This window comes from Pelodiscus sinensis, chromosome 2 (assembly GCF_049634645.1).
Source record: "Pelodiscus sinensis isolate JC-2024 chromosome 2, ASM4963464v1, whole genome shotgun sequence".
Lineage (NCBI taxonomy): Eukaryota > Metazoa > Chordata > Testudines > Trionychidae > Pelodiscus > Pelodiscus sinensis.
Genome location: NC_134712.1, coordinates 78,401,984 through 78,474,072, shown reverse-complemented (window position 1 = coordinate 78,474,072; position 72,089 = coordinate 78,401,984). Strand labels below are relative to the sequence as shown.

At 45.4% G+C, this 72,089-nt stretch overlaps 2 long non-coding RNA genes across 3 annotated transcripts; one reads left to right on the top strand and one right to left on the bottom strand.

Moving 5' to 3' along the window:
• Positions 1–27,731: 27,731 nt before the first annotated feature.
• Positions 27,732–56,679, top strand: LOC142826734 (uncharacterized). Of its 2 annotated transcripts, none has more exons than XR_012900948.1 (3): positions 27,732–27,830; positions 27,870–28,019; positions 56,471–56,679. It is a non-coding gene; the product is annotated as an uncharacterized LOC142826734 (long non-coding RNA). The 2 variants fall into 2 exon arrangements; XR_012900950.1 differs by lacking the exon at positions 56,471–56,679 and adding an exon at positions 33,976–34,113.
• Positions 27,916–36,666, bottom strand: LOC142826733 (uncharacterized). The gene is made up of 4 exons (XR_012900947.1): positions 36,576–36,666; positions 34,563–34,692; positions 30,339–30,442; positions 27,916–28,013 (listed from the first exon to the last, which is right to left on the bottom strand). It is a non-coding gene; the product is annotated as an uncharacterized LOC142826733 (long non-coding RNA).
• Positions 56,680–72,089: the final 15,410 nt, after the last annotated feature.

Sequence of the window (72,089 nt, the reverse complement as noted above, 5' to 3'; positions counted from 1 at the left end):
TACACTAGAAACAACAGCGAGGCACAGACTCTTACCCTAGTGATGGAAAGGGTTGTTCTGTCATTGGAGTGACTATCTCCCCAAGAGGCAGTAGCTAGGTCTTCCATCAACTTAACAGTGTTTATTCTGGGACTTAGATTAGCTTAGTTACACTGAATGTTAAAGAGCTAGGGCTTCATTCTTTGCTCGCTTACACATGTGTAAAATCTCTGGGCACAATGTTCAGCTGTGCCCAGCACTTGCAGGACACAGTTTAGGGTGGAATTTGAACTCATCATTTGCCGATGCTGTTTTGACACTGTCTCCCTCCTCGCCATAGTTTAGAGCAGCTGTGGAGCTGTTCTAAACTCCATTGCCATGTAAGAGTTCCACAGGAATGGACTGAATGCAGCTTGGCCTAGCTGCTAGCTCACAGCCCCTTCATCCTTGCACACTCTGTATACCAGGGAAACTGCAGGTGGTGTCATACAGTGGCATGGAAACATTTTTAAAAATGGGGGTGCTGAGCCCCCTTATCCCTATCCACCCTCACTCCCAGATGAGACTGGGATCAAAGACATAGCTCATGGGACCAGCAGCTGAGACCCCAGGTATGGGGCCAGTGTCAGCAAAGGCCCCCAGCACACAGGGTTCAAACTGGGACCCCAGCACAAAGGGCAGTCAGTGCAGGGTAGCAGTAGGGACACAGAATGTGGGGCTGGTAGCAGAGTCATCAGCACATGGGCCTGGCAACTGGGACCCTGGGGGTGCTGTAGCACTTCCCATGCGCCTAGTTCCCATACCTGTACTGTCATATGGCACAGGATATCCTGAGCTGCCCACTCCTGGAAGCTTTTTCGTTTCTTCACACTGCAGATCAGTACAAAGGGCCAGGACTTAGCCTAATGACTTTGGTGGTGTTACTGCTGATTTACACTATCTAATTGGGGACGCACTTAGACACCGCAGTGTCAAAAAGACAGGCAGATTACACACCCCAGAAATAACAGAGAGAAGGTTCAAGCAGCAGTCCTGTGTTCAGGGAAACTGGTAAAGCACTTCCTACCAGTCTCATCATTCTACAGGCGATCAGCTGGCCTTAATCTTCTAGAACCAGAATTACACACTCTGTCAGTGCCATCAGACAGACAACTACTTCCTGTGTGGATAACAGGGACATTTCACATTATTAGTACAAATATACATTGTCTAGTCACAATACAACAAAAAAGTGAGGGAAAACTTCTCACCAGTGAGAGACGTGCTTGACAGTTTGACTGCACAGAACAAGCTACTGTTTCCAGTACTCCGTGATGGCCCTGCTGACATCACGGTGCAGGCAGTCAACCAGAAGCTTAGCAGCGACATTCAAGCTGCATGATGCTAATCGTACTGGTGTGTTTTATGTGTTTGGAGACGAGCATAATAGTAGTTACAAGTCATCAAGAAAATCAGGCAGCGGTTCCCATGATCCTGGAGTAAATGACAGTTAAACCACACATTTGCTTTCAATGTTTAAAATTTGGCAGTAGAGCCTTTTTAAATCAGAACTATGCCAAACATCTTTTATGATCTTTTTTCCCCCGAAAGCAAATATGCTAACAATCCAGCAGTGGAGTGCCAGAAACATTTGCTTTCCTTCCTATGAAGTGGGGTGAAGGATTAGAAAAAACAGCTTCTATGAAGAAAGCGCTTAGAGGCTGAGCCACTGTAGCCACTGGTTGGGATGGCCTGCTGAATTCTGCTCTAGTCATGTGTGTTGTAGAGAAGGAACAGATCTGTATTGATCCTGAGGGGTTTATTTGTGCACAAAAATGTGGACTCAATATATAGTACTCTTGTTCTGTCTGGGCTTAATTCTCCTTTCAGGTACCCCAGTGCAAAGTTGAAATGGGTTCAAACAAAGCTCTGAGGATGACTCTTGCAGGATATTCTGCCCTAAGATTTGGGGGAAATTCAAAGCCAGATCCAAGCTCTAGGTGAGCTGAGCAGAGGTGAAATTGCGGATCCCCTTGAAGTCTATGGGAGCTTTACCTCCGAGTTCAAAGGAGCTGCACTTACCCGGGATGCTAAGATCTAGATAGCCCTTAAATATTATGAAGATTTGGAGCCAAGTAACTAGGATCCTGCCCCTGAGGGACGGGTAGTCTGGCAAGTACAGGGCAAACAAAGATCAGGCAGAAGAGAGGGTGCTGATTGCACTAGAGAGCAGATTAATGTTCAAAGGCCAAGTCAAAGAAGGGAAGAGATAAGGGGAATGAAGAGATACCAAAGAGAGCTATTAAACTTAATGATAGTCTGCTGATCCGCATCCAGACCGGGAGTGCTTTAAGTATTATTGAATGAGTATTGAACAATACAGACAGATGCGGGGAGGGAGGAAAGCAGGTCTCCTTCTACATGGTTCCCTGTATTCTGTTTGTGTTCTTCTGTTATATCCATATCTGAGCCCCCTGGCTTACTGGGAGCTGAAGAGGCCAAACCCTTATCTCTGAATGTGGTTAAGAAAGTGAGAACAAACCCAGTGGGGAAAGTTTGCACCCTGACAGTAACAGCAGAGTGCATGTTGAGGGATGACATGCTATACTTCTTGTTTCTCAGGATATGGGTGGCTAGTTCTGGCCTCTCTATTACTCACCTTGTATTGGAACACACTCCACAATGGTGCAGTGATCATATTTTCCAAACCAAAAATGGACACGATATAAGGGCCCTACCATCAATCAAACAGCAGCCACACCTCTGACCCCATTAGCCACCCCCCAACACCTTAGGGCGTGTCACAGGAAGTCCCACCCCTGTGGGACTTTCGGGGTCAAGATTGACACATGACAGGAAATAAAGGGCACTATGGGCAGGATATAGGTGGTAGTGTTGTGCACAAGGACAGCATGTGTGAGTAGGTTCTGGTGGCACAACCAGGTGGGGGGGGAACTGGGTGTGGCACTGTGCGCAGGGGCAGGATGTGTGTGATGGTGCTGTGTGCAGCGGCAGTGGGTGTGCTGGCACTGGTGGCACTGTGCATAGGGGCAGGGGTGTGTGTGGGGACAGTGGCTGTCATGGGGAGCTGGTGCTGGCTCCTGGCTGCGAGAGTCTCTCTGCGCTGTGAGCTGGGCTGGTGCCAGACGCTTGGAGCAGAAGGCCCAGCTCCCCAACCTGGCCTGGTGGCAACTCCCAGCAAGTAGCCATGGGCGGGAGCTGAGCAATGCAGAGCCAGGGTGGGGGCTGAGCTCCTGATACTCTGGGGCGCTCAGGGCCGGGTGGGAAGGACACTCACCTACATCACCTTGTGATGGGCTATTCCCTTCCTTTTCATCGCTGCTGATGTGCTGCTGCCTATTAATCATTCACCAGCCGGAGAGAAACAATTGGCGCCGCTCAGCTCAGCAGTAGCAGCCTCCTCCTCCCTGTGCCAGCCTAGGGAGGGAGAACTTGGCATGGCTACGCCAGGATGCTGAGCCGGGCAGGTGGCCAGCGCCTGATGCTCTGAGCCCGTGGGAGGGGAGCGAAGGGCTGGGCAGAGAATGCTCTCACTAATAGCCACTAGTGGACCTGTCCTTCACGAATTTAGCTACAGGTTGTATCTCCCTTAACCGGGACTCCATCCGTGGTCCGGCATGGAACATGGATGTTGCTAGACCACAGAGCCCAGGGAGAGGGAGGTCTGGAGGTGGGACAGGAGTGCTGTCGGGGGCACCAGTGACTCCGCCGGGAACCCAGTGTGTGTGTGAGGGGGGAGGACAGGTGGCATGGACCGAGCAGAGTTCCCTGACCCCAGCAGCCGGGGGGCTCTAGCCTGGCAGTGGCTATGGAGCTCCAGCCATAGCCAGGGATCTCTGACCCCAGTGGCAGCCAGGAAGCTCTGGCCCTGGCCCCAGCTGTGGAGATCTGGCCCCATTCTGGTTCCAGCGGCTGGGGATCCCCAGCCCCAGCAGCAACCAGCGAGCTCTGGCCAGGCAGCAGAGCTCTGGCCCATCCCTCTGCCCCAGCCCTGGCCCCGGAGCCAGGTGGCTGTGGAACTCTGCGCCGGTTGCTGAACCCCTTCCCTTCCCTGCCCTGCCCCATTCCCTCTTGAGCCCCACACCACGCGCCCGGGAGCTCCGTGCCGCTCACCGCACTCAGCATCTGCGCTAGGACCTGCAGCCACTGCAGGAAACGTGGATGGTTGAAGGTGCTGCCGGCCATGACTGCTCCGTAGGTGCCACCGCTCTCCATGATGCTGCTACCTGGCCTGGTCATCCTGCCCCACTTGAGCCCCCAGGCCCCTCAGCCCTGCCCCAAGGGAGGGGCCTGAGTCTGAGCTGGCTCTGCTGCCGGGTCCACCCTGTCCAGCCGCCGCAGGGGAAGGGCTGGTCTGGGGGCAGATACTTCCCACCAATGCCAGGAGTTCTGGCTGGGCCCCCCAGTCCATTGCAAAGGGCCGCCGGGCTCTGCTGGGCTGGGGTGTGGGCTGAAACGCTGCACTCTCTGGTGGCGTCACCACCACACATTCTCCCTGCTGCTCGTGGAGCCATGCACAGCACCAATGCCGGAAGCGGCCTCTCGCAAATGCACCCCCCATGTACCTCCCAGTCATCATGGGGGGCTCTGCAGCCTCCTTCCTGGTGGACCACAGTTTGAGCTCAGCTCCCCTCCTTCCCCCCGCAGTGGGGAGCCCGCGCTGGCGCTGCAGCATCACTCCCCAACACACAGTTGGAGCACCAGAGCTGGCTTCCTGCTTGAGGGGGAGGAAGAAGAGAAAGCCCCAAGTCTCACTGTGCAATCTGGCTTGCAGGGAAGAAGTGCTCTCCCCCTCCCAGCTAAGGAAACAGCAGCCCCCTCAACCAGGAGAGTGAGAGAGGGAGCACTTCTTCTCCACAAGCAGGATTGCACGGTGAGGCTTGGGGGGGTTCTCTTTCCTTCCCCCCCTCCAACAGGAAGCCGGTTCTGGTACTCCAGTGGAATCTGGCTAATGGGAGTAGCAGGAAGCAGTGCCTGGGACCGGCGCCGTACATGAAGGCAAGTAAGTGGCCCCCACTCCCTCATGCCCAGACCCCTACACACCCAGACCCCTCATACACCACTACCCTGCTGAGATCCCACATCACCAGCCTGCTTCTGCATCCTCTCTTGCTCCTGTATCCTCCCCCCTGGCCACACACTGCACCTTCCCTTGCTCTTCCCCCTCCCCCTGGCCAGACACCCCACTGCCAGCCTGATCCTGCATCCTTCCTCCCATCCAGACATTGCACCCTCACCTCTTCCAGTACCCCACCTCCCACCCAGATCCCACACCCCATTTCTTTCGCTGGCAGCTCTGTCCTGCCTCTGAACTCCCCATTTTTGTCTCAACCCCAGAGCCTCGGGGGGGGGAAGGGGGGGGGGAGGGAAGGAGATGTCCATAAAATCCATTAACCCTGGAACCCCAGAAGAGTAAATCTGGCTTATGGGGGAACCCTGAACCTCAGTCCTCCCTGTCCCTCCCCCTTGCCCCATGGGGATGGAGCGCCAGAGGATCGAAGTGTCTCAGTTGGGAGCCATATCAGTAAGGGTTGGGGGTGTGTGGAAGGTTTTTGGGGTTTTTTTTTTTTTTTTTGCTTCTCACTTGTTTGGTCCCCAACTTATTTTTCTGTGATTCAGTGGCCCCCTGGACCCAAAAAAGGCCTCCCCACCCCTGCCATAAATAAAGAAAAATTAGAAACTTTTGTGTTGGGCATAAATTAATATTTTACTTTATTTAAAATGAAGTTTGATAAACTAACATGAGAAAGCTAAAGTGCTTAGTCTGTTTAATAATTTAAATTCATATTTCCTTTCTTACTGGTTAAATGAAACCGTTCTCCCTAGCTGCAGCACTAGCAAAATGGCTCAGGCGTAATTATGTAATCATCTGTGAGTTTCCATTAGCAACTGGTGGTCCATGGAAAGCTTTGCATTGAGCCAGGTGGGTCACAGGCCAAAAAGTTTGAGAGCTACTGTGTTGGGGGATGGGGGAGTGCTGTGTTGTGGTGGAATGGGCGGGCAGGGCTGATGACAGTGTGGCAAGGTCGGGGGAACAGTGCCCCCCCATTTGTGAGGAGAGGCCTGGGCTCGGCCCAGCTGACCAAAAGCTCTGCCCGCACTCAGCCAGAGCTGGCCTCACTGAGCAGGTAGAGCAGCAGCAGGCCGGGGAGGCTGAGGGAACTGGGGGCCATGGCAGCCATGCTGCCTGCCATGATCCCAGAAGGTAATTTCTATAAAACCTTTATTACTGTGTACATTTCTGGTATGTTATAACAAAATCATTTTACTGATTACTGTGTCCACTCGAATTTTTCATTAACCTCTCTTATGCCCATTCATTTCACGACTGTTTTGAAATCCTTTATATTGAAAAAAAATTGCGGTCTGCATTTGCAAAAAAAGGAACCACCCCCCTCAAAAATTCCTACGTACAGGCCTGTTCTATACCCCTTTCTCTACTGCAGTGTATTCCACACTGCGTTATTAGTCAAGGGATGAGGAAGAAGCAGTCCCTGCACTCCCCAAAACACAAGCCTGCATTCCTGACCCTCAGATGGGCTGCACATGGCAGAGTGAAGGCCCCACATACTGCTTTCCTGGGTAAGGGTCGTCTGGATTTCCTAGGTCCTTTAGAGCAGTGTTTCTCAACCTTTTTTTATAAGGTACCCCTTTAAAAAAAAACAATTATAATTACCCCCACCACCTACATCTACAGTCTTCAGACACACACATTTTTTTTCTACCATCGCAACACATTTGTTTATACAACTTAATCGTAGCTGGGCAGGCAATGAAATTTTTGGGTGTAAAAAGCACAAAAATAATAAAGTGCTGTAAAACTTAAAACAAAAATTCAGTTTTCTCCAAATTTCAGTTGTGTTTACGTACAATCCAGACTTCTCTCGAGTACCCCTAAGGGTACTCATACCACTGGTTGAGAAACACTGCTTTAGAGCAAAGTTTCACAATCATTTTGGTGCAAACTCTGTTTCTTATTGAACTATCACCTTGTATTCAGAGCTGGAATCCAAACTAGTCCAACGAGCCTGCACTGGTATAAAGGGGCACAACTCCATCAAAGCCAATGGAGCTAGGTCAATTCACAGCAGCTGTGAACTGATAGTGTGTAAAAATGTCCTGCCTCTGAAGTGTGTCATCAGGTTCTGATATTAATGCTCTTCCACATTTAAACCCATCTCCCGAGTAAGCTGCAATTCACATTAATCTACTGAACTGCACGGGATGCTCTTTGCACATGGATCCTGTTCCACACTGCAATAGTTCAGGATCAAAATAATTTGTCATGCAAAGGGCATCAAAGGAACTAACGACTCTTTTAACTTCAGCTCTTGTTTTTGCGATAACCAGACCCCCAAACTGAAAGTTAAATAGGCCCATACAGTGCTTCATTGAATGGATGAGCGGACACATCCGTTGCTACTGAGCTATTTCTCTTCCTCGACATGAAACTGGGCTTCAACCAAGTCTGGTTAACAGCAAGTCAATGGAAAGGTCTTGTAGGATGTAATATTTCTTCTCTAAGGAATTATGCTGAACCAGAAGATAACAAGGTTAAAGTTGCAGGCTGTACCTTAACACGAGCTCTTCAATCAGTCAGGAGGGCATTTGATTGCGGTTTAACATTAGCCTTGTCAATGGGGCAACATCCATCATTTGAAGGGGATGTAAAACCTAAGACCAGCCTGACCTACTTATACAGGGCATTTTTCATGAAACTAGGGTTGTTAACTCTAGTGTCCTGGCCATATTATGGTTGGGATAATTAGTAACTGCTGCTTACCTCTATTCCCCTCTCGCTTCCCTTGGACACAACTTTCCTTTTTCTAATGTGGTGAGCACTGTTACAGCGGCAGCCATTTCTTACCCCCAAGTTACTTCCTCACCAAGTGGTCTCATGCTGGAGGCTGCAGATGCTGCTCTGCGATGGTAGGGAGGCTGGCTGGTGCCCCCTGGAATTGGGGAATAATAGGTGGCAACACCCTGATGAAGTATTTTTTGAAGATGTGGCACGCTTTGCTGTCCACAACATTACCCACCTATATGATGGGCATAACGCCTCCTCCTCCTCCCCGCCCCCATTGACTCTGGAGTGATGCATATTCTCCATCTTCCCACCATAGCTGTACCTAAGAAGAGCTACCTTTCCATCGTAGTAATCTCATACCAGTTGGGTACACTGGGGTAGCTCCTTTGAATTCAGTGGAGTAACTGAACAATTATATGTCAACCTCCTGCCCAAACACACAAGAAGGGCAAGGCACTGTAGCAATGTTGGGGTGGAAGAGACCTTGAGAGGTCCTCTAGGCCAGTTTACTATGATGAGGCAAGACCAGCCCCAACTTGTTCTTAAAAGCCTTCAACAATAAGGATTCCACAACCTGCCTTGGAAGCCTATTCCAGAACTTAACGACCAGTTGATGTAGAAAGTTTCCCCTAATATTTAACCTAACTCTCCCTTGCTGCAATTTAAATCCATTGCTTTTTATCCAGCCTTCAGTAGATGTGGAGAACAATTGATCACAATTCTCCCAGTGTCTTTGCCCTCTTCGGAGCAACTGCATGAGGTAGTCATATTTGCCCCACAGGCCATGCAACATGTCACATGTCACATGTTGCTATAGAAACCTATTCCAGATTTCTTGGTTTCCTTAATCTTGACACTGCATTGACATTCAGATGTGCTTATTCTCTTCTCCGAGACACTGCTGTAAATAATCACTAAAGCCATTTAAATCAATCAAATTATACTGACATAAATGAAAGGACAGTGAGTGAGGCCCAGGGTAATTCTGTAAAGTATATGGATGACTGTGAAAAGCGTGATGTAAATAATTGTGTCCTGGCAAGATTTCCCATCCAGTTTCCTGTGTCAAGAGGTTTGAAGAAGGTTCAAATTGGCATCCAAACTTGTCTGATTATCGCAAGATAACTGAACCTTCAAACCACCTGAGGTTCACTATTAGTTGTTGTTAGAAAGAATTACATCTCATGCATCTGAAACAGTTAATCCAGCCAACCAGTTGATCTTCAACTGTAAGAGTTTTTGTCAAATACACGATAAGCAAACAAACAAAGCACATTATTAATATCATCTGCACTAAACAGGAGTGTAGTTTTATTTTTAGGAAAGTAGAAAACACTGGGGTCAGCATTGTCATTCAGAGGTCAAAAACTGAATGGCAAGTTTGTTCAAATGTAAACAGGTCCTCAGAGATATGGAACAGTGGAAGAGTCAAATTATTTTTTAAAATGTTATTTATTCATAATAAATACTTATTGGTAAATATTTTTCCCGTGATGATGGAAGCCACATAACAGAGATGTTTAGGTGGTAAGTTGTTCTCTTAAGTTATTGTAAATATGCTATTTTAATATGTAATGCCATTTATCTGACAACAATCAGAAGCAAATTAGCCACAAAGAAGCCTTTTTTAGTTGGAAAAAATATTGTGGGACTAAATCTGCTGAGCCCTATCATGAGTCACAGAGCCAATCCACTGACTCCCAATCTGTCTGGGCCCTTTGTAGGTGCAGAGGCAGGCCAGGCGTTGTCTCTCAGCATGCAATTTGCACTCTTAGAGTATGTCTACACTAGCTCGTTAACTCGAGCTAGGTAGGCAAATGAGGGGACCGAAGTTGCACATGAAGCCCGGGATTTAAATATCCCGGGCTTTATTTGCATGTTCCCGTCCGGTCGCCATTTTGAAATTTCACTAGCCCGAACTCACTTCCGCGCGGCTACACGCAGCAGTGAAACGTAATTCAAACTAAGTCGTGGAATGAGGAGTAACAGTTAATTCGAACTAAGGACTTAGTTCGAATTAACGTTTCACTGCCGCGTGTAGCCGCGCAGCAGTGAGTTCGGGCTAGTGACATTTCAAAATGGCAACCAGACAGGAACATGCAAATAAAGCCCGAGATATTTAAATCCTGGGCTTCATTTGCAATTCCGGTCCCCTCATTTGCCTACCTAGCTCGAATTAACGAGCTAGTGTAGACATACTCTTAGTAACTGCACAGTTCACTCGAACATACCACCTCTTCCTTCAGATTCATGCTCCTTTCATTCAGTTTCACCTGCCCCAGCCAGAACACTTATGACCCAAACATACAACTGTGATTAGACATTCTCCCATCTCCATCCAGCGACATGCCATTTCTTCAGATCCTGCTCAGACACACCCTTGTCTACTGACAAAGGCCATTGCCTCAGGAACCCCCTTTTCAAGCTGTCGCCTTCAACCAAATGCTCATTCAGCTGCCCCTCCACTGTCACCCAGACACTACTTCCAATGTTTTCCCTGACTCTAGATAAAGAATTAAAACTAAAAAGGTTCAAGAACTCTGTAGAATATCCAAAACCCAATGTATTTTCTGATATTTTTCCCTCTGCCACTGCAGCTGTCAAACCTACACCCTTCCTCTCCTGTAGCTCCCCTTGGGTGGGGCTTCCGCTGTCTGCCATGACAATTGTGGTTGAAATTCAAACCCAATCATGTGTACTGTACTTTTTTCTAACAGGCACACAATGCCCTGAGGTGGAAAATCTTTCTTTTGACGCTACTTGATCTTTGCCGCCACTGATTTAAGAAAACACACCCCAGGGAAAGGGGAAAGGAATGACTTTTCTGAACTGCTTCCTCTAATTGTTCCCCTACCTCTGAGGCCAACAAGCATATGCTTTTACTGTGAGAGGTTTAGAGACTAGCTGGGGCAGAAACACCAACTGTGGTTTCTTCAGAACTGCATAGGATAAGGCCTGTTCTCTAACTGTTCCCTACCACCAGAAAATCCACAGACAGATCAATGATATTCTAACACTATTTCGGAAAACTCCTGTTAGATATGGGATTGGACAAGAACATCAGCTTTCTAAATTGCTAATATTTGAATTAGGTTCAGTGTTATGAAATGGGCATATATGTATATGGAACCAAATTGAAATCCCAGCCTTGGTCTTAGAAGAAGGTAAAATTCAGATCTGATTCCAGATCTGAATCTGGGGACTGCACCAGATATGCAAACATAGCCTTACATTCCAAAATTCTGATTTAGATCTTATGCTGATATAAATCACGAGTTACTTCATGGAAAACAGTGGAATTACACCCCTGTAAAACGGATGTAAATGAGATTAGAATAGAGCAGGCATGTCCAAAGTCCGGCCCACGGGCCAATTGCGGCCCGTGTTCCGGTTTAATACGGCCCCACAGGTAATTTGGCAATATCTATCTTTTATGGCCCCCAACGAATCCATATGTATTGAGATGAATACGTTGTAAAATCTCAGTTAATGTCAGTTGGTCTAAATCAGTTATAAATATATTTGGACACAACATGTATACTTGGTGTTATGTTCCTGTTCATATTTTTTGAACTTAAAAGTTGACAGACAACCTTTATTACCAATAATATGTAATGTACTTTACAATGTTCCTGACATATATTTCAGCTTCCTGGATTTTTTTTTCATCTGGCCTTCAGATATGAAAGGCAGAGTGATTTAACACCTGTTTAGATTTGTCATCCATGTGACGAAATGAAAAGTATGCCGTTTGCAATAAACTTTGCATAAAATAGTTAATTTGCATTTAATTTTAATGGTTCAAAGAATGTCAGGCAAAATGGTCGACCCTCACGCTTGTTCACTTCATCAAATCTGGCCCTCTTTGAAAAAAGTTTGGGCACCCCTGCCATAGAGCCTGGGTCTGATTCAGATTGTCACTAAGATCACTTTTCACCTCTCTATCTGTGTAAAGAGACTTTAAATTGGGTACAAATAATATGTAAAACCATTTTAAGGCCTCATCATACTGTTAGAGTGGTGTAAATGGACATAAGTGTTACTGAGAATCAGGCCTGTCAATATTTCTGCCATGAGGTGTAAGTTTACATGTTTGCATACATTATACTTTTCTTTGGTTTGACTTCCTCAGCTGAATTGAGCTGCAGATTATGACAAGGGCATCTTTGCTGTTTGTTCTTAGCCTAATTTGAAGAACATTCCACGGATAGACTGAGTTCTTAACTCGTTAAATTATATTAAATTATACAAAAGTGGTAAATAAATCCTAAATATAGTAAACAAATGTAAAATAGATTGAAAGATACAAACTTAGATCAATATACACTTCATAAGAAATCTTTCTTTACTTTGTGTATAAAATATGAAACAAAAAATTACATACCAGTGAATATTTCTACATACTGTCTTTTTCCTTAGCCAAAGATGAAAGTTAAGTTACAGCTTTATCCTAGTGGAAATGCATTTGTTTATGTGACATGTACTCATTCTTTGTTTACATAATCCAGAGTTTTCAGCTACTTTATCAACTAGTTACCTCTCCATTTTTCACTGGCTTTCAAAAATCCTTAGCTTTGTTTCACAGCTCTAGTACCACTATGATCAGGGTGACATGATCTGCTGAGGACCAAACAAGAGGTTTAAAGCAGTTAAAATGCATTGGGAAGTTTCTGTCTCCAGAAGTGGTAGAATTTCTGATGTTCATACCACAGAGCCTAGAGAAAATGATAATGATTCTGTATATAATGCCTTCTAGATAGAAGGAGCCCAAAGTGCTTTATGAAATACAGACCCACAAGAATCACAAGATCACACAAAGATCATTCGAACTCAGTCCTTGCCATGCTGCTGAACAAACGGAGATGATGACTTATCACTAACAGCTGATTTATCATTTATAATAATGCAGTGGCTGCGTAAAGTGTTAAGTATTACAGGTTGGACCTCCCTTGTCTGGCACCCTTGGGACCTGATGGGTCCTGATCAAGGGAATTTGCTGGACATGGGGAGATCCCTCCCAATATGGCCTGTGCTGAACTCCTGCGCCCTTCTGGGTTCCAGCCCAGCACCAGTGCTGCCTGCCTGGCCATGGATCCTCAGGCTGGAACTCCCTAGCTGCTGCAGCCAGAGGACCCTGAGCTCTGCGGCTGGGGTCAGAGCTCCCTGACTGCAGCTGAGGCCGGAACTCCTTGGCCACTGCCGACCCCTGCTACCTCCCGGCCACAGAGGGGAGAACTCCACGTTCCTGCTCCATGACCCAACCTCCCTATACCTGGACTCTGTGCTCCAGGAACATCTCTGGTCCTGCCAGACCAGAGACTCCCGGTTAAGGGAAATACAACCTGTATTTGGAAGAGACTGCAATTGGCTTTTTTCCCCCTTATAAAAACCAGTCTAGAGCTTTTCATCCTTAGGTCACCAGTTCACATACAGTGTACATTGTTAATGAATTTCAATCCTGTATGGTGATCAACTTTGCTAATTTGAGACAAGGAACTGAACTCTAGATAACATGAGTTAAATGTGGTGAAGATGTACCACATCTTCTATTTCCTAGCAGACAGCAATAACACCTTATCCTAATTGCCTCACGTTAGCATCCTTGATAGTATCCAATGATGGGACAGGGATACCAAGCTATGGTCCCTCAGTGGAAGTAGCATGAGAAAAGCTAACTACTGCATTTTCTGTGCTTTACCTGTGCAGTGGATAAAGAGAGAGCTTTATTTTTTCACAGTTGGAGCTTTTTACTGGCACTAACATCACTTACTCCAGAAATCACAGGCTGTGAGCACGTGCAAAGCTCCTGCACTAAAGGCAAAGAACTGATGACAATCTTGGTGGCCAGATTCGACTCTCAGTTACACTATTTCAGCCTCACATCAGTTGCAACACCACTGAATTCAATGGGGTTTGGACTGGTGTAACTTAGGCTAAGGCAGTTGTCCCCAACCTTCTCAAGCATGAGATCACTTTTTGAATTTAAGTGCAATCCAGGATCTACCTCAGCACAAACACCCTTGCCCCGCCTCCTTCCCTCCCCTTTTCTGAGGCCCCGCCCCTGTTCACTTCTTCCTCCCGTCCCCATCCTCCCTCACTTTGGGTACGTCTACACTACAGCGCTAGTTCGAACTAAGTTAGTTCGAATTAGTTAATTCGAACTAAGCTAATTCGAACTAACGCATCTAGAACTAAAAACTAGTTCAAATTAGCGTTTTGCTAATTCGAACTAGCAAGTCCACATTGAGTGGACCCTGAACCGGGGTTAAGGATGGCCGGAAGCAGTGCCGGCAGGGCATCAGAGGAGGACTTAGAGCGTGGAGCTGCTGTCTCAGGCTAGCCGAGGGCTGTGCTTAAAGGGTCCCGACCCCCCACCCCAGACAGACAGTTCTAAGGGGTGCCCCGCTTGCAAAGCAGTCCTGGCTTGGAGTGCCCGGAGTACCCACACTGGGCACATCACACCACTCGGCCATCAGCCCGGCTGCACTTGCCGCAGGCTGCCATCTGGGGAGAGGGGGCAATCGGGGGGCTGCAGGAGAGCTTCCACCCCCAGAAGCCCGCAGAGCCAGCCCAGTCCTCCCCATCGGGGGCTCGTACCCCATTCCTCCCTCACCTCCTTCCACTTACCCTTCCCTAGCCCCCCTTCTTATTGATGTACAAAATAAAGATAATGTTTCTTCCAACATTGACTCTGTCTTTATTGAACAAAACTGGGGGAGACTGGGAAAAGGAGGTGGGAGAGGGGAAGAGAAAGGCTGGGAGAGGGGAGGACAACTAACATGATCAGGGGTTGGGAACAGGTCCCATATGAAGAGAGGCTACAGAGACTGGGACTTCTCAGCTTAGAAAAGAGGAGACGGAGGGGGGACAGGATAGAGGTCTCTAAAAGCAGGGGTTTGGTGGAGAGGGTGCATTCAGAAAAGTTCTTCATGAGTTCCCATAAAGAAGGACTAGAGGACACCAAAGGAAAGGAATGGGTAGCAGGCTTCAAACTAGTAAGAGAAAGTTGTTCTTCTTGACAAAGCAAAGAGTTAACCTGTGGAACTCCTTGCTGCAGGAGGCTGTGAAGGCTACAACTAGAACAGAGTTTAAAGGGAAGTGAGATCAAGTCATGGAAGTTGGGTCCATGGAGTAGTCTTAGCCAGGGGGTAGAAGTGGTGTCCCTGCCCAAAGTTTGTGGAAGGCTGGAGAGGGATGGCACGAGACAAATGGCTTGGTCACCGTCTTCGGTCCATCCCCTCCAGGGTCCCTAGGGTTGGCCGCTGTCGGCAGACAGGCTACTGGGCTAGATGGACCTTTGGTCTGACCCAGGACGGCCATTGTAAGCTCAGGGTCGGGGGTCTCAGTGGACCCCCTTGATTTTCATGCACACCTGCTCCTGGGTGGCCAGGCTGGCAGCTCTCCTGCCCAAGCCGGCCACTTTCCTGTGCCTAGTGCGGAGATCGTGGATGAGGTCCACGATGTCCGCACTAGCCCAGGAAGGTGCCCACCTCTTGCGGTCCAGGGCAAGCTCCTGGGAGCCGCCAGCCTGGTCCCGGGTAGAGGGGGTGGGCTGAGGGACATCGGGTGGGTGGCTCTGTGCCGTGCCAGGTGCAGGGTCTGCTGGCTGGGTGCTGGCAGGCTTGCACCTGGCACGGGCACCGTAGCCAGCCCGTGCCCCTTTAAGGGGTCCGGGGCCGGGAGGGGGGCATAGAGTTTCCCTGGTGTTGGCCAGAGTGGCCACCAGGGAAACCTGGGGAGGGCTAACCTCCCACTAGTTTGAATTAAGGGGCTACACACCCCTTAATTCGAACTAGCTAGTTCAAACTAGGCTTAATCCTCGTAAAATGAGGTTTTCCTAGTTCGAACTAAGCGCTCCGCTAGTTCGAATTAAATTCGAACTAGCGGAGCGCTAGTGTAGCGGCTATGAATGTTAGTTCGAACTAACGTCCGTTAGTTCGAACTAACATTGTAGTGTAGACATACCCTTTTATATCAGGCTGGGGGAAGAGGGCTGGATTACAGGAAAGGGGGATGCAGGCTCTTGTCTTGGGCTAAAGGGTTTGGAGTGTGGGAGGGATTCTGTGCTGAGCCTGGCGCAGGGAGTTGAGGTTCTGGAGAGGGTTCAGGGTGCTGGCTCTGGAAGGGAGTTTGGGTGCAGGGGGACTCAGGGCTAGGGCAGCTGTTTGGGGTACAGGAGGGGCTCAGGACTGGGGCCAGGGTTTGGAATGTGGGCTTCAGCTGGGCACCACTTACCACAGGTGACTTCTGGGTGGTGGTGTAGGGGGTAAGGCAGGCTCACCCCTACCCTGGCTCTGCACCACTCCCAAAAGTATCCAGCAAAACTCTTTCTATCCCTGCCCCCTGCTCTGTGGAGATAGGGTAAAGAGTGAGGGAGGGGCACCTTGACATCAGCATCCTCTCCTCTTCTTCCCATGCCGTGCACAGCAAACAGGAGGCTCCCGGGGGTGGGGGACACCTCCAAGGCATAGGGTAGGAGCAGCATGGAACTGCTGAGAGGGGCAGATGAAGTGCCGTCACTGGATAGCCTCCCGGCCAAACTTCTCAAGATCACCAGTCAAAGGCTCCAAGATCTAGTGGTTGGTGACCACGGGGCTAAGGCTACACTTAAACCAGTAACGCACTGCTGTGGCATCACTTTAAAGCAGTGTTTCTCAACGTGGCCTGCGGATCTGCTGTGGGAAACCTGCTAACTGGCCACTCCAGTTTGTTTATTTATCGGCTCCGCAGCCACAGAGCCTCGCGGCTCCCATTGGCTTGTTTGCCATTTGCAGCCAAGGGCAACCATGGGAAGCAGCAGCCTGCCCCACGCCACTTCCCTGTGGCTCCAACAGTGAACCAGAGACAATGGGAGCCACAAAGCTCCGTGGCTGTGGAGCCGATAAATCAGGGATGGGAACCTCAGGCCCAGGGGACAGATGCACCCCTAGCTTGCTTGGATCTGGCCCCTGAGGCTCAGGGCTCCCACCAAGCATTGGGGAATACATGCTGGTGCTTCAGCTCCCTTGCCTCCCACTGCAGGGCTGGAGCATACAAAATCTACTAGCTGGGCCCCCCTAGGCTCTGGTGTGAGGGGAATGTGGGGAGTGTCTTTCTCCTCAGTCAGGGACCAGTCAGTGAATTTCCTTTATTTATTTATTTGCTTTTCACTTGTGTGCGGCCCCTGAATGATTTTTATGTGGGTCAGTGGCCCCCGACTCAAAAAAGGTTCCCCAGCCCTGTGGTAAATAAACAAACTGGAGTGGCCAGTTAGCAGCTCTCTCAGTGCTCAGTGTAAACCACTTAAACGAGGCGCGTAACTCCCAGTGTGGGGAGCCCGTTTACACTGGTGCTTCCAAGTGCTGTAACTTGGGACATGCCTATCCTGGGGAGTTAGTTTGAAATAACTCCTTTTATTTCGAAATAACATGGTGAGCATCCACACTACCACACCTGTTATTTCGAAATAACGGGCTTGTTATTTCAAAATAATACTTCCTGCTTGTGAAGAGGAATAAGCTTATTTCGAAATAGTTATTTCAGGAGTTATTATTTCAAAATAACGTGGTGATGTAGACATAGGCTTGCTGCGCTGGAGTGTGTGTGTGGCGGTGGGGGGAGCAGGGATGAGAGCTCAGATACCTGAGCCAGAAAGTTTCAGCACGGTAAAGTGGCAGTGTAGACACAGTCTAAAAGAAGATTTGGTCAATGGCCCAACTCCTCAGCTGGTAGAGATCAGTATAATGCCATTGACATTAGGGGAGCACTGCCTATTTACTTCATCTGAGCATCCAATGTCTAATTAGATCTTTCTGTCTGTATGTTTTACATAAAACAACCTTGCACTATTTTGCAGGAATGGTCACTGACAATACAGCTTACAACTCTTGTCTCATAGAATACTGTAGTAATAGGCACTTGCTCTGGGACTGAGGCACCTTTGGGGAAAAATTAGTGGTTGTGCATCCCTCCTCAGACTTCTCCCTTGCTTCTTATTGTCCAAATCCTTCCGCCTCTTTCCCAGCAATTCCAGAGTGTCATGAATCAGCTGTTCAGTGTTCAGGAAGCTCTGGGAGGGAGGGAGAGGAGCGGGAATGGGCGCACTCAGAGAAGATGAAGGGCGGGGCAGGAGCTTTGGGGGAAGGAGTGGAATGGGGCAGAATGGGGCACAGTAGAGGTGGGGCTTGGAGAAAGAGATGGATTGGTGTGGGACTGGGGGGGCAAATGCCCCTCAGCTGGAGGGGAAGTCCCCACCTATGACTTCAATGCTTTTCAACTATGGGATTTTAAAAATACTTTGAAATTTAATTATATTTTTGTAATTGCTGCTGCTTCATCTACCCTCCTTTCATGTTCCAAGAGTGTTTTTTTTATTAACATATCCCTATTTCCTTTTTTTTTCTAATATGTAAGAATGCTTATTATTTTTATTTTTTTTTATTTTTTTTGTACATCTTGCCAAAAGCTGTCCAAAACAGACCAGCAGAGGCTTTGCAAACATCCAGACATGTTTATGGCTGCATGAATAGTGGGGTGAAGGACCACTGGTAAGTGGGGGAAGGAGGGAGCATGATTCATTTTGAAAACAATATAGTCTGGTGCATTTTTTCAGTATGCCTAAAATAAGTCACTGTCTGACTTGTGTAAATCTTTCCATTGCCTCTTAAATTACCAATGGATATTTGGGAAGCATTTTTTTTTTTTTTTTTGGTTTTTATAAGGAAAAAAACACCCCTATTGTAGTCTCTTCCAAATAACACTTAACTCCTTGACACAAGGTCAGCTGGAAGGTTTTTTTTTTTTTTTTACCTCTAATCTGTGAGTAGTTCCCTGGGAGAGACAGAACTGGGGCTTGTCTGCTGGCATGTTTTACACAGCTGATCCATTAGAATCCGGCTCTTCCTAGCCTCCCTGGCACCGCTTTGATCAGCGACATGGTTTAAAAAAAAAGTAAAAGGCTCCTCTCTGATCAGGCATCCCTCCCTTTCACTAAATCATCCCAGGCACTTTAAAGCCATAGGAATCAGAGTATGGGACCCCTCAAGCTCTGTGAGGTTTCTTGACAGCTCTACAGTAAAACATCCAGACACAAGACACTAACGCCTTTTGCTCAATTGTCTCTCTCCCTTGCATTGTTATTAACCTCTTTGCTGCTGGTCTATACTGTGGTGTGACATGAGAATAGTCCTTTGAAGTTCTGAGGCAACCTCCCATTGGAATGTCTGCGTTTCAAAGGTGAGGCACTTAGCTTACCTGGCATGCCACATGTTTTAAAAAAAAAAGATACACCTAGAAACAGCATGATCTTTATGTTCGCTTGTCCACATGCAAGGACAGTTGATTGCCAGAGGATTCTGATTCCATCTCCATGACAGTGGTATGGCAATTCGCTCATTGCTAATGTAAATCAGTTGACTCCAGGATAGGAATTTAGGTGCAAGAAACTGACCCACACTGAGGTCGTGACTGACACCCATATAAATCAGACAAAACTACACTGAATCATACTGATGTGAGATCAGAATCAGGGCCAGAGGTGTTGGGCCTGTGTAACTAAGATCAGAATCTGGGCCTTTCAGGCAGACGCATCCCAGCACCCAGGTGTGCACATGCACACACATGGGCACTCACTCTTCCCTCTGGAATGAAAGGAAAAGGCTCAATCAAGATGTAAATTAAGCCCCGGTGAGCGTATCCCCTTTGCTGGCATTAGCGTCTCCATATATCACTACGTTTCTCTCTTAGCAATGTGACAGTGACATAGTGGTGAACAAAGATGTGGGCAAACTGAACTCTACGGCCCAAATGAGAAGTGGGTAAACTCCATTTACCCTCCTCTGCACTGGCTCTTGACTTTTGCAGCACAACTGACCACAGATTGGGGCTGCCCAGTTTTGCTCACTGTTCGTGTTCTGTCCTGTATGTGGGTGGGGCTAAGGTGAAGGCACTGATCAGGGATCTGCTGATATACCTGCTCCCGCTTCTGGAAAGCCACACCTCCCCAGGTACAGCAAACACCAGCCAATTGGTGCCCGTATAGTATAGATCAGTAAGTAAGTGTATTTATTCATCTCTGAATATCAGTGACATCATAACAAATTTTCAGAAGCCTTCACAATCTGACCCTAATATCAAGCACTCAGCAGCTGTCCTTCTAGTGATGTGCTGCGCTCCCTCCATTCCCCTCCTTGCTGACTGTTCCCTGCTCCACTGACCCTCTACCATTCCTTCTTGGGTAACTTTTATTGAGGTATTTTCCATATGTATGCCAGATGTGACCAAGGTGCACACATTTATCTGTTGATTTCTGACATCAGTCTTCTTCTCTCTAATAGGCATAGACATGTGTCTTTTTGCCCCTCCAAGAGCTACTAAAGAATTGTGCTAGCTTCACAGTCACAGTCTTCCATTTTCTTCTTGTCATCAGCATTAACGTCCCATGAAACACATCCATATATTGCTATGGAAAAAGTAGGGTTTTCTCCAGTTGCATCTACGTACATTTCAAGATGCCATTAGCTCCATACACATTCTTAATGGAGGCTACACACATCAGTCATCTCTAGTCTTCCAATTCCTTGGAATAGCCTCCTTGGCTGGAAATATGGGATCACAGATAATTACATGTATCTACTGTCTCGCCACCTTGTTCATTAAGCATGCTGTCTGCTTGCATCCTGTTTATATTGCTCATGTCAACGTAAATTCATTTTTGTTTTTGTCACATCGAAGAATAGCCCGTATTTCTCACTAGCTGACATTTTTACAGGCTGACATTTGCTACATTGCATTGGTGACTGTGGCAAAGAAATCTGAACTCCTTCCACTTGATCAAAACCTTCTAAGTCTTATCTCACAATAAATTCTGCATATATGTTAAAGAGGCCGGGGAACAAACGACACGCTCGTCTCACACCCTCCCCAGTGGGAAACCACTCTCTGCTGTTCCACATTCCTTTCTGATGATAGAGACATATGCACGGATGTGTCTAGACTACACCCCTTTTGCGGAAAAGGGATGCAGATTGACACAGCACAATTGCAAATGAAGCGGGGATTTAAATCTCCCCTGCTTCATTTGCATGAACATGGCTGCCGCTTTTTTCCAGCTTGGGGCTTTGCCGGCAAAAAGCGCCAGTCTAGACGCTTTTTAAAATCAGGAATAAGGGATCTTCCGGAAAAGGCTTTATTTTCTGAAAGATCCCTGGCTAGACTGGCGCTTTTTGCCGGCAAAGCCCCGAGCCGGAAAAAAGCGGCAGCCATGTTCATGCAAATGAAGTGGGGGAGATTTAAATCCCCACTTCATTTGCAATTGCGCTGTGTCTAATCTGCATCCCTTTTCCGCAAAAGAGGTGCAGTCTAGACACAGCCGTGATGAATTCAATTACATGCTTTGGAATCCCCGTTTGCAGCATCTTCCCAAGACAGTTGTGCCAAACAGTATCTAAGGCCTAATCTACACAAGGCTGCAGATCAGGAATCTCAAACTCCCAGCCTGGGGGCACACTGTGGCTCAAGCACATCCCCAATCCAGCCCACAAAATACTTTGAAAAAGTTATATAACCAGGCCTGTGCGGCTGCCGGCCTGGGGAGGAAGGGGCGCATGCAGGGACTCACTCTTGCACATGGCTCCCAGCAGTACCCCAGTGCCCATTTAGTCCTGGCCGCAGAGGATGCCACTCGGGTCCAGGAAGCCGTGCTGGCTGCCTCCGCTGTGATGCGAACTGCGCTGGCCAGGGAGTTGCCCGAGCCGACGCACTTCTGCAGCCAGTGTGGCAATGCCGGTGGGCTTCACTTTCGGTTACCCTGAGCAGGGCGGGGGATCCCAGCGTGAGGACATGGATGTCAGTCAGGGGCAGATGGAATTCCACTGAGAGGGCGAGGAAGTTAGCCGGTGGGGGGCATCCCAATAGGAGAACACGAAGGTGTCAGGGTGAGGACTCTGTCCTGGTCTACACTAGGGCTGTGTCTACATTGGCATCCTTTTCCGGAAAAGGGATGCTAATGTAGACTTCGGAATTGCAAATTCCACGGGGGATTTAAATATCCCCCGCGGCATTTGCATTTACATGGCTGCCGCTTTTTTCCGGCTTGGGGATAAGCCGGAGAAAAGCACCAGTCTAGATGTGATTCTCCGGAAAATAAGCCCTTTTCTGGAGGATCTCTTATTCCTACTAAATCAGAGCAATTACAATTGATAGCGATGCATGAGGCATCACTTAGTGACATTCCCAGATCTGGGTTAATTCTAATAGTGTGGCTGGGGCTTTCCAGAAAAAAATAGTCCAATTCTCAGGAGACTAGTGATCAAATCAGGAGAACTGGCATCACGGATAGCTAGTCAGTTTCACAAAATGAGTTAATAGTTTTACAGCTTACATTTGTGGATGGGCCAGCTCTGTACACACCCTCCCTGGGCCACAGGGGTGTGCTCCCCACTCCTGCCCACTACACTGTCAGTGATAGCAATAGGGGCCTTTGTGGTGACAGGTGGGGCAGGCGACGTGCATGGGGGGGGGGGGGCGTGCACAGGCTAGCAGGAAGGGCTAGGAGACCCTCACAGCTCCCTGGAGGAGTGCCAAAGGGAGGTACCTGCTGGCCCACTAGGCGGCTTTTGAGGACTGGCATTGGCTCTATGGTAAACTGAGTTTGAGACCCCTGCTGTAAGTCAATGTACGTGATGCTAGTTATGTTACATAAGTAATGTATGTCGACATAGCTTACAGCAACTTAAAGTGGTGTTTGTAGAGGGGTGTATATACCCATTACAACCGTTAACTGGTTAAACCATTAAAATTGTATCATTTAACTGGTTAACCATTGGAGGGCTGGTGCAGAGCACCTTGGGCTGCAGTCCCACAGTGGGGGCTGCTTCAGACAGGGCCACCGCAGCCAGGGCTCTGCCGACCAGCCTGCTGTAGGCAGAGGCTTCTCCAGCCCGGCTCTCTGTGGGGAGGACTGCTCCAACCTTCCTGGCTGTGGCAAGGGTCCTGATGGCTGGGCCTGTCGCACCGTGTGCAGAGAGCTGCTCTGGCCCACTTGCTGTGGCCAGGGACCTGCTGGCCAGACTGCCATGGGCAGGGGCCCAGCCCTCCTGCTAACCAGTTACTTGGCAAGCCTGTCAGTAAGGCTAATACTTACCAGGTAACTGACTAACCAGTTAACCTTTTACATTCCTAGTCTATTTCACGCTATGTTGATGGGAGATACTCTCCCATAGACGTAGCTTCTTCCGCTTGTTGAGGTGGATTACTTCAATCAGTGGGAGAACAGTCTTTCATTGACTTATCAGGTCTTCACTAGACCCACTAAATTGATTTTGATTGCAGCAGCAGGGTATCAACAAGGCCTAACTCTTTTTGAGTACAAAAGCTTCAGAGGGGTAGCTGAGTTAGTCTGTAACTGGAAAAACATAAAAAACAATGAAGAATCTAGCAGCACCTTAAAGACTAACAAAGACTAACAAAACAGGTAGATGGTATCAAGCTTTCGTGGGCTCAAAATGAAGCATAGAATCATAGAATGCTAGGACTGGAAGGGACCTTGAGAGGTCACTGAGTCCAGTCCCCTGCCCTCATGGCAGGATCCAGTACTGTCTAGACCATTCCTGACAGACATTTATCTAACCTACTCTTAAATATCTCCAGAGATGGAGATTCCACATCCACCCTAGGCAATTTATTCCAGTGTTTAACCACCCTGACAGTTAGGAACTTTTTCCTAATGTCCAACCTAAAGCTCCCTTGCTGTCCCCCCTCAGTCTTCTCTTTCCTAAACTAAACAAACCCAATTATTTCAGCCTTCCCACATAGGTCATGTTCTCTAGACCTTTTATCATTCTTGTTGCTCTTTTCTGAACCTTCTCCAATTTATCCACATCCTTCTTGAAATGTGGTACCCAGAACTGGACACAATATTCCAACTGAGGGCTAATCAGCACAGAGTAGAGCAGAAGAATGACTTCTCATGTCTTTTTCACAACACAATTGTTAATGCATCTAGAATCATGTTGGCTTTTTTTGCAACAGCGTCACACTGTTGACTCATATTAAGCTTGTGGTCCACTATAACCCCTAGATTCCTTTCTGCTGTACTTCTTCCCAGACAGTGGCTTCCCATTCTGTATGTGTGAAACTGATTGTTCCTTCCTAAGTGGAGCACTTTACATTTGTCCTTATTAAACTTCATCCTGTTTACCTCAGACCATTTCTCCTATTTATCCAGATCATTTTGAATTATGACCCTATCCTCCAAAGCAGTTGCAACCCCTCCAAGCTTGGTATCATCTGCAAACTTAATAAGTGTACTCTTTATGCCGATATCTAAATCGGTGATGAAGATATTGAACAGAACCGGTCCCAAAATTGACCCCTGTGGAATCCCACTTGTTACTCCTTTCCAGCAGGATTGTGAACCGTTAATAACTACTCTCTGGGAACGGTTATCCAGCCAGTTATGCACCCACCTTATAGTAGCCCCATCTAAGTTGTATTTGCCTAGTTTATTGATAAGAATATCATGCGAGACCGTATCAAATGCCTTACTAAAGTCTAGGCATACCACATCCACTGCTTCTTCCTTATCCACAAGACTTGTTATCCTATCAAAGAAAGCTATCAGATTGGTTTGACAACATGAGAGTGATTATATAACAGTGCCAATTTCTAAAGTGGTTTTCCACTTTTGGGGGAGGTAATGGGAATGTTTTCCTTTTTCATCTGCTGTGCGCCAAATTTAGCCCCTGAATTGTCTGAGCATGATCCATTTCATCTCACTTATATGACTAGAAATCAGAAGTAACCTCCCTGATGTCAGTGGAATTACAGTAGTTTGAAACTAAAGTGAGAAGGAGAATCAGGCCCTATGTTTCTATTACACCTTCATCTGAGGTGGTATAAAGATCATGGGAGTGGAAAGGGGGTAGGAAGGTCAGAGCAGACGTATTTTGACAATGTGAAGACCATTCAGGTGAGCAGCCAGGTATTCATGTTCTAGCCCTCTTTGTCATCAGCTAGCTTTGGTGGTCTTGGGCAAGTTGCCCAGCCTCTCTGCCTTAGTGTCCCCTTGTGTCAGGTGAAATAAACAATACTTATCCACCTACTTATCAGGTATGTTGTGTTGATTAATTAGCTCAGTGGGTCTTTTTCATATTACATAGAAAAAATTTATTTGATGCTTCCTCCATTTAGCCATGAAGAGAGGGAGGGTGGTCCAAATCCACTGAAACCTGTTCACAACTCCCGCAGTGTTTCGAACATGTAAAGTGTCACACAAATGTAAAATATTGTTAATTATTATTAGCAGTAATAATAATGTCTACTCAGTTAGTGAATGGCAATAATACTAAGTTAATGTCCTTTTAGCCTGCCTCCACCCGCATATTTGCTGTAGAATTAATACATACCAGACTATGCAGAGAAGTTGCATGAGTAGTCAGCTACTGAAGACATTTCATGGAAATCCCCTAAACCACAATTGTAACAATTTCCCTTCTCCCCACTCATCTCATCCCCACATATTTAATTCCTTGCCTTTTATGTTCATTTTTCATAGATGTGAACATAGGGGGTTTTATGCCCCTGAATGTCTGATTTTCTTTTTTTATTGAGTTGGCAAGATGGATGGGAGTGATGTGATCGGGTCACCTCTTGGCAGACATATCGGTCCTGATGTTTTTCACAATCAGTAGAAGCAAGAACCACTAAAACGTGTCTTTCTCTCTTTTTTTTTTTTTTTTTTTTTTGCACCTAATGTAGTTTGTAATAGCTGAGTCATTGCCAGGTGGTCCCATTTTAGACAGGCCCTCCCATCTGCCTTTAACGCTTGTCTGTGGACATTTCAACTTTCATCTTTGGAATGAGTCCCTGGCAGGAGAGAAGAGGTGCCACCTTCTCACCTTCTTTATCGAGATTCCTTTACAGCCGTGGTTCTCAAACTTTTTTTTTTCAGACCACTTGAGAATTGCTGAGGCTCTCAGTGGACCACTTAATGATATTTCCAAATGTTGTTTGTACTGTCTGCTAATTACCTTAAAGTGCTTTGGATAAAAGTGCTATATAAAAATACCCTTAATAATTAACTTTTTTGTCCTACAAATAAAAGTGCACAACTCATATTTTAATATCAATAGTCTTGTTTTTCTATGTGTCTGTTTATGAGCAAAGTTCAGGGAAGTCAGGTGTAATGTTTGTGAGCTTTAGCCTTAGATCAGGTTCAGTATTCAGACTGCTTCTGGAAGTAAGTGATGAAAATCTTTTCTTGCCAGGTACATAGTAGCAAAAGGCATCAGAAAATGCTCGGCTTTGTCTGTAAATTCTTGGTATTCTTTGGTTCTTTGAAGTCAAAACTCAATTAGGGAATCTCTTTTAAATTCAGACCACAATGTTTTGTTGCGAGAAAGCTTCAGTAAGGACTCTTGTGCCTAACTGGACAAACAAAAGGGTAGCTCACCAATTTCAATTCCAAAAGGATTACACAGTCAGTTGTTTAGTTCAGCTTCTACTGGAAAGTAATCTACAGACTGTTGCTTAAGAGCAACAAGATGTTCTTCAATGTAATTTTCTATTTTTTGGGGTCAAGAATCACTTCATTTTCACACAGAAAACATTCCAGTGTAGGAACTGTAGAGAGAACTATCCACAGACCACCTCTATGGAGCTCACAGACCACCGGTGGTCAACAGACCACAGTTTGAGAACCTCTGTTCTACTGTATTATAGCAAATGGTCACAAGGGTATTATCTGGCCAGAAAAATTCCTAGAATCATCCAGCTTTCACCTCTCAACATCTGCAGCTTTGACAGAGTATATAATCTGTATGTTCACCTCCCAAGCCTTGGCCACCACTTTTCATTTTGCTTCTGGTTCCATCTTGCTGTGCGAGTGTGCTCTGTTTGGAATATACAGCTGAGGCAGGAGATGGATACACAGATCATTTCAATCCCAATTCACTTATGTTGCAATTCAACCTTGGCTGGAAAAGGATCTCTTCAACTCCAGGTATCCCTCATACTAGAAATTATTACAACTAGATCCCATGAAACAGTTTCATAGGCTCTCTAACAATTTGTCTATTCGCCAGCTCTACAATGCCTAGCCCCTGGGAAGCCTTAAGATCTAGAATGGCTGAAAATGGCAGAGAGAAAACGACAGACACTTCAATAAAAAGCAGGGTAGAAAAAACATCCATTTCTCAGATCATTTGTAGACTTATGACCTCCATTTTGTAATTTAAAAAAATATGCAATTAGTGTAATCAGATCTATGGGAAGAAAAGCAGTCACTGAGTCTCAAAAGGCAGGTTATGAGAAACTGCAGCCAACTTTTACTGAGGCTGACTGGAGACACTACATCACAAACAGCCTGAACTGTGCCAAAGCCTTCTTCCTATGAAAAATGATGTTTCAATTTAGGCTCCTGTATATTGTATTTGTTAATCTCCCTCTTGCTTGCTTTCCCTCTCTCTCTGACATTATAAATGGAAGCATGAAGAATGTATTTCCTCTTATTGGGATGGACATTAAATCCTAATTTCTCAATGAAAAGAAATCAAGTTAATCACTTCTGTTTCTCATCAGCTTCATGCATTCCCTGTATCTTTAGGTCAGAAAACGAGACACTCTGTTGTACGTTAAAAGGCCCAAACTTATTCAATATCTGGGAAGAAAAAAATTCTCAGGATCAGAGAGTGGAATTATAGCCTGCTTTAATGATACAAGGAGATGCTAGTAACCAAAAAGGCCTTGAGACACTGTTGGCAATCATTGGAGAGGGGGGAGGATGACTGAGGTCTAAGGTCATTCCTTTCCCCCATGCAGACAGTGGCTGAAAGTTAGCACTACAGTAGGAGGAACACATTTGCTTCAGAGATCCTGTGATGAGATGTGTCTACCCTGCATTGACCCAGCTGGGGTTAATCGCACACTGTGGAATGAAGAGGCCATGACCTCTTGACTCTGGTGGGCGGGCTCAACCTGGAGATGGAATATAAAAGGGAGCAGCCCAGCTCCGTTTGGGCTGGTGGAGGAGGAGAGCAGAAACAAACTGCAGGCTCCTGCCAGGGAGGTGCTGGAGCTGGAGCTGGAGCTGGAGCTGGAGCTGGAGCTGGAGCTGGAGCTGGAGCTGGAGCTGGAGCTGCAGACCATGGAAGCTGAGCTGTGGAGATCAATGACAGAACTCCCACTGACCCTGCAAGGATGAGAGTGAGGCAGACGGTCCACATCCCCAGGAGAGCTGACAGGGCAGGAACTAAAGGTAAGAAGCAGCACAGGGAATGTGGGTTGTTTTAAAAATTTTGTAAGCCACCTCGAATATTTTAAATAGAGAGGTGGGGTAAACATATTTTAAATAAATGAATGAATAAATAAATAAAAATGAAAAAGCAACCCAAGCCATAGAGCATCAGTTTCACAGGCCCCTGGGTCAGGTTGGGCCTAACAGAGTCAGTTGGGTCCCGCTACTCTACTTCACACTAGAGATGTGAGTGACTAGTCCACTGGTGACTTGACAAGTTGCTTTCCCCCCTTCTTGTTGCTTCTATCAGAGCGAGGCAGCAAGGTGGGGAGCAGGAGCTGTCTCTGGGCAGGGGAGGGGACGGGGCACAGCGGGAAACTAGCGGTGCTTCTGTCTTTGAAATGTAGCAAAAGCCCTGCTTTTGCTACATTTCAAAAGCAGAAGCACTGCGGGGAGCACGGGGTGAGTGGGAGACTCAAGCAGTCCCCCACTGGTCCCAGGCTCCCTGCTTTTGAAAAGTACCGGTACAAGAGCCCCATGGGGAGTCCTGCTTAAGTCCCCCATTGGCCCTGTGGGTGTGTCTAGACTACATGCCTCCTTCGACGGAGGCATGTAGATTAGCCAGATCGGAAGAGGGAAATGAAGCCGCGATTAAAATAATCGCGGCTTCATTTAAATTTAAATGGCTGCCCCGATCTGCCGATCAGCTGTTTGTCGGCAGATCGGGGCAGTCTGGACGCGATGCGCCGACAAAGAAGCCTTTCTTCATCGGCACAGGCTTCTTCATCGTTTCACGAGGCTTACCTGTGCCGATGAAGAAAGGCTTCTTTGTCGGCGCGTCGCATCCAGACTGCCCCGATCTGCCGACAAACAGCTGATCGGCAGATCGGGGCAGCCATTTAAATTTAAATGAAGCCGCGATTATTTTAATCGCGGCTTCATTTCCCTCTTCCGATCTGGCTAATCTACATGCCTCCGTCGAAGGAGGCATGTAGTCTAGACACACCCTGTGCTTCCCCACGGCACTTCCGCCTTTCAAAGGCAGAGGTGCCCTTATCGACTAATCCAATAGTCAATGGAAATTCCATCAACTATTCGATTGGTTGATTAATCCAATCAGGGCCAGACCGAGCCATTTTGGCACCCCAGACCCCAGGCGTGCAGTGCATGGCCCCGCCTCCGGGCGCACGGAGCATGCGCGGGCCCACCCCCAGGGCACGTGGGCGGATGCACGGCACATGTGCTGCCCAGTCAGCCAGCCACCACCGATGGCGTGCAGGCCGGGGATGCCCGGGGCGAGCTGCACCTGGCCATGCAGGGCTCTGCAGCCGCAGGGGGAAGGGCGCTGATGGCCGTTGGTGAGGGGGTTAACACGGCCCCCGCCATGGGCAGCCGCTGCAGCCCGGCACCCCCCATAGGTTGGCGCCCTGGGCAGCTGCCCGGCTAGCCCACCCCTTAGTCTGGCCCTGATTGTGGTAGCATCTAGAGAGTCTAATAAAAATTAGGGTCCCCTGGGAAGAAGCACTATGTACAAATTAGAAAAGAAGGTTGCTGTGTTCCACTCTCAAGACAAATTAAACAAGTGAACATAACAATAGAAAGGGAAAAAAGGACAGAGAACAAAAATAACAGGAATAGGAACATGTAGGCATAGTACCTATGTACATACTTTCATTGGTCCGAGTCATTTTGAAGACTCTATATATTTGTTTGTCTCATATCAGCAATTCTCAAAATTATCTGAGCCTGAAGAATGTGGATACTATAGACTGGATTGTGTCTTTAGATAAAGGTCTGAGTAAGGCGCAGTGCACAAGGAACGTCAGATCTACCATTGCATTTGGGAGCATTGGGAGCCTGTCTGCTTTAGTTGCCTAAGTTCTAGCTTGTGTAATTACATTATGCTTACGTAAGTGTTGAAAATGCAATAATCATTTCAATTTATAATAATACAACTGCACATATTACTCACTGCTTCTGTGTACTTTTGTTACTCTCCACTGGCAGCTGCACCTCAGCAGCTGACCAACTAATTCCTACCAATCTACCTACCTGCAAGTCTATACATGCTGGTACTGATATTTAATTTAGACTATTACTACAGTGTGTCAAGTACTGTGAGATATAATGGCATGGAAGGCATTGTCCAGCAAGCAAGATTGTTGTAATCAAGGCTGTATCTGTCACAAGTCAAGGCTTCCAACTTTTTTGAGGTATCACTTTTCTCTCAAATGCAAAGTACTTGAAATGCTTTACTACCACTTGGATTTGGAAAAGGGAGTCATCACAATTACATAGTGGCAATTGGGAGCACGCTTACCACTTAACAAACGTACAAACCTGGGGTTTTTGCAGGCTCACACGGATGACTAGATGGCCATGTTGTCCTTCTGCCATCTGGACTTGGCATCAATAAGGGCCAGCTTCAATAGCTAGGTTTTCCTCTGAAGGGACAAATTAATCTTTTGTGAGCCCCAGCATCCAGACTGTGGCCCTGCTGCTGCCCACTCACCCCGTGTTCTGTCCTGAGGCCTCACCTCAGTTTGGCTTCTCTTTTCTGAGGCCCCATCTGCTGCTCACACAGAAGACAGGGGGTGGAGAGGAGTAAGCAGGCAGCAGGCAGGGCTTTGGCAAGAAAAGTCCAAGTGGGAATAGGGCTTAGGTGCAGACCACAGGGGAGGGGGACACGGTCTGGGTTCTGGGGCCTTTTCTGAATGTGATCCCAGTGCCACAACACCGCTGGAGCCTTTGTAGACCTAGTGCTGTTCCTACTAACAATACAAAATAGCTCTACTCTGTCCTCCACCCAGTAATCTGGGAAAACTACATGCCACCCTGGGCACCTCTAAGAAGCAGTGCTTTCCTCCAACGAGGTTGGACTCACCACCAGGGTGTCTCCTGCTGATCAGTCTGGGAATTAGCTCAGTCCGGTTTGACTCTGTCACCTTCAGTTTGTGTCTCACCCCTTGTCTCCTCTACTCTGAGCCAGATGGGGGTGTCCCCAAGCTGCATGCAGCGTTTCAAAGCAGCAGTGCTGTGTGGAGCCTGGGATCAGCTGGGGACTCCCCCGCTGACCCCAGGCTCCGTGCGGTGTTGCCACTTTGAAACGCCGCATGGAGCCTGACGCTCCACAGTCCTCGGACTGTTGCTACACGTCAAAGGTGGAGGCTCCCTATCGACTAATCAAATAGTCAATGCATATTGCATCGACTATTCGATTAGTCAATTACTCAAAATATAACATCCCTAATTCCTGCAAAAGGGGGAGGACAATGGAGCAATACCTCCACTGCTACCTCGTCTACTGAAACTGGCTCACTTCTGCTGCTCTTTTCACTGCTGCTGTTTGCCACTTCAGAGCTGCAACAACAAAGGTCCCCCACACTTAGCCCAACTCTTATTGATTTCCAGAGCCATGGGAAGGTTTGGAGTGGATGCCCCAGGGGAGCCCTGCAGCAGCCACCTCAACAGTCCCATGGACAGTAGGGATGCAGGGGATTATGGGGGCCTGGAGTGGGGGGAAGTAGCAGGGGTCGCCTCCCTCACCTCCACACTTAGCATGGTGGCAGGATCCAGAGCGGCCTGGCAGCCTCCACGGCCCTCTCCTGGCTGGCTGCATTCCACTTTACCGCAGTAATGGGAGCAGAGTGCCCCGGCCCTCACGTACTCCACTTACCCCCACTGCGGAGAAGCAGAGCAAAGTGGGCTGGAGAAGGGGTGGGGTAATGGAGGCTGTCAGGACACTCCATATCCCACTGTTGCAGTGAGTGTGGGAGGGGTGACCCCCTGCTGCTGCCCTGAGCCAGGCCCCATAGTCCCCTGGCTTCACATCGCTCAGAGAGGGAGTAAGGGGGCAAAGCAGGGGTGGGGCGCAGGCAGAGCAAAGAAGGGGCTAAAGGAAAGTGTGGAGCAGGAGTAGGGCAGGGTGGAGCAGAGGCAGGGTAGGGGTAGAGGCCTGCAGCAGAAGGGTTGCCCCAGGCCCTGCACCTCCTAGGGATGGCCCTGTTGATTTCATTGAATAGCAGGGAACCTCTGGGCTTTGCCTCTTCATTGACTTTCACCACAGTACTATCCTAATGCCAGGTCTGAGGCTTTTCCCCATAACCCACTCACCTGTGATGTCAGCTCTAGTAAACACTGAATAGACACAAAGACGTTTAAATAAGTCTAATCAGCTGTGTCTTTATTCTCCTAAGAGAAAGGCAGGTCAAAAGGTGCCTAGGGGATTCATGTGTTGTTGTAGCTGTGTTGGTCCCAGGATATTACAGACAAGGTGGGTGAAGTAATATCGCTGCATGGCGAGCGTGGAGCCCAAATGGTCGCTTGTGCTGTTTGCTCCGATGTGGCGGCCTGGCTGAGCGTCTCAGAAGTCAGTCGAGCGCCCCTGTGGGAAGCGAAGGGGGGTGGGGCATTAACTGTCACGCCGCACGTCACCGCCCCACCCCCCTTCCCCTCCCGCCATGGCACTAGGCTGATTTCTGCGCTGCTCAGCCGGGCCGCCGTGGGGGAGCAAGCGGCGCAAGCGGCCACTTGGGCCCCACGTTCCCCATGCAGCATGAAGATGCTGCATGGGGACCATGGTGCCCAAACGTCCACTTGAGCTGCTTGCTCCCCCGCGACGGCCCGGCTGAGCGGCGCAGAAGTCAGCCGAGTGCCACGGCGGGAGGCGAAGGACATGACTCAGGCAACAGCGCCGCCCAGAGGCAACAGTCAGCATTTCAGCATTACAGAGTCACAGACATTGGGCTACTATATATATCTGATGAGTAAAAGAAAGATGAGCTCTGTATAAGGTCACACAGGGTCATCACTCTCACCAACTGAAATTAGTCCAATCAAAGATATTACTTCACCAACCTTGTCTCTCTGACTTTCGAGGCACAATGCACACTATCAAGTGCCAACCCTTCTTACGTTCAGTGGAATGTGGCATCTGTACCCCCTTGCTTAGGAAGTGAGGCTCACTTTAGGGTGACCCCCCTCAATGAAAGACTGTTAAATGCAATTCTGCTGCCTTTACTCAGACAATAAGAAAAATAACATTTCATCCTCCCTTCATCCAATATTCAAGTAAATTGTAACCCCAAACCAGCCAAAGTCAATAATTTTGGCAAAGCAAGTCTATAGGCTGAACATCTTGGTAGGTGTCTTTGCAAATATGGTCTGCTCCTGAAGTCTGTTCCCAAGTGCATCGCTGGATATTAGGGACGAGCTTGTTCAGACCCTGCTTGCAGTTATGTGGCCCTGTGTGCAGCTGAATCTCCAAGTTTCACACACATCCACTGTAAATGTGCTCAAAAGTAGAGCTGGTTGGGAAATCCCAATTTTTTCATCCCTGAGTGTGTGTGTAGGAAAATCCATCTCTAATTTTTTTGACCCACAAAATGTTATGCTTTCCCCAGAAATGTTATTTTTATAACAAAGCATTTTGTGTCATTTTGCAATGTCAAAGGTGAAGTGAAATAGTTTCACTTTGACTTAAAATGTCATTTTGTTTCATTCTTTGGAAACTGGACAATTTCACTTTCCATGTTTCAGACTGGACTCTTGAGGTACTTTCCCCACCCTTCCTTTTCTTTACTCCCTTTCCCTTTTTTCAAAGGGGAGGGGGGGCGGGAGGGGGGGGCCTGGGAAAACCCCACTGGTCTAACACTTTTCTGTTTTCCAACCAGTCAGAATTTGGAAAACTTTGAAAATTATTGTTTTTTCTCTCACTCATTTCACTCACTTTTTCATTCCTCCCCCCAACTTTTTTCCAGTGGGGTGAGGAGGAGAGAAAATGGAGTACAAAGAAAAGGAGGGAAACCTGAAAATTCCAAACCGAAACCAGCAAACTGATTTTTTTTCCATTTTCCAAAATCTGAAAGGAAATGTCATTTTATGTACAAAAAATATTCATACAATACAGGAATTTAAATGTCTCGCATGCAAAGTCTGCTGCATTAGTGATCCTGTACAAATGTCTTGTCTGTTTTAGGTCACATAGCTACTCTGCCTCTGCTAAAAACAAAGACTAGACTATGGACCAGCTAAAAGAACAACAATGCACAACTTTTTGGCATCACCTGGCTCTACCTCTGCCAATTAGATTGTGTTTGGAAAAACAGCTTTGCCTTTCTTTTAAACATACTCAGCCTGATTCTGACTTCCCTTCCATGAGTAGTTCTATTCAATGGGAGTTACACCAGGGTCAAATGGATGAGAAATCAGAATCAGGCCCTTTGACTTCTGTGGGACAGCAGCTTACCCTGTCAGATGTGACTATAAATTGGAGTGTTAGACAATACAATTTGCCTTCATCTCAATTTCTTAAAAGGCAAACATGGAACTACAGCAGTTACCCTGTTGCAACAAAGGTTACCAGGCTTAATGCCAAATGACTAAAGCTTGGGAGTTCCAAAGAGAACGTAGGCTGGCGTGGGTCTCTGAAAACTCCATCAGTAACATTTTTGACAAGATAAATGACTTTTTAAATGCAAGGATGACCTTGGTAATCGGAAATAAATCAGCAGCAAAATCAAAATTGATGTGTGAGCCAAATCCATAAAATTTATATACTAGTACCTCTTAGAAGAGCTGGAAATCCCTTATAATTCTAGTCCTGGCAGAAATTTTGGTCCCTTTGCTGTAGTAATTTAAACTTCGCTATTTACTTTGGCTTTCTTCAATGCAGTGACTTGGCCTCATCAGAATGCTTTGATATGTACAAAAGGAATAAAAAATAGAAAAGCTGGAGAGTAATAACTTGGTTTAGGACAACTGTGAACATGAAACTTAATCCTTAGCTTGGCTAAAGGGACTCTCTAGAACATACTGGGGGAAAATAGGCATTCTCTCCTCTTCCCTTTGTTTTTAGAGTTCTATAATTTGGGCCAAGTAAAACAGTAACATCAGTGGTGGTGTGTAAGTTATATGCTGGGTGTAAGTAGCCAAGTAGTTGAACATGCACCAATATAGCATTCAGTGGAATGGCAAAACAAGTGTAATATACACACAAAGCAGACAAAAGGAAGATGTCAGATGAAGCTGGGCTTCCAAGTACATTCTCTTATACCTTGCTGTTAGTGGTTTTTTCTGAAATGCCCTTGCTTTAGTCTCCTCGGTGTGGAGATTACTCTTATTTTGCATTACCCTGAAGTCCAAATTGCTGAGAGTCATCTTACTATATCATTTATACACCTTTAAGTCAAGTGGGCCTGATTCTCCTATACACCAGTGTAAAAACCTTTTTATTCTAATTCCAATACCAACTCCACTAGCTTCAGTAGAGATACTGCTGAATTACACCAGTGTAAAAGAGTAGAGTCTGGCCAATTGTCTGATCAATGCCCACCTGGCATGTATGTTATAGAAATTAGCACAGAGAATTCCATGGAAAATGCATTTACAGGAGATCTAAGTCTGACCCGTTGACTTTAAAAACACATTTCCAAATTTATGTCTCTCTTTTCTGCCTTTGCAGTCACCATTGCCAGTCTGTACTTGCATATGCTTAATGTCAGAAACTCAGCAAACAGTATTGGACCAGATACAAGTCATTTATTGTTTCCGCTGTATTCATATCAGAGCCACGCTGAGTAAGAGACGTAGTCAGCAACAGGCCTGGCCGTTGTTACTGGCATGAACATCATGAGCAGAAGTGGATTAAAGCAGAATTATTAGGGCCCAGACAGTCCCGAGGGGGCCCACCAGGTCAACCAATCAATGGAAGACCAAGAGTCTATCAAATGGAACCAGGAAGAGAAGCTCACTAAGTCCGTTTGGGAGGAGGAGACTGGAAGGAAGAGACCAATTGGATTCACAGTTAAAAGTCCTTTGAGAGTACTTAGGGAAAACATGGAGTCCAGAGATAAAAGGAGATTGTAGGTGTGGGTCACATTTAGTCCTAATCCACCCATGACCCTGAAGAACATGCCTGACCAGCACGTCCAATAGATATGTATTTATCATGAACATGGAGTTTCTTCCAGTGATGCCAAAGGTGGATTTGGCCATTGGAGGTTAAGGTAAGAATTAAGGTGCTCTTCTCAAAAGCTATCAGTTAAATTAAAATTTCAGAGCCATTAACTATAATTTTGTATAAAACATTTTTGATTCTTTCATGACTCTTCATTATGATACAAGTCACCTGCCGAAATCCATACAAACATTTTAATCTGGAACCATATCAAGGTATTGAAGCTTAGAATATCTGCTTTGGACATTTCTTGATTAAATCATAAAGCTCTTTCATTACAAAAATGCAATTAGTTCAGTGGCCCACAGTTTCTAGTGACCCCTGCCGCCATGAATGCTGCAGCTGAGGTTTAGTTAGAGATGTGTGCAGCAGTGCACACAAAAATGCTGATCTTCAGCAGTTCAAATTCTGGTCATGCTCTGACTACAGTTACTGCCATAATTTTCTGGCTTTGCATCAACTCATTGAGCAGGAGGCTTGGCTTAGTTGCAACATTTTTTCTAGTCTGAAAGATGACCTGGTTAGTAGAGGACGGATCATGGAGCGCTCAAAAAAAAATTAAATCCTTAGACCCCTGTATCTTTAAATGCAAATACATCAAACTTATTACATTACCCTACCACAGTTTCAGGAGTTCTCATGTTGTCCTTGCCAATAATCGAAGGTTCATTCATAAGCATCAGTGAAGAATATGTTTTCTTCAGCTGCTGCTTCTGAAGAGATACCATAGACTGTATGAGGATGTACTTGTTTCTCATACTGCGCCATAGTAGTATGAGTCTGTCACTCCTGTAATAAACTAACTAAAGATTTATTAACTAGGAAAAATAAAAGTATTATTAATAAGGTTAAAGCAGATAACATACACACACAAATGAGGTACAAACTGAAATTCATATAATAATGGAAGCTTCTATAACAAACAAGCTTTTATGTCTGTTGGGGACATGCAGCTTGGGGATATCTTGCTTATGCTTAGGAATCTTTGCCCCTTAGGCTATGTCTACACTGCACAGTTATTTTGGAATAAGCTATTCCAGAATAGTTATTCCAAAATAGCTTATTTTGAAATAGAATGTCTACACTGCAAGGGAGCCTCAAAATTAGTCCAAGGCACGTTTCCCTAACGTCGATGTGCTATCTCGATTTAGAGCCCCAGAAGGAATACCTTAGAATGGCCCTGGTGAGGGGCTATTTTGAAATAGCTGAAGTGGAGCGTCTACACATGCCTTATTTTGAAGTAGCTATTTGGAATAGGTTTTATTCTTCATAGAATGATGTTTACAGAAGTCGGAATAAGCCACTCATTATTTCAAAATTATTTCAAAATAACAAAATTGCTGTGTAGACGCTTGTATAGTTATTTCGGAATAACGACCATTATTCCAAAATAACTTTGCTGTGTAGACACAGCCTTAAAGTCCAGATAGTATAAAGAGTGCCCAGTCAGGAATTTTAATACCTTCCCCCAGAGTCCAACCTGATAGCTTCTGTCAGTAAAGTCTTTATGGTAATAGCATGGGGGAACCAATCAACAGTCTTTGTTCCACAATGACCCATTTGGATTTAATAGTCCTTCCTGATATGTGGGAACTAACACCTTTTGTAGGAATTCAGCAGTTAGCATTAGGTGAAGTCCCCCCTCCCCTGTTTTAGTTACATAGTTTGAGAACAAACATTTTACAGTTCTAGAGCAAACTTTCAGCTGCCGGGCGCCTGGGGGCAGGGCCACTCACGTGCTGGGCATTCGGGGGCAGGGCCACTCACATGCTGAGAGTCTGGGGGCGGGGCCACACATGTGCCACGTGCCTGGGGGTGGGACCGTCCACGCACTACACGCCTGGGGCCGGCACCACACATGTGCCTTGTGCCTGGGGCTGGCACTGCGCATGTGCCGCGCTCCAGGGGCGGGGCCAGCCCAGATGATTCGGCAGGCGCCCATAAATGCCCCAGCGGGTGCCATGGCACCCGCGGGCACTGTGTTGGGGACCACTGTTCTAGAGAAAACAGGTATTACCTTATCAGCATGGGTATGATGCTGGTAAACAAGGTGCCAGCTCTTGTTACATCTTTAGGCATCAAGTGAGCATGGAGAAATTCATAGCTGCAAGGTGATCACATTCGCCTATGCTGAACACAGGACACCTGGTAAAATTACTTGTATTCAAGGGAATTCAATGGCAATCAGTCAGAACCAGGGGTGACCTGTGAGCCTATGCAGTTGGCGGTTGCCTAGGGTGGCGCCGGTCCGGGGTGCCCGATGATTACGTCACAGCCATTGACGGCCGTGCAGGTGGGGGCGCCGATCTCACCTTCCGCCTGGGGTGCCAGCTGCCGCAGCTGGCCTCAAGCCACTCCTGGTCAGAACTATGCAGAAATTAACATCAAACTGACTTAGCCCCTGTTTAAAAGAAGGACTGTATAGCTGGAGTCTTTTTATTTACTTTATCATCTTTAAAGTTTGCCCTGGGGAGAGGTGACACACACGTTCCCTGTATACTCTTTCACACAAAGATGGGGGTGACCCAACCCTCCCTGCCCAATGTTCTACACTTTCAATGCCTGGGTGGGCTGCAAGGATGGACGTGCCTCTTCTGGTACCGAGCACTATGTCTTCTCAAAGCAACATGTTGGGGCATGCAGGGTCACAGGCCTCCCTCCCCAGATTTCTGTCAGGGTTCACATCAGAATGTAGCAAGCAGCAACCTTTCCGCACTTTAGGAGGGAAGCAGGGAGAGATAGGAACTGCTTCTAGCTGAAGGGACCTGGGGGTGGGGTAGAGATGATATGGCCCGTGGTTTTCCAGAGGTCATCTCTTCATTCCTGCCCCCACTTCATTTCTCTATGGCTAGAAGCAGTTTGTCCCTTCCAGCCCACACAGTGTAGAAAGGCAGCTAACACCTCCAAACTGCTGCTGGCCACAGACATAACCCAGACACCTCCTATCCCCTTAAGGATGCATTGAGCACCAGATTCCAGGAAACCTGACAACAGGGGCTTTAGTGAATCAGCCAGAGAGGTGGCTCAGCATGGGAAGATACCTAGGGGCCAAGAGCAGCCCTGCCCTTCCTGGGGGCAGGCCCTAGGGCAGGGGCAATGTGTGATGAGGGTGCTGAGTGCCCCTGCCTGGGCACCTGCAGGTTCAGGGTGCAAACAGGCTCGAAATAGTTGTTTCCCTCATTCTAGTGCTTAGCTGAGGGGTGGAGAAGTGTCCCCATGTCTGAGCTATGTGGGGCTTTGGCATATGTGCGGCTTGGCTCTTCCTGGCCAGAATCCCAGGCCACGAGGTCTTGAGCTTTCCCTGGCTCACATCCCAACCAGAAACAGTGGGAGAAGGAAGGAGCCTTCCAGCCAGGCTGTTGGTGAATTGACTGATCTGACTAGGGCCTGGTTTGCCACCCAGGGCAAGGAAGCGGAGGAAGATATGGAGGAGCAGGAATGCTCCTGTCAGCTGATTCCTAAGTTATTAGCCGCAAATACCCTATAGTGCTGGCAGTGGTGTTCCGTTCAGAGCTGGGTGCCTGGCCAGCAGCTTCCAGTATCAGGCCATCCTGTCGGAGCTTAATTTGTGCTGGAGCTGAGCTCTGGCATTTTATTTTCAGTACAAATTAAACACTGGGGCTACGTCTACATTGGCAAGATTTTACGCAAATACTTTTAATGCAAGAGTTTTTGCGTTAAAGTATTTGCACAAGAGAGCATCTACACTGGCATGTGCTTTTGCGCAAAAGCATCCGTGCCAATGTAGACTCTCTCTTGTGCAAGAAAGCTCCTATGGCCAATTTAGCCATCGGGCTTTCTTGCGCAAGAAATTCACATTGCCTGTCTACACTGGCTTCTTGTGCAAGAACACTAGTGCAAGAGGGCTTTTTCCTGAGTGGGAGCGTCATAGTTCTTGCGCAAGAAGCCCTGATTTCTTACATTAGAACATCAGTGTTCTTGTGCAAGAACTCGCGGCCAGTGTAGACAGGCAGCAAGTTTTTGCGCAAAAGCAGGTGCTTTTGTGCAAAATTTTGCCAGTGTAGACACAGTGGGTGAGGCAGTGGGGCCCAGGGGTATTACAGGACTAGCTACAGGTCTTGTCTGTGGTGTGAGAGCTGAAGTACAATTTGAGCCGAGGCAAGTGACAACTCTGCAGGCTGGACACAACATGAATATTTTGGGTGTAAGTGGCCACTTATTACTAAATCCAGCTTGTCTGAGTGGCAGTTTAGACTGAAGAGCCCAAGGGAACTGACTGTGACTCCATGAAAAGACTGTTACAGTAATCTAGGCATTCACATTTGTTACTGGGTTGGTGGAATCTAATTATAGAACATATCACTAGTGTAGGGTGTCTGCCCAGCTTCTGACAGGCTGCCCAGAGGTTGGCATTCTGATTTGTGAGCCACTCCAGACAGCATGACAATAGGATACAGATATTAGCACCTATGGCATCCTACAAGCATTCTATGAAGTCTAAACACACATTCTTATAATACTAATACATGCTAACTATACCAACCCACAGGTAAGCCAGCCTCATTTCCAGCTATACATTTATCAGCATTCAGTGAAATCTGAAAACTTGGCATGAAATTGGCATCTTGTATGCTAGAGTCACACACCATCTGATCTTTTAGAAGAAACATGTTATTGGAGCCAAGATGAATCATAACCTATAATATTAAAAATTATTTACTTCCAGTAATGGCTGGGCCTACATTTAAAGAATGTTAGGCATATATAAAAAAATATTGAAAACTGGCTTTCAGGTAAGAGATTAATGAATTCTTCATTGCTTTTAAGAGTCATGCATATAAGAGAATACTGTCAGTTCACATGATAATATGACTCAAGGACAGTTAAGTGACTTTTCAAATTATAGGAAGTGCTGGGACTACAGCTGCACAGTTTTCCAACTGAAACTATTTGCTGCAAAATAAAATAAAATAAAATAAATGCAGATTTGGTGACACTGAAACATTTTATGAGTTCAAGTTCATTTTGCTGAATTATTTCAATTGAAAAAAAATCAGAGAAAATTGAATTTTGAAAGGATTTTTTTAAATTCAAAACAACTTTTCATTCAAAAATTCCTGTACTTTTATTGTTTTAAACGTTAAAAATATTAAAAATTATGAAAATTGAAGCAAAATGGGGGTTCTCCCCAATTTTTTAAAAATTTAATTTTCTGAAAAATTAAAAACAAAAATCATTTTTTGAATTGGCCATGAATCAAAAAAAATCTGTGATTTGCCCAACTCTCCTTAGAGGTTCATTTGTGATTATTTGGGCTGACTGGGTACTGAGCATGTGCCCAGGTACCAAGCTGTTACATCAGCTGGTAGCAGCCCCATGAGGTAGACATAAAAGCAGGGATCCATAGGGATTAGGAATGATTCTTCCCTGCTTCCTTCACACCAGCCAGACCTACAGCATAGGAAAGATGCAAAGGAGGGAGAGCTGTAACGTTAGCTCCAGATCTTTCTTCTACAAGGTTATGTCTACACTGCAGATTTTTTCCAGAAAAACTATACTTACATCCACACTGCAACTGCGTTCTCTCAACAAAAAGTCAAAAGAACAGAGGGGTTTTTCCAACAGTGGTAAACCTCTTTCTATGAGGAAGAAGCCTTTTTCCAAAAGTGCCCTTTTGGAAAAAGGCATGTGTGGACAAGGAAGAGGGTCTTTTTTTTTTTTTTTTTAAAGAACAGGCCTCCAGGAAAAAGCACTGGTTGCCACTCCATCCATAGTAATCACAACTTAAATGCGAGATAGCGTCCAATCAATGTAGGCGCTATCTTTTGAAAAAGCAGATCGCTTTTTCGATGAGATTTTGCTGTGTGGACGCTTTTTTTCAAACGAAGTTTTTCCTGGAAGATCTCTTCCAGAAAAGCTTCTTATGAAAGAAGTCTGCAGTCTAGACATAGCCCTAAATACCAACATGATGTTCATGGCCAGCAATCCTAGCTTTATCACCAGAGCCTTCCCAGAATGCATCATTGAGGATCCACGTCCCATTGGAGTATTTGGGCCAAGCACTATACTGCAGATGTTCACAAATTAAATAAGAAAGGAGAAATGGATTGATAGGGTTAAGTACTATTCCAGCCATGACATGCAATAGCACTTCAAAGCCAAAGTTTCTCAGTCAAAGGAATGAATGTGGGAGTGATTTCAGACTCTCACTATAATGCAGGAACATGTTAACATCTCTTGTGTTCTTGTTGGAAGTCACTGATGGTCTGATTCTATGTTGCACTTCATCTTTGTATAGTCATTTACACCAGTATGAATGAATGCAAAGCAGGTGTAAAACACTACACCATTCTGATTTTAGACATCCAAAAAATCTTAAGGTGTTTCTTAAGATGGCATACAATGAGTACACAAAGGGTAGGGCAACCAAGAATCAGCCCAATATGTTTCCATTGGTGTATCTTAAGGTGGAATTTGGGCCAAACTCTTAACATTCTGGAAAAGATATTACTTAAAGAAGCACAAGTTAAAGGGTTTCCCACATTTCCTGTTTTCTTTCATTAGCAAAAAGGTTTTTCCATTTCTTGTGCACCTTCTAATTTAGGAGCCCATCATCTCATTCAGCATACAGATGTTTATCAAAGGAAGCAAGCAAATCCTTTCAGAGGTTTGTAATGTCTCTGCATGAGAAGAGCAGGAGACAAATCCCTGCAAGCTGCATGGAAACTTTTTAAAGACACCATAATAGAGGCCCAACTTAAATGTATACCCCAAATTAAAAACCATAGCAAGAGACCTAAAAAAGAGTCACCGTGGCTTAACCACCATGTAAAAGAAGCAGTGAGGGACAAAAAGGCATCTTTTAAGAAGTGGAAGTCCAATTGTGACAGGGTGAAGCAAGCCCGTCACCCGCAAGCGCCCGATGCCGCGGACGACGGCGGAGAGCCACCGGGCTTATCTCTAGCTGCGTTGCTGGGCACGGGAGACGGGGCGGTAATGCGTCATCAAGACACGCCGGAGAAAGCCGGGGAGGTCACCAGCATGACGGGTAGGAATCGGGCGGGGCACTCGGAAGGGGAGGAGGGAGCGCAGAGTGGTGTGGGGTATCTAAGGGTGCTGGAGGGCAAAGCAAGGGGGGAGCCGGAGAGGTAACCAGGGTCGAAACGGAGGGAGACGCGGCGGGGAAGGGCTGGCTGCCCGACCCCCACTAAGGGCTACGGGCGGAGGGTAAGAGCCCAACAGCGGGGTGGTGTTGGCCCAGGGAAGGGTCGCAGAGCCCGAGAGCAAGTGTGTTTAGGGGGCACCCCCCGCTTGCTACCATCTGGAGCGGAGCTCCCGGTGTTAGGGCCCTGGGCCGGGGTCTGGAGAGAGGGCGGGCCCGGACCCCCACCCCGCCCTTGGAGGGCGACAATCGCGTGGCTAGCGTCACAAGCGCTGGTGTACAAGCGAGTCTGTGACACCAATCCTAGTGCGATAAATAGAAAGGAACATAAACACTGTCAGATCAAGTGTAAAAATGTAATAAGAAAAGCCAAAAAGATTTTGAGGAACAGCTAGCCAAAAACTCAAAAAGAAATAAAATGTTTTAAAGTACATTAGAAGCAGGAAGCCTGCTAAAAATCCTGTGGGTCCCCTAGATGATCGAGATATAAAAGGAGCAATCAAGGACGATAAAGCCATTGCGGAGAAACTAAATGATTTCTTTGCTTCAGTCTTCATGGCTGAGGACGTTAGGGAGATTCCCAAATCTGCACCGTCCTTTGTGGGTGATGAATCTGAGGACCTGTCCCAGATTGAAGTGTCATTAGAGGAGGTTTTGGAACAAATAGAAATACTTAATGTCAACAAATCTCTGGGACCGGATGGCATTCATCCAAGGGTTCTAAAAGAACTCAAATGGAAAATTGCTGAACTATTATCTGTTGTTTGTAACCTATCTTTTAAATCGGCTTCCGTACCTAATGACTGGAAGGTAGCTAACGTGACACCAATATTTAAAAAGTGCTCTAGAGGCTATCCTGGCAATTACAGACCTGTAAGTCTAACTTCAGTACCGGGCAAATTAGTCGAAACAATAGTAAAGAATACAATTGTGAGGCATGTAGAAGAACATAATTTGTTGGACAAAAGTCAACATGGTTTCTGTAAAGGGAAATCCTGTCTTACTAATCTATTAGAGTTCTTTGAAGGGGTTAACAAACATGCAGACCAGGGGGATCCAGTAGATATAGTATACTTAGATTTTCAGAAAGCCTTTGACAAGGTCCCTCACCAAAGGCTCTTGTGTAAATTACATTGCTATGGGATAAGAGGGAGGGTCCTTTCATGGATTGAGAACTGGTTAAAAGACAGGAAACAAAGGGTAGGAATAAATGGTAAATTTTCAGAATGGAGAGGGGTAACTAGTGGTGTCCCCCAAAGGTCAGTCCTGGGACCAATCCTGTTCAACTTAGTCATAAATGATCTGGAGAAAGGGGTAAGCAGTGAGTTGGTAAAGTTTGCGGATGATACCAAACTGTTTAGGATAGTCAAGACAGAAGCAGACTGTGAGGGACTCCAAAAAGATCTCACCAAAATGAGTGATTGGGCAGCAAAATGGCAAATGAAATTAATGTGAGTACGTGTAAAGTAATGCACATCGGGAAAAATAACCCCAACTATACGTACAGTATGATGGGGCTAATTTGGCTACGACAAATCAGGAAAGAGATCTTGGAGTTATTGTGGATAGTTCCCAGAAAACTTCCACACAGTGTGCAGCGGCGGTCAAAAAGGCAAATAGGATGCTAGGAATTATTAAGAAAGGGATAGAAAATAAGACACAGAATATCTTACTGCCCCTGTATAAAACTATGGTACGCCCACATCTTGAATACTGTGTACAGATGTGGTCTCCTCACCTCAAAAAAGATATTTTGGCCTTGGAAAGGGTTCAGAAAAGGGCAACTAAAATGATCAGAGGTTTGGAACGGGTCCCGTATCAAGAGAGGTTAAAATGACTGGGACTTTCAGTTTAGAAAAGAGGAGACTGAGGGGGGATATGATAGAGGTATATAAAATCATGAGTGGTGTGGAGAGGGCGAATAAAGAAAAGTTATTTATTAGTTCCCATAATAGAAGAACTAGAGGACACCAAATGAAGTTAATGGGTAGCAGGTTTAAAACTAATAAAAGAACATTCTTCTTCACACAGCGTGTAGTCAACCTGTGGAACTCCTTGCCAGAGGAGGCTGTGAAGGCTAGGACTATAACAGAGTTTAAAGAGAAGCTAGATAATTTCATAGAGGTTAGGTCCATAAAAGGCTATTAGCCAGGGGATAGAAATGGTGTCCCTGGCCTCTGTTTGTCAGAGGCTGGAGAAGGATGGCAGGAGACAAATCACTTGATCATTGTCTTTGGTCCACCCTCTCTGGAGCACCTGGTGTTGGCCACTGTCGGCAGACAGACTACTGGGCTAAATGGACCTTTGGTCTGACCCAGTACGGCCATTCTTATGTTCTAAGAGGTTGGAACAATAAAATCTTGCTTGTTAAGTACAGTTCTGAGAATTTTGAAAAACAAAGTAAAAAACCTCCAGAAACCACAGATTAGATGCAAGTTCACGTAGTTCTCCTTGGCTACTTTGCGTTATTATTATTTCTTTTAAAGACTAATAGATCCTATTCTTGACAACCATGAAGCCAAGAGGTAGGATCTTATCCAGTATTTTCATTTTTTTGGTCCACAAGAGGCAATGATTGTATCTTAATATTATTTGTCTTAGCAAACCGCGTTCACTGTGTGAGCCTTGGCACAGGACTTCCAGTCTTAGGAATGCAGTCTTGTTTGACTGTAGGAAAAAGCCTGCCTTTCAATCCTTTCAGATCAGCTCATTTAGAGCGAGGTCATTTTTAAAATGGACCAAATTTTCAAATGTGCTCTCTAAACTTGCACCCATTATTTTTCACTTGCAAATTTCTGCACATATAAATACTCCCCTTTGATGTACACACATCATACAGCTGGTTCATTAGGTACTTGCCTCTCATTTCTAAAAGATAACTGAAAATTAATCTGGTAAAATTACTTTCCCGTATATAGCCTACCTTTCATGTCTACCCATAGCCTACCCCATGTATAGAAGCTGTTGAAACAGAATTAAGAAATGCAAAGGAGATATAATAGATATTTTGGTATTCAATCCTAACCACACCATATAGCACTGAGCATCTTATTAACCTGTACATAGTAACATACAAACACTTCTTCATATGGTCACAGAATTATAGAATGTAGGGCTGGAAGGGTCCTCACAAGATCATCAAGCCCACCCCCTGTGCTGAGGCAGGACCAAGTAAAGCTAGATCATCGTTACCATGTGTGTGTCCAATCTGTTTTTTAAAACCTTCAACTATAAGGTTTTCACAACCTCCCTTGGAAGTCTATTCCAGAGCCATTATAGTTGGAAAGGTTTTCCTAACTCTCCATTCTTACAGATTAAACCCATTTCTTCTTGGCCGAACTTCAGTCAACATGGAGAACAATTAATTACCGTCCTCTTTATAACAGCCCTTTGCCCTCAACTGTAGTCTTTTCTGAGGACTAAACAGTTTTTAATCTTCCCTTTTAGATCATGTTTTCTAAACCTTTTATCATTTTTGTTGCTTTTCTCTAGATGGTTTACAGTTTGTCCACATCTTTCCTAAAGTGTGGCACTTGGAATTGGACACAATACTCCACTGTAGGCCTCATCAGATCTAAGAGTGGGACAATTAACTCCCATATCTTACATATGACATGCCAGCTAATTGACCCTAGAATATAGCCTGTTTTAAAAATGCATCCCATTGTTGACTCTTATTCAATTTGTGATCCACTATAACCCCCAAATCCTTTTCAACAGCAACACATTTTCTGAGGAGACATTAAATCAGAACTTGTCTTAGAAGGTAGAGACTACTGTTAGCTTTGCTTTTATCAATTCATGCACATTTTCTCTAGCACTTAGCCCTACAAAATCTTGAGTCTCAGTCTCAGCAGATTTTTTTATTACAAGGCTACAATTTTAGTACTATTGTGTGTATATATGTGTGTGTGTGCATATGTAAGTTCATGCTGATGAGGACATGTAGCAGGCCAATGGGGGTGGACCTAACATTCATTCTACTGCAGTCAGTGCCTCCACCCTCCCCCCAAAAAAGGGGGAGAAAGAGAAAAATAATTTGAAAATTTATCTATTTTTGAACCCTAAAACACATGGAAAACATTGAAAATTTTCACCAAATTCTGTTTTCTCATGGAATAAAAACTTGTTTTCCGTGATGTCCTGTTTTTTGGACAAGATAGTCAAAAGATGTCCAGCAAACCAATCAATGACCCAGTTGGAGAGATTGGCTTGGAGAACAGCTAGCTACTGTGTGATCGTCTATGGTGCTCATCTCTGTAAGTGTAACATCATTGTGTAGAGAAGCTATCAATACACTGCAGTCGGAGGTCTGATTTGCTAAGGTAGGCTTTCATCTAACAACATGCTAAAAGTAGTGAAGATGTGGCAGCACCGGCTTCAGGTCAGGTTAGCCAGGTTACTAAGCATGTTTGCTTGGAGTAAGTAAGCAATGGTGTGTTTATCTGAAATAAACAATCCATTCCAAACCCTGCCTTTCTTGCTCATAATTGTTCCTATTCTCCCACTGTTTCTTTTGCCAGGTAAGCCAGGAAAACTCCAATGACTTCAGATTTACTCCAGATTTACACTCATTGAGTACAGAATCGGGCCCCAAAACTGGAGATTAAGATGTTTGTGGCTTAGTCCTTTCTATTTTCTAGGTTTTTTTTATGTCAGTGGAGTTAAAAAATGAGGCATTCATAGCATATGTTCTAAAATACCAAAGCAAAGCCTTAATGAGTTCAAATGTGTATGTCTGCTGTGAGTAATGATGCCTAATATTGCTACAAAATAATTCCTTTACATGTTCTTCTATTTTTTTTAAAAAAGCATCATTGCTGCACTGGGGTCATAAAAATTACGAATGTCTTTTCCCATGGCACGAAGCCATGGCATTCTGTAAGGCATTGTGTTGGGTTATTATACACAGTCTGTAATCAGAAACAAATGTAGCACATGAGATGATGGGATGTTGCATGGGAAAAGTGAAAATGGAGCAGGGAAGTGTGATGGACAGTGACTTGGACAACAGCATCACATATGAACTTGGTGCCCTATGCTTCACACACTAGAGATTATGCAATGAGAAATTATGTTTTTGGTTCTTGGACTGGAAAATGGAATAGCAATTCTTGTTGGAAGGAAATGGATTAAAACCTGTTGCTGTCTGGGATCCATGGTATATAATGAAATACTGGATTTCCTAGTCAGAATGAGAAGTGCTATAGGCAGGCCTTCTGGAAAAGTTTATTTTTGTATGGTGCCAGTTAAGTCAGGCATGACAGTGCTATCCATTGGTGAGAGATATTGTCTGCTATTGAAACCATTCTCGTGATAAGTTTTTTGTCTGGGTAATAGATGAGGGAGGTGGGTGTCCTGTCAGTTACAATGCTATGTTGTCTATCTGACAGATGGCAGAACAAGGAGCAATGGTCTCAAGCTGCAGTGAGGGAGGTCTAAGTTGGATATTAGGAAAAACTTATTTCACTAGGAGGGAGGTGAAGTACTGGAATAGGTTACCTAGGGAGGTGGTGGAATCTCCATTCCTATAAGTTTTTAAGTCTCAACTTGACAAAGCCTTGGCTGGGTTGATTTAGTTGGGGTCAGTCCTGCTTTGGGTAGGGGGTTGGATTTGATGACTTCCTGAGGTCTCTTCCAACCCTAGGATTCTATGATCTCTGTAAAAAGGGCTCTGGTTTCTTTTGAGAAAGTGTGTCACTTGAATTTGTGAGAGGTTTCTGACACTTGTATTAGTGCTGCCTGCAAATTAAACTTCTGATGGAGACTGAAAGCTGCAGAGCAATTCATCTGTCTATCTGCCAATGTTTCCTGGAAAAGATGCATGTTTGTTCTGCTGAAATGGTATGACAGCCATTTTTGCTTTCAGTCGTGGACTATGAAGCTTCAGCATCAAAGTTGGATTCAGATAAACTGATTTAGTCTGCAGTGCATGGAGTGAAAGGTCAAGTAAAATGAGTCTCATACAAAAATAATAAGCACTATTCAAATATAAAACTCATTCAAACTCTGCACCATTCTGCATTATTTCCATTCACTTTAAAAGTACTCTTATAATTGCCACACTCCCCTAAAAGTTGGGTAAGCTGTGCCATTTAAAAACTTACCTGACAAGGTTTTAATTACACCCCAGGGAAGTCAATGGTCCAGATCTATGCATCTAGTTGGGCTGCTTTTGACACCAAAGGTAGCTTAAAGTCCTTGTTGTATTCCTTTGATCACAGTGACATCCAGAGACAAGTTCAACACTTTGCATATGTTATAGAAATTATCATCAGCATGAAAGATGCACCAGCCACCTCCCTGACATGCCCTACTCCAGGAATGCTGATCCTAAGCTAGTTGGGGATTCCCTTATGTAAATCTCATTTACACAGTTGCAGGCTAGCAAAACTGTAGAACTGAGAACAAATCTAGTAGCTAGGTTTCCCAGCTGTTCAGTGAGCCTATGTGCATGTAAAAGTTGATACAGACATTCAGGGTATGTCTAAACTACAGGCTTTTTTTGACAGAGACTTTGTCGACAAAACCTCTTTCAAAAAGAGCATCTAGACTACAGCCAGTTCCGTCGACAAAGCTTTTTCAAAAGAGAGCGTCGACGCTATTTTTTGAAAAAGCACAGTGTGGATGCAATAGCGCCTTTTTTTGACATAACTCTGTTGAAAAAAGGCGTTATTCCTCGTAAAATGAGGTTTACCGCCGTCTATAAAACTGCTGCGTTCTGTCGACTTACTGTCGACAGAACTCAGCAGTAGTGTAGACGCAGATATAGTTTTGTCGACAAAAGTCCACTTTTGTCGACAAAACCCTGTAGTCTAGACACACCCTCAGAGATCAATCATATAGACACTTAGCACTAGAATTTCTACAAAGAAAAAAACTGTTAGGAATTTCTGTATCCTTTCTACTCCCACTAAAATGGAAAAGAAGTTTGGAGTAGTTGCTGATCCCACTCTGTAACAGAATCAGGCCCTCCGCAACTACTGTATTTCGCAGGTTTGATTCATTAAACAGAACTCCACTTAAATCTTTAGGGAAACCAGATATAGTGAGTAGAGGTTGTATGAAAATAACACTTCTCAAACAAAAGGAAAAACTATGTAGCACTTTAAAGACTAACAAGATTGTTTAATAGGTGATGAGCTTTCTGAGGAAGTGGGTCTGGCCCATGAAAGCTCATCACCTATTAAACCATCTAGTTAGTCTTTAAAGTGCTACATAGTTTTTCCTTTTGTTTTTGCAAGATCAGACTAACATTGCTACCTCTTTATTACTTTCTTCTCAGTTACCCAGCAATCGTTGTTTACAGTCTATTGTTTTGTTATTATACATAACTAAAGGAGTCATGCTTTGAAACATAACAGGATGGAGCCTTTTCTCTCAGCATCTGGAATCCAGTGACTCACTGAATTAATTAAAATTAGGGAATTGTCATTGAATATTTGGTATTTTACGTACAACTTAAAGTATTTACATTTATGAAGCACACAAATGTACCAGTTCCTGTTGATCTGCTCATTATAATATCCTTATCTGCCAGAAATTTTTTCTCTTCTCTCTTCGTGTCTCCTTTATGAAACAATAAAGACTCTTTAAACTGGAAACTATCAGCCTGTTGGTTTTACAGTGAAGCCTTGTGTGGCCAACCCATCAAACTGAAACTTTATCAGATTTCAGTTAAGGCCCCTCAACATGACTCACTTGCCCAACAACTCTCCTGATTATCCAAGCCCTGGTTGTCCCACAAACTTCTGAGATAAACTGATTAGCATAGGGGTTTGTTTGGCGTTGTTAAATAATTGATGCATTGGTCTATGCAGTCTGCAAAAGTAAAAGGATTCTGATCAGATCATGGCTCCCAATATCAGTCAAATCACAGTTGTCATTCATGAGACCACAGTCAGTGTGTGTCTATTGAAAGCCCTTCCCCAGTTCTTCCTTAGCAGTTGGAGTATCTTTGATTAACGAGCATGTTTCCTGCATAGGTAGGTTTGCTCATGTTGTAAATTTGTTTGCTTCCTACGGTAGTTGCATTTCAGAAAAGGAACCTTCTTAATGGAGCCTGAGTGCATATGCAACAGAAGAGGTTGCTTCTGGCTGACCTTCTTTCTCTGCAGTGCATAGGACAAAAAGGGACATGGTAACACCATTTGCTTACATTGGTAGGTAAAGAAAACCTTAAAAGGTGTGTGCGAGCTAGTCTCATTCAATTAATTTCTGCTTCTGTTATTTATTCACAATTGAGATAGGAGTTTTAGTCTATCTGCGTCCTTCAGCCATGGAGCTGATAACATTGCTTTGGAAAGGCAAGAGATTAAACATTAACAAGAAGAATGTTTCTAAAACAAACAATTTGAACATTATAAAAAGTAATTGGAAATAACTTCTTGCTTCCCTCCACCCCATGTTACCATTGTGCTGCTATTTCTGATATAACAGTCATGCTTGCATCAGCATGTGGTGCGCCCCGCTCCCGTACCCTATACAAATCAATCAGAGTTCTTGGGCTGGCCTTGAAATGTCATCCAATTAGGCTTTCATAAGGCATTATGATCCAAATGGAAATATTCCTGGGATAACAGCCTCTGACGTGTAATCTTTGCACTTCCACTTCTGGCACCAGTTGGACCCAGGAAGTGAAAAGAGGCAAGAAAGTTAAAGACATCAGGAAAAAATGTTATTCAGAGGCTTCTAAACCTCAGAAAATTGTTTGAATTCTGCGCAAAGGTATGGGACGGCTCCTACTTTCTTCAAGTCTGTTTCCACAGCTAGAATTTGAAATTTAACCAGCAAGATCAAAGATTCATTGTGACGTTTTGCTCTTTTTAATTTTGTAAGAAAAAAGGATTTAAAAATTAATTTTGTTCCCCCAAAATACTTTCACTATTTGAAGCAGTTTAACGTACTTTTAAGGGTCTGATTCTTCTTTCCTTTACATCAGCCTATCTACATTAGGCTTGATTCTAATCTCACTTAAGATTAAAGAAGTCATTCATGATTTATGTTAAGTCAATGTTACTGCTGATGTCCTCTAGTGTATGTGAGAAGAGAACCTGTCCCAAAACTCATAGTATGATTATTCTGTAAAATGGTCTAATCTCTCTTGGCTTGTTTGGTTTTGGTAAGAAAAACAATCAAACAGAGGGGGATAAGCCATCTCAGATAAAACAAAAACCAACCTCCACTTCTCCCCTCACAAAACAATCTGAAATTTCCATTTCACACACTCACTCACACACAATCTGTGTTGTTGACATTTTGTTTCATTCTGTAGAACAAAACATTGACATTGAAGACTTTCTAGCAAACCGATACAATCACTATCACCAGCCTCCCTGACTTCCATCTCAGTTTGGATGGAATCATCACAGTCTGCAGAATATGTGGGACCAGCATGTTCCCGCTCTAAAAAACCTCCAAATCACCTGTTGTTTACATGAATTTGTTTGCATGAATTATTTAGTGCTCATGGAAGGCAGAAACCACAGGTCTTGATTTCTCACAGAACAGGTACAGCATGGGTAGTTTCAATGGTCAGCACTAGCACTTTCAGAAGACACTGTAAGAAACACCAACAGGGGGAGGAGTTTTATTCTTTGTCTCCACTAGTAAGAGATTGGATCATACTCTGAAGCATATGAATGTAGAGTTTTTCCAAAATACATGATTTTAAAAAAAATCTCCAGTATCATAACTCTGTATATTCATGTCTTGGATACATAAAATTGTTTGTTCCAACCTTCTATGCTCTTGGTCTCGATGACATCTTGTGGCAATGAGTTCCCCGTAGTAAGAATGTATTCAGGTAAAAAGCTTTTCCTTTTATCATTTGAAAATGTGCCACCTTTCAACTGAATTGAGTATTTCCTTGTCCTTGTACTATGGGAAAAGGCAAATAGATATTTGTGATCTTCTTCTTCAGTATCATTCATTATTTTGCGTGCTTTCATCAAGTCTCCTCTTAGGCATCTCTTATTGATTGTAATCTGTACTGTTTTTAATTCAGCTAGAAGCAGGGTATTCCAGAAGTCTTGCAACCCCTCCCCCTCCCTTACAAGATTTGCAGCTCAATTTCCAGAACAATAAGGCAGCTGTGGCCGAAGAAAACTTGGGAGCTGGATCTACCAATATTTTGCCTTGCCACATTCCCTCCCTTCCTTCCCCAGTGTCTTTCATCCTCCTTCAGATCAGATCCCCAGTGAAGCTCTCCTTCCCCAGACAGACTCTTCCTTCCTGTCGCCCTCCCTCTGATGGACTCCTTCACTTTCCCCTGCCAGCTCCCCTGGATAGAATCTTGGTTTCTCACTGACTTGCTGCTCTGCTGAGACTTCTTGGCCTGGATCCCAAAGTTCTTGCCTTAATCCCTCCCTTCAAAAAGATTTGGATAGGTCTGGATAAGATTGCAAGTCTCTGGATGCTTATTCAAAGTGCTAGGTAGGGAGAAGGGGGCACATTAATGAAAGAAGCCAGAGGGCAGTTGCACAAGCTTAAGTAAACATTTTTATGAATCAAGGGATCTCCCAAAATCCCTCTCTTCCCTTATGGGTCAAATTCTGTTCAATTGAGCTAATTTGGATTTATATCTGTAAAGCAGCTGACTCTGTCCTACAAATCTGAGCAACTTCACTAGGCACTCTGAAGCAGCAGAGGAGACAGCCATGTTGTCAGAGGACATGAGTCACAAAAGAAAAGTATTGGGAATCTTTTCAGAAGAGCTCTGATATGTTATGTACCACTGGGCATTACAGTGGTGAGGCACCACACAGGACTTATTTGAAACAAAGCACTTCAAAGTAATATGTGTTGCATGGGTGTGAACAAAAGAAATCACAGAGATCTGGGTTTGTCATCCTGTCCTAGCTATGCTTCAGTGCAATCAAGAGTAAAGGGATGAGGCCTCCATGGACCCAGCTACTTTAGAAGCACAAAGTGTACATAGCAGATAAAGTACAGGCAGTCCCCCGGTTACGTACAAGATAGAGACTGTAGTTTTGTTCTTAAGTTGAATTTGTATGTAAGTCGGAACTGGTACATATTGTAGGGGAAACTCTAGCCAAACATTTCTCCAGAGCTCAGTTTTATTCTCCCACACCTCACTTCCCTCAGTCCTTTATTCTCAAGCTGAGGTGTCTGTTGAGAAAAGCCGCTCCGTGTCTCCCTGGTCTGCTGGAGGGGGGGCACTAGCTTCGCATCTCCCTGGTCTGCTGGGGGGAAGCAGCTAGTGCGGGGTTGCCTCACCCCGTTTGTAAGTAGGGATCTGATGTAAGTTGGATCCATGTAACCTGGGGACTGCCTGTAGTTGGCCCATAAAGCAATAAAAGAAATCTGTATTGTACCACCCTTCCTCCTTTCCATTTCTGGAAATTAAAGTTGAACAGAATATGGTGTTTGGACCTAGCACCTGAAAATTTTTTGGAGGTGAGGGTTCAGGATTTGAATTAATGCTAGGGTTCCACTTCTGGCTTGATGTTAATGGAACTCGAACCTCATGAGCAGGTCTTTCAAGATTTTGGCCCATAATGGAAGAAATAGCAGACCAATCTTTCTCATGAAGTTTCCACTATCTTGTGAGATTGGGAGCTCTCGTGAGATTTCAGGCACATTCAGCATTAGAACCAGAATATGGTCTACCTCCAGATTTTTAACCCTCTTAAAATGAAAAACCACAGGGACAAGCTTGGACCGAGGGGTTTCAATTTCAACTCTTCTGCTTGTAATGGACCTAAAAAAAGGGGGACTATAACTCCCATTTGTCTCCTTTCCCCTGTATATCCCTTTCTTCCTGGCTAAGCCGGGACTATTTTTCCTATCAGCCCCCCTCACTACTTGCACTTTCCTTCCCCCTTGCCAGGTAAGGGGAAAAGACCTGAGCCAGGAAGCAGTTGGACTCTTTGGCAGTAGGAGCCATGTAGCAGCAGAGAGGGAGCTGGACAGAAGCCTGAAGAACTTTGGGCTTGTCTACACTGCCACCCTAGTTCGAACTAGGGTGGCTAATGTAGGCATTCGAAGTTGCAAATGAAGCCCGGGATTTAAATATCCCGGGCTTCATTTGCATCTTGCCGGGCACCGCCATTTTTAAATCCCTGTTAGTGCGGACTCCGTGCCCGCGGCTACACGCGGCACGGAGTAGGTAGTTCGAATTAGGCTCTCTAATTCAAACTACCGGTACACCTCGTTCCATGAGGATATTTAAATCCCGGGCTTCATTTGCAACTTCGAATGCCTACATTAGCCACCCTAGTTCGAACTAGGGTGGCAGTGTAGACATACCCTGTGGGACAAGCTGAGAGAGCTGGACATTATAGCTTGGCGCAAATCTATGTGAGCTTTATGGGGGAGCAGAAGTGGGCATGGAGCCAGTGCAGATGGGCCCCAATGAGAGACACCAACTGAGCTTGGCCTGAAAACCCACAAGCCCCTATTTGCTTGAATAGAGCTTGGTCTGGAGAGGACACCTCAGGTATTAAGCCTGAAGAGCCCTAACCCTCGATTATACTGCCCCCAGGACTCAGACACTTACCACACATGCTCCCTGTGAATGATAACTGTTGAAGTCTCTGTACCTCCGTTCCTTTTCCCACCAGCGCCAGTGAACAGCTTTCCCTTAAGCAAGTGTATGTGAAATATTATAGGGGCCCACCAGGGCTAGTACCTTCAGGTGTTCTATAGTGCTTGCCTCTGAGACTCAGTACACTGGGCATGGTAGTGGCCCCCTAGGTTTGTAGTACAGAGTAACCCCAGTCACTGCACCCTGTTGGCCCCACAACAGTCAAAGATGTTTGTTCCTCTTCCAGCTTCTGGCTAGAAATAGGCTGTTTGGGGACATTAAGTTCTACTCTCTGTCCAACTGATGCAAAGTCATGTCATTTTCTTCAAATGAAAAGCATGATGTAAAGCAGCTTTAAAGAAACCCCCAGCTGATGCCAGTAAATCTCTATCTAGCCCACAACTGTTTAAAGTCAGGAAACAGTGGGTGCGCTCAAAACAACATATAAAGATAAAGATTTTCAATGCCAGAAGCGTGAGTGCATTTTAGAGGAAAATGGGGAGGGTGTTTCATCCTGCAAGAGATGAGAACATACATGAGCCTAAAAAGTGTGCCACTGTTATGGCACCTCAGAGTCAGCGAGGTGGCTGACTTTGAAAAATAGATCTTTGTATGGTGAAACTGTAGAGGAACTGTAGAGAAATAGAATGCACAACTATTAATATTGTTTGTTATTTGTTTTGCACTACTTCCTAAAGACCTAATGCAAGATAGGTAATTTACTTACTTACTTACAAACACATCCATAAGACTTGGTACTTTCTCCTGTAGTATTTACTGACTATCGTGGCCTGGACTCCTGGATTTGGCAGAGTTACACTATATTCCATTTTTGTGCTCCCTAGATTCTAGAGACAAGTAAGCCTCTGCTCTGCACAACCATTGGCTAGGAACCGAAGCCAGTGGGAACTGTGGGGGCAGTGCTTGTGGGCAAGAGCTGCGTGTGGAGCTTCTTGGTATTCCTGCCTAGGAATCAGCTTGCCAGCCTCACTGCGCCAGGGCCTGGGAGCCACCTGAGGTAAGTCTGCACCCCAGGCCAGAGCCCTCCCCCTCACTCCCCCCCAAAACTTCTGCCCCACTCCAGAGATCCCTCTCACACCTTGAAGCCCTCATCCCTGGCTCTGCCCCACAGGCCACACCCCCACTCAGAGCCCTCACACCTTCCACACCCCAATCCCCTGCCCCAGTGCAACGAAAGTGAGTGAGGGTGGGGGAAGTCACTGAGAAAGGAGAAATGGAGTTAACAGTGGCAGGGACTCAGGAAGGGGCAGGGAGTGTGGCCTTGGGAAAGGGGCAGATCTAGGGAGTTTGGTTTTGTGCAAGTAGAAATCAGGCAATCCTAGGGCTGCCAGGTACCCGGTATTCACCCGGACAGTCCGGTATTTTCGGCTCCTGTCCGGTAAAAAAATTCAGAGAATACCAGACACCTAATGTCTGGTATTTTCTGAATTTTTCCCTGGCCAAGAGGCGAAAATGCCAGGCACCTGGCAACCCTACAAACACTCAGTGCCTGGTCTCCCCGAGCCCCCCTGGTCCCCAACACACCCAGCCCTCCAACCCCAGCCCCCATGCTTACCTGGTTCCCCAAGGCTGCCAGCACAAAATGGCTGCTGGCCAAAAGACCTAGGGGAAGCAATGCTTCAACCACTCCCCTGTTTCTATCCCTGCACTCACTTTTAAAGGGACATACTGTTTTAATGCTGCATCATTTTAAATTTTTGGGGCGGCTTAAGGAGTCCTTGGAGTCCTTTTTTTTTTTTTTTTTTTTGTGCTCAACAACTTCGGTCTCCCTCCTTTTTTTCCCTTCAACAGAATTTTTTCCTATGGGGGGGGGTGTTCGGTATTTTTGTTTCAACCATCTTGCAACCCTATCTTCAACTCTAAGGGAACACCGCTGGATGGCTGGACACATAACCAACATTCAGCTACACTGGAGACTTTAAGGGGAAGGGCCAGAGTGGAAGTCTTATACCAACTCTATGGTCTTAGGGAACCTCCTTATATGGTGTTCACCCCCATGGCTAAATCCGGCTGGCTTATGACTCCTTTGTCCTGCTTAGCAACATAAAGGGGAAATATAGGACCTGACAGTCCAGCCCTATAGTCTGGATTTTTATACCTGTATGGTATGTGTTTACTTTTCTGCCTTGATTTTATTCTCCATCACACCGCGTAACTCTGGAGTAGCTCCTGATACCAGTCACACCAATTATAAAATGACTGTAAGTTAGAAGAGAAGCAAGTATTCAAGTTCATTGTGTTTTATGTTGAATGGGCACCTATAGCTAATTAACATACCTATATTTCTCTTTCTTGCCTTTCCTCTTTCATAAAATTTGGGAGGAAAGGATAAAGAAAAGCGCATGTGCTGTTAGCTACAGATTCCAATTCATCTTCAGGTGTGGGTTACTATATCTCCTGGGTAGTGGGGTACCCACTAAAAAGAGAGTCAGCCCCCAACTGAAATACAGATACAGGAGGCCCCCAACTTGCGATGCGATCCATTCCTAGGGAAGCGTCGCAAGCCGGGGGTGTTGTAAGTCAAGCCCTCGTTTACGCCATGCGCCAATCATAAATGCGGGCTGAGGACGTAAGTCGGGGGTTTCCAGCCCCTTCAAGCACTTACAAAAATGGTTGTAAGTGCAGGGGGTCAGAACTCGGGCAATCGCATGTTGCGGGCCTCCTGTATATCTATTCATGAAGAAACTATTGAAAAAAGCAGCAAATCTTTCCAAATACATCAGTATTAACTTGCAGGCTGAGGTACCTCAGTGTTCTGAGAATACATTGGCAATAAGTGTGGGCCTGCTGGCCAGTGGTTTTTTTTTTTTTTACTAGGTAGGTCTAAATCACCAGGGGTTTTAAATAACAAGATAATGTTTATACAGCATCTTTCATTCCAATGAAGGCTATGTCTACACCGCAGAAGAGTTTCCAAAAAAGCGGACATGTTCTTTCGCCATCCCTGTATTCCTCATTGTATGAGGAACAAGGGATGTTCGGAAAGAGAAGGTAGACAGGCCAAATTTCAGAAAAGCTTCTACCAAAAAAAAAAGTGGAAAAAGATACACGGTTTGCAATTTATGCACCTTTTTCTGACTTTTCTTTACAGTCTAGACAGAGCCAAAGGGTAAATGTAATCTCAGGAACCTGCACACTATAATTCATGAATCCACCCAAATGCCAGGATCATCCTTATGATGGGATGGAGACTATTTTCTCTAGCTCTGTTTGTCGTATTGGTGGGTGGGAAGTGGTGGTGGGGAGCTGTTTGTTTGTTTTCTTCTTTTGAAGTCCTGTTCATGTCATTGCTCCCATCTGCAAAGGTGGCAGAGTGGTTCTTCAGCTCTCCTGTCACTCAGCAACCACAGGCAGTTTGTTTCTGTTGGTCACCAGCTCAGGAACTGATTCCAGAAGCACTAAGCCTCATGGGGAAGGGAGGAAATAAGGGGGCACGTGGAGGGCAACAGAGAGCCTGCCATAGGGAGCAGTGATTACCTTCACTTAGGAGGGCCGGGACCTCTATTTTGCCATTGAATGGTGTGAGTTCAGAGTTTAGACACACTGGCAGGGCAGCATGCCTTGCTTTTAATCTAGCTTCCTGCCTCAGGATGATGAAACTTACATAGGGAGGGAGCGTAGTTTAGTGGTCAGAGCCACTAACCCCTTTGCTAGTGCCCTGTATTTCACTTTCATCCATTTGTAAAAAGGGAGAGTAGTAATAAATATGGAGCCACATAGGGCTCAAGGTGTGAATGTTTGTATAGCACTTCTTGAGCCTCAGATGGAAAGCGCTGCAGCAGTGCAGAGCGTTATTAGTAGCGTGTTATATCTTCAGATGTGCCTCTTGCATCAGAAATACATGGCTGTGAGTTATAAGACAGCAACAGCAGGGTATGCCTCAGGAGCTTTTTCCTGTTTGCTTCATGCTTTCAGTTATTTCTGGGACGTGAGGCGCACTGGAATGTGATGTCACTATGCAAACACAGAAAGAACGGTGTCGTTGGGGCTTGTGGGTGGAGATAAGATGTTTTATTCCCTGTGGAGGGGAGAAGAGAAAAGGAAAAATTTAGTCCAGATAAAGAAACATAATGGAACTGTCAATAGAGTCACAAAGGGAAAGAAAAACTGCAGCCCCCATGCAAATTCTTTGGGAAAACAGTCCACCGCCCTTAGCTAATTCCCCTGATTAAAACTGCATTAGCTTGTAGGTGTCAGGGACAGGCGGCTGTTTTCAAGGAAACCCTGGCTCCAAGAGGTCCTTCCTTGTAGGGCAGTAAGGCTGCTCTATCTAGAGGTAAATGTCATGGAGACACGCAGCCTGCCGACGTTTGTCCTCTTTCTGACAGGCCCTGGCCAATGTCCTGCTGCTGAGGGTCGTGGTAATTTACGTCCCTTCTGTGTACATTAACTTATCTACAATGGAGCTGGCTGGGCTCTTTCAGTCAGTCTGTCTCCTCCACAGGCTGTGAGACTTTCCTGACTGTGGGACTAAAAGTGGGAACTGGCTGCTCTGCTGCTGCCAAGTTCCTGAGCTGTACGAACAACAACAAACACAGCCAAGGAGCCAAGCCGCCTCATTCTGAGCCACAGCAGACATTGCTAGCTGCAGCATTAGCACTGTGCCTAGCCTTCCTGCACAGTTATCCCCAGGGAAAGTAGGAGAGAAGGGGAAGGAAGGCTGCTGCTGGAAATTAGATACTTAGTCCCCTACTTTATGCCTCATTTTTATTCTACTATTATGTAACAGCAAGAATAGTTATTTATTATTTGCAACTCCTTGGGGATTCCCTCTTCCCCTCCCCCCAATTATAATGAAGCAGTCTAAGTTGTGCCATTTCATATAGATATGCAGACATTTCCCAGTTTACTGGCAGTTTTGGCGCCATAGCTAAAGAGGGTATTTTTCAGGATTACCTTGCTGAAGTATATTAGTATGTAGCTTGCCAATTAAGTTCAATTGTAAATTCACGATTGGCAAAAGCAAGCAAACATTCGTTCATTGCATCAATAGTTTGACTTTATATTTGTAATGACACTTCCTTTGCTGAGGGAAGAACTTTCCTCTCACATTTCTGGAATGAATTTCAAATCTAGTCTCCTGCTATCCCTATATGCGCGGAACTGAACTTTCATACATTCACTTTCCAGGCATGCCAAGAGCTTTTTACTGAGGTTGAAATGCACATGGACTAGTAGGGTATGTTTAGACTACATGGCTCCATCGACAGAGCCATGTAGATGAGTTTACTAGACATAGCAAAATGAAGCGGCGATTTAAATAATCGCCGCTTCATTTACATCAAAATGACTGCCGCGCTGAGCCGACGATCAGCTGATCAGCATAGCAGGGCAGTCTAGACGCACCGCGGTTGACAAGGGAAGCCTTTGTTGATCGCTCCGGAAAGCCTCGTTTCATAAGGCGTAGCAGAGCGGGCGACAACTGCTTCCCTTGTCGACCACAGTGCGTCTAGACTGCCCCGCTATGCCGATAAGCTGATCGTCGGCACAGTGTGATGGACATTTTTATGTAAACGAAGTGGCGATTATTTAAATTGCTGCTTCATTTTGCTATGTCTAGTAAACTCATCTACATGGCTCTGTCAACGGAGCCATGTAGTCTAGACATACCCTTAGAGTTAGACTCATGTTTAATGGAATGACACATTTGTTAGTCACTGGGTGCTCACTGAAAAAGGAGATGGAAAAGATTATATCCATCACCAATACTTTCATTCACTATCTGTATTGCACTAGATCTAGCTAAAACTGGGGAAGTGAAAGGACCACTGCTAACACTATTATTATAAAAAACAGCAAATGGTCTGGTAGCACTTTATAGACTAACAAAACATGTAGATGGTATCATGAGCTTTCGTGGGTACAGCCCACTTCTTCAGATGACCGTCTGTTACCTGGCCTGTTTGTGATAAAGCCCACTGCACTCACAGGGTATGTCTACACTACCCCGCTAGTTTGAACTAGCGGGGTAATGTAGGCATACGGCAATTGCAAATGAAGCCCGGGATTTGAATTTCCCGGGCTTCATTTGCATAAGCGGGGCGCTGCCATTTTTAAATCCCCACTTGTTCGAACCCCGTGCAGCGCGGCTACACGGGGCACGAACTAGGTAGTTCGAACTAGGCTTCCTAGTTCGAACTACCGTTACTCCTCATTCCACGAGGAGTAACGGTAGTTCGAACTAGGAAGCCTAGTTCGAACTACCCAGTTCGTGCCGCTGCACGGGGTTCGAACGAGCGGGGATTTAAAAATGGCGGCGCCCCACTTATGCAAATGAAGCCCGGGAAATTCAAATCCCGGGCTTCATTTGCAATTGCGGTATGCCTACATTACCCTCCGAATTCGAATTAGGAGGGTAGTGTAGACATACCCACACAGAGTGAATCCACGAATGATAACTCCCACTAAGACTCAAATGAATGGTGGGAAAAGTTGATTCTTGTCATACAGTTTATAGCTTGTATCCCAAAAGCAGAAGTGGAGCACCATTTCCATGGTGTGGTTAGGTAAAATCATTAATTCATCTGAGAGCTCTGAGAGGGAGACATGTAGTCAGGCTTCTGAAATCAAACTCATCCCTCTGTTTAGTGCAAGGACAGCTTGACCTGCTAGGAATGACCCCCTACCAGTCATTTGTAAACTCCATTCATCTTCCAACATAATTGTCACAAGGAAAAAAACACAGGGAGTTAACATTTTGGCAAACATCAGAGAGTCTGATTTAATCAAATATCTCAATGACAGTTATGTTCCTCCTGCATTTTCAGTAGATGTTCTTTTAAGACATTTTATTTCTGTTGAGATCCCAGACTCTCTGGCTTCCCTCATGCAGGTTCTGAGATGGCTGAAGAAAAAGTTACACCTTTCACTATTTACACCTATTTAAGTTACACCTATTTACGGACTGGCAGTCAAATATCACTCAGTGCTCACTGATTTCCTTTGTCTTCTTCTTCCATAGGTACTTGCTAGGCACCCCTGAAAAAGGTATTGCTGTGTTTGGAAACCTTTGGAAATATATATATATATATATATATATAGTTTTCTATTTTCCAGAAGAACTAGAACTATAATCAATGAGCATCTTTCTTCTTGAGAAAGGCAGAAGATGGAGTGCCATGTGAGTGACATGATATATTGTTCACACTATTAGACGGCAGGTACAGATCTTATTTGGATTGTCAGAAAAATGGTGAGAATTGTGTCATTCTCCCAAGACTTTCATTATCCTGTCTAGCTTAGTAGCAAAAAATAATCAGAGTGTGTCCATAAGACAGCTTTCTAAACTCATATATATTACAGAGCTTCACTCTTCTCAAATTATCACTGCTTCAAGTCTAGAAATTGTGCATCCTCTCCCCACTGAAAACTGACACATGAAGCATGTCCCTCTGTCAGATGATGTGACACATAGGCTACGTCTAGACTGGCCCCAAATTCCGGAAAAGGAATGCAAAGCAGGTAAGTCAGCATAGGGAAATCCGCGGGGGATTTAAATAAACATGTCCGCCGTTTTTTTCCGGCTTGGGGAAAAGCTGGAAAAAAGCGTCTAGACTGGCGCGATCCTCCGGAATAAAGCCCTTTTCTGGAGGATCTCTTATTCCTACCTGAAAGTAGGAATAAGAGATCCTCCGGAAAAGGGCTTTATTCCGGAGGATCGCGCCAGTCTAGACGCTTTTTTCCGGCTTTTCCCCAAGCCGGAAAAAAGCGGCGGACATGTTTCTTTAAATCCCGCGGGGGATATTTAAATCCCCCGTGGATTTCCCTATGCTGACTTACCTGCTTTGCATTCCTTTTCCGGAATTTGGGGCCAGTCTAGACGTAGCCAGTATGTTTCTGGAACACATAAGCGATCATAGCAGAAAATACAATGATCAGCTAAGTGTCCATGCAGCAATGTGAGTAAATGGTTGCAAGCTAATTCCAAGTTTTAAAAAGTTGATAAAAAATAATGTATCCAGAGGGTCTTTCTCTACCAATAGGGCTTTGGTTCAAGTCTTCACATCTTCCACATGACTTGACAGAAGACACTGCACCATGATAGTTAGGAAATGAGGGTATTAGTCCAGGTGAGTGACTGCTACAGTAGCTGCTCCCACAATACCTACTTTGTACAGTGGAAAGGAAAATGCCTGGCTTGAAAGCTTAGTTTTTGAATTACTAAACTTCCTATGTATGTTCTGAGCATATGCACAGCAAGAGGTATTATAACATCTCAGACTGCTGTGAGAAAATTCAGAGTGCCTATCATTTTTTAAAATGAACTTTGGTATAGTTCTGGTGAAGACGCTGGTTCATGAAGACAGAGCTGGCTAAAAAATGCTATGCACTCTATTAGGGTTTAATGCTTCTGCCCTCAGCGTTGGCTCTTTATATTATCCATCTGAACTTTTCTTTCTCTCCTCTCTCACTAGTTGTCTGTGTTGGTAAAAAATTCTGGAATGTTCTAGAAGCAGTTAGCTGTGTCCTGTGTATGAGGTAAGTTATACACTGTGGCTGTGTCTACATTGGCCCCTATTCCGTAATAGGGATGCTAATGTAGCACTTGGGAATAGGCAAATCCACGGGGGATTTAAATATCCCCCGCGGCATTTGCATTTTCATGGCTGCCGCTTTTTTCCGGCTTGTAGATAAGCCGGAGAAAAGCGCCAGTCTGGATGCGATCCTCCGGAAAATAAGCTCCTACTTTCAAGTAGGAATAAGAGATCCTCCGGAAAAGAGCTTATTTTCCGGAGGATCGCGTCCAGACGGGCGCTTTTCTCCGGCTTATCTACAAGCCGGAAAAAGTGGCAGCCATGAAAATGCAAATGCCGCGGGGGATATTTAAATCCCCCGCGGATTTGCCTATTCCCAAGTGCTACATTAGCATCCCTATTACGGAATAGGGGCCAATGTAGACGTAGCCTGTCTGTTGGAGTTACTTGCCCCCACCTGAGGAGAGTAATTTGGAGATTCCCATATCCAGGGTCAAATTAAGGCAATGAGGGCCCTGAACACTCTCCACAAAGGGGCTACTATAACTCCATAGGATCCTGACACAGGAATAAACGCCATATAACTCTTTGACTTTGTCATGGTCCCGTCTCCTTTTTAGAACATTAACGGGTTTCAGAGTTAAGATGAATGGGGCAGTTCTATTTCAGAGTGATTGTATCATGCTCTTTGCAGACTCAAACAGATGTCATTGCACCCGTGATGTTTGGGTTATTTGATTTTTTGTATCCATGAAGCCTCAGAACATAATTTTGTTTTTAAATCAAAGATGATATTCTACTCTGGTCAGATGACTCCAGGAACTGGGGCCCTGGGCATAGGTCTATTATGCTTATGGCTTAATCTGGCCCTGTTTGTAGATGTCACATTACAATTTATGTCATTACCCTCGGACAGTGAAAGCAGCTTGTTTTTATTCCTGTATCAGGATCCTATGGAATATGTAAAGAAATAATTAATTTTGATCCAAGGAGTCTTCAATCCTCTGCTTCTATACTATACAACAGAATAGTTTGACAAGTGCTTAATTACATAGATCAAAGCTTCCCTTTATTTTTTTCCAGAAATTGAGTCCTCCTTCCCCCATTCAAGTAGTATTTTTTCTCCCATTTTCCTTGATGGCTTGGTTTATGCTCTTTTGGGATGTAGGAATCTTAATACTTAGCATTCAAACAGAATTGTTCTCTTCAAATTTCTTCATGGGAATAAAACTCTCTCATGGGTTAAACAAACGTGTTAGCCCTCAGCTCTTAGCAAGATAGATTAACAATAAACACACTAAGTACAGAGGAATCAATTAGGAACTTCTCTGACAAATACCAGAGGCCTTTTCTAGGTATGACCACAAAGAACTGCGTGTCAGTAAAAATGCATTCATTTAAAATAATTAGATAACAGCAGGAACATGGCTGGTAACAAATACTATCACTGTAGTAGGATAATTGTTTTTATTATTAAACTGGGGATGGGTGATTTGCATAGCCTAAAATACTTAATTTAATTTCTTTTGTCAGTATTTTCTGTGGGTACCACATTCGTTTGTAGTGCATCCCAGAAGTAGTCCAATTTCTAAGATGTCTGATCCGGTTCTATATATTGCACAAAACAAGCTGAAGACAAATTTATCTTTTGTTGTTTTCATCCTTATCTGTGTAGCACAGGTTGAATAACGTATCTTTAATTGAATTTCCATGAAGATAAACATGGTTTAACTATTGGGCAATGAGGAAGAGTTTGCAAAACTCACCTTCATTTGGTGAAGCACCTAAGGTTTGACACTCAGGTTGTGAAGCTTGCTAGCCTGCCAACTTCACTAAGTTAAAATTTTACTGAAAAGACACTTCAGAATTATAGAAATCTATTATATTTTAGGTTCTAATATTATGTTTATAGCATCAAATCCATCTTTCTTTACAGTGACATTTGAAATCCCAGCACTTTCCTAGTAAAAACTACATTTTGTTCTAAAGGTGCTAGCATGGTTCAAATCTTAATAAAAATGTTTTGTGCCTTGTCTAGGCTAGTGAAAAGGTAGATTTCGCTAGATATGAAGGACTTTTATCCTATCAGTATTTCTGTTGAGGACTACATGGATGCTGAAATCTTATTTCACGTAGCTCTTATTTAAAGCACTCCAAGTCCTCGTTCTCATCTTACTGTGTTTAACACGAGTTTTATTAGATTTACAGGAGAGCAGGGGGTGAAGGTAGTGAAGAACCGTGTCCAGAACAGGAATGGAAGGAAATGATCTACTCAAAAACCAAACAAATTTTCCTTCTAGAAAACACAAGCACCTAGCAAAGAACTTGAATAAGCTGAAGATGACTCTGGGCAACCATCACTTAATTAGGTCTTTTGTACATTGGCACGTTTTATCTCCAAAAACAGTTTTTGACAACAAAAACCTCCAACATTCACATTACAACACAACAAATGTCACAACATGCAGCCATTTTCAGTATAGGCTGTCCTTGCTATGAGTCCAAGATACGTTCCAAAAAACTTGGACTTATAGCGAAACAATTTAAAGTGGGGAATTTTTTTTAGCACAGCTGACTTCTGTTTGCACAAATTGGTTTTTTTTTTTTTTTTTTTTTGCCTAACACAAGAGCAGGGAATGGAAGGACTTATAATCGGTTGGAGGCATCGGTTCCTCCAAGTGTTAATGACTTTAGTGGAGAATGGATGTATACCAGGGTAACTTATAGCAGGTATACACATCAAAAAACTTCTAGCTCCACAAGGGACTTTTGTCTCTGTCCCTCAATTTACTGTCAACAGTTACGCTGTGTGTACTACAGTAGGGTTTTTTGTTTGTTTGTTTGTTTGTTTGTTTTAGTTTATTGAACTCCTGCATGTATCCCACAATGCCTGGTTTAGCCATTCTGGCCATCACCTTGAACTCGGCTGCCTTTCAGCCGCATAATGTTACAGGTAAACAGATGCTCCTCTCCCACCTGCAAACCCTGGGAACTTTAAATCCATTTCCTGTGTCTGTGGCACATTGTGTGGTGATCCTCATGGCATCTTATCCAGGGACAGCCTGTGGCTATAGGCGGACTCGGCTGCCGCTTAGGGCACCACCGCCCGGGGCGCCCGATGATGATGTCACAGGGACACCCAGGGCGCCCGCCGATGACATCAGTCCATTGATGGCCCTGCAGGCAGGGACGCCGTTCGCACGTTCCCCCTGGGGCACCAGCTGCCGCAGCTGGCCTCAGACCGCTCCTGACCTTATCAGGAAAACATGGGCAGTGGCTATCAAGCCAAATGCTCTCCTCTGTGGACCATTGCAGAGGTTTTGGATCTAATCACTGTGTGAGGTGAAGAAACGGTGCAATCACAGTTGCAAGTGACCTGTAGGAATGGAACATGTATGGTCACATTTCTCTAGCCCTGTGTGAGAAGGGGCATCAGAGAGACACCCTAGAATGCAGAGTCAAAATCAAGGAGCTCCAGCAAGCATACCAGAAAGTGAAGGAAGCAAACAGCTAGTCTGGTGCTGCACCTGCAACATGCCAGTTTTATAAAGACCTGGACAGAATCCTAGGTGGAGACCCCACGACCACACCCCAGGAGACTGTGGAGAGTTTTCAGAAAAAAGAGCTAAAATATTTATCCCAGAGACATAGACACAAGTTGATGAAGAGATTGAAAAGGGCCAAGAGCTGAGGACCAGTCCAGTGACAAACCTGTGTGCCAGGCAGTGAGGAATTGGTCTCAAGTCCTGATGTTTGTGAGGACGCTAAGCAACTCACTGTGGAAAAGAAGCAGGGTTTTGACACAATGGGTATGTCTACACTGCAGGGGTTTTCCAGGATACCATATCCCAGAAAAATTCCACCGCGTCTAGGGAACGCGTTTGCTCTTCCACTTTTTTCCAGAAGGAATTTTCCAAAAGAGGGGGATTTCCCAAAATTTGGCCCAGTGTAGATGGGCCAAATTTTGGAAAAGCCTTTTCCGAAAAAAAAATTGGAAAAAGTTACACAAAATGCACTCTGCATTTTGCATAGCTTTTTCCGGAAAAAAGCTGTAATGTAGACCTAGCCATGGAAGGGACATGGGGTACAATGCTGTGCAGGTGGGCAGGGTTGGGGGCTGAGTGGGCGGCAGCCATGCATGGTGGTAAGTTGCTCTATGCAGCTGGTGGAGGTGGTTCTGTGGCAAACAGTTGCTGTGCATTGCAGGCAGAGATGGAGCAGAGTGGACAGTAGCCATGTGGGGTATTAGGTTACTCTATCCAGCTGGGGGTGGGAAAGAGCAACAGAACAGGCCCTCATTGGCATTACAATTCAAGAATTCACCATCTTTATTCTTCTGATAATGTCCACATGACTACCACAGCCCTATCAAATCACGATCCACAAAGCTGTCACTCATTTATGCATGCATGCATGCTGCAGTTTCATTTTTTTCCCCCTGGCTAGATGCTGCTGACATGAGGGTTAAGACCCTACTGCACCATCCTGTGCCATCATTAATGTTTTTTGACAAGAAAGCACTATCCATATTTTTATTACGTTTTTCAATTTTTTAATACTATTTTTGGAGGGGAATAATAATAAAAAAATCCATTACAATGACATGTATTGTGTGCACGCAGATGCAATGTAAAATAACACGGTTGCTTAAAATTAATTGCCATAATAGATATGCAAATAAATTAATTACCATGATGAATATGCAAACATTTCAATGCCAGTCCATCAGAAGTTTTTGAATGAGTTTGCCGATCTGCAGTATAAAAAGGTTGGGAGCCACTGCTCCAAAAGATCCAGCCTAACACAGAGACATCTGCATCTTGCTTTCAATCTGCCAAAGGCACATTCCACAGCCATATGGCAGCTCAGCGGCTTCACCTGTTTTTGAACTGCTCCTTACTGCTTTCCAGATACCCCATATATGGCTTCATCAGTCAGGGCTATCAGGGGTAAGCCAAGTCACCTGTGATCACTACACGCATTTCCACATCCCCCATTATAATTTTTTGGTCTGGAAAGAAAGTGCCATCATGCAACTGCCTGTACAGGTCAACGTTTCTGAAGATGCATCCATCGTTCACTTTTCCAGACCCGCACATTTATGTCTGTGAAACATCCACAGTGATCCACAAGTGCCATGGAGAAGTACCCCTTATGATTGATGTACTCTGAGGCAAGGTAGGGTGGTGCTATAATGGGCATGTTTGTTCCATCAATTGCCTGCCAGAGTTTGGAAAGCCCCTATCAGCAAAGCCAGTCACTATTTGGAACCTGAACCCCTTCAAATGCATTCATGTGAAGAAGTGCGTTGTGTCCATGAAAGCTCATGATGCCATCTACATTCTTTGTTAGTCTCTAAGGGTGTATCTAAACTACATGGCTCCATCGATGGAGCCATGTAGATTAGGCTGATTGGCAAAGGGAAATGAAGCCGCAATTTAAATGATCGCGGCTTCATTTAAATTTAAATGGCTGCCGCGCTGAGCCGACAAACAGCTGATCAGCTGTTTGTCGGCTCAGCACGCTAGTCTGGACGCTCCCGCGCCAACCTGAAAGCCCTTTATCGACCTCCCCGTAATGCCTCGTAGGATGAGGTTTACCGGGGAGGTCGATAAAGGGCTTTCATGTCGGCAGGGGAGCATCCAGACTAGCACGCTGAGCCAACAAACAGCTAATCAGCTGTTTGTCGGCTCAGTGCGACAGCCATTTAAAATTAAATGAAGCCACGATTGTTTAAATCGTGGCTTCATTTCCCTTTGCCGAACAAACATATCTACATGGCTCCGTCAAGGGAGCCATGTAGTTTAGATGTACCCTAAGGTGCTACAGGACTATTCATTGGTTTTTAAGGGTTTTTTTTTTTCAATTACAGACTAATACAGCTTCCCCTCTGAGGGTATGTCTACACTACAGCGCTAATTCGAACTAACTTAGTTCGAATTAGTTAATTCGAACTAAGCTAATTGGAACTAACGCATCTAGAACTAAAAACTAGCGTTTTGCTAATTCGAACTAGCATATCCACATTAAGCCCTGAACAGGGCTTAAGGATGGCCGGAAGCAGTGCCGGCAGAGCATCAGAGGAGGACTTAGAGCGTGGAGATGCTGTCTCAGGCTAGCCGAGGGCTGTGCTTAAAGGGTCCTGACCCCTACCCCGGACAGACAGTTCTCAGGGGTGCCCCGCTTGAAAACCAGTCCTGGCTTGGAGTGCCCGGAGTGCCCACACTGGGCACATCACACCACTCGGCCATCAGCCTGGCTGCACTTGCCGCAGGCTGCCATCTGGGGAGAGGGGGCAATTGGGGGGCTGCAGGAGAGTTTCCACCCCCAGAAGCCCACAGAGCCAGCCCAGTCCTCCCCATTGGGGGCTCATGCCCCATTCCTTCCTCACCTCCTTCCACTTACCCTTCCCTAGCCCCTTTTCTTGATGTACAAAATAAAGGACAATTGTGTTCAAAAATGGAACCTCTCTTTATTGAACAAAACTGGGGGAGACTGGGAAAAGGAGGTGGGAGAGGGGAAGAGAGAGGCTGGGAGAGGGGAGGGCAACTAAAATGATCAGGGGTTGGGAACAGGTCCCATATGAAGAGAGGCTAAAGAGACTGGGACTTCTCAGCTTAGAAAAGAGGAGATGGAGGGGGGACAGGATAGAGGTCTCTAAAAGCAGGAGTTGGGTGGAGAGGGTGCATACAGAAAAGTTCTTCATTAGTTCCCATAAAGAAGGACTAGAGGACACCAAAGGAAAGGAATGGGTAGCAGGCTTCAAACTAGTAACAGAAAGTTGTTCTTCACAAAACAAAGAGTCAACCTGTGGAACTCCTTGCTGCAGGAGGCTGTGAAGGCTACAACTAGAACAGAGTTTAAAGGGTAGTAAGATCAAGTGATGGAGGTTGGGTCCATGGAGTGGTATTAGCCAGGGGGTAGAAGTGGTGTCCCTGCCCAAAGTTTGTGGAAGGCTGGAGAGGGATGGCACGAGACAAATGGCTTGGTCACTGTCTCCGGTCCATCCCCTCCAGGGTCCCTAGGGTTGGCCGCTGTCGGCAGACAGGCTACTGGGCTAGATGGACCTTTGGTCTGACCCAGGACGGCCATTGTAAGCTCAGGGCTCAGGGTTAGGGGTCTCAGTGGACCCCCTTGATTTTCATGCACACCTGCTCCTGGGTGGCCAGGCTGGCAGCTCTCCTGCCCAAGCCGGCCACTTTCCTGTGCCTAGTGCGGAGATCGTGGACAAGGTCCACGATGTCCACACTAGCCCAGGCGGGTGCCCGCCTCTTGCAGTCCCGGGCAAGCTCCCGGGAGCCGCCAGCCTGGTCCCGGGAAGAGGGGGAGGGCTGGGGGGCATCGGGTGGCTGGCTCGATCCATGCCAGGTGCAGGGTCTGCTGGCTGGGTGCTGGCAGGCTTGCACCTGGCACGGGCACCGTAGCCAGCCCGTGCCCCTTTAAGGGGTCCGGGGCCGGGAGGGGGGCATAGAGTTTCCCTGGTGTTGGCCAGAGTGGCCACCAGGGAAACCTGGGAAGCCTTAGCCTCCCACTAGTTCGAATTAAGGGTCTACACAGCCCTTAATTCGAACTAGCTAGTTTGAACTAGGCTTAATCCTCGTAAAATGAGGTTTACCTAGTTCGAACTAAGCGCTCCGCTAGTTCGAATTAAATTCGAACTAGCGGAGCGCTAGTGTAGCGCCTATTAAAGTTAGTTCGAACTAACGTCCGTTAGTTCGAACTAACTTTGTAGTGTAGACATACCCTGAGACTCTTGAGCCAATCACTATGTCATCCTCATTTCCCAGAGTCATAGTCCTACGCAACAAAATGTGATTAATTGAGCTGCATACTTGCGTAAGTGCTTCCCTGATGGTAGACTTCCCCACTCCAAACCGATTCGCAACAAAACAGTAGCAATTGGAAGTAGCCAGCTTCCAGAAAGCAATCATGACACACTTCTCTACTGAGAGAGCAGCTCTCATTCTCG